The sequence below is a fragment of the Squalius cephalus genome (genome assembly GCF_949319135.1).
Source record: "Squalius cephalus genome assembly, chromosome: 2".
Lineage (NCBI taxonomy): Eukaryota > Metazoa > Chordata > Actinopteri > Cypriniformes > Leuciscidae > Squalius > Squalius cephalus.
Genome location: NC_137123.1, coordinates 18929556 through 18990714, shown reverse-complemented (window position 1 = coordinate 18990714; position 61159 = coordinate 18929556). Strand labels below are relative to the sequence as shown.

The 61159-nt window shown below is 37.8% G+C and overlaps 5 protein-coding genes across 10 annotated transcripts; 2 read left to right on the top strand and 3 right to left on the bottom strand.

Moving 5' to 3' along the window:
- Positions 1-3754: 3754 nt before the first annotated feature.
- etaa1a (ETAA1 activator of ATR kinase a) lies at positions 3755-10206 on the top strand. Of its 2 annotated transcripts, none has more exons than XM_079864571.1 (6): positions 3755-4028; positions 4506-4640; positions 4720-4793; positions 4882-4991; positions 6063-7603; positions 9445-10206. In XM_079864571.1, the coding sequence occupies exons 1-6, from the start codon at positions 3890-3892 to the stop codon at positions 9564-9566; spliced, it is 2121 nt and encodes a 706-aa protein (XP_079720697.1). In that variant the 5' UTR covers positions 3755-3889; the 3' UTR covers positions 9567-10206. The 2 variants fall into 2 exon arrangements, with proteins under 2 accessions (XP_079720697.1, XP_079720698.1); XM_079864572.1 differs by having other exon boundaries at positions 3800-4028; positions 4509-4640; positions 9445-10192.
- Positions 10207-17919: 7713 nt separating this feature from the next.
- ppp3r1b (protein phosphatase 3 (formerly 2B), regulatory s1ubunit B, alpha isoform, b) lies at positions 17920-36861 on the bottom strand. Its single transcript, XM_079851485.1, has 6 exons — positions 36514-36861; positions 31482-31521; positions 24143-24319; positions 23726-23785; positions 21590-21774; positions 17920-20130 (listed from the first exon to the last, which is right to left on the bottom strand). Exons 1-6 carry the CDS (start codon positions 36844-36846, stop codon positions 20083-20085), a joined length of 843 nt encoding a protein of 280 aa, XP_079707611.1. The 5' UTR covers positions 36847-36861; the 3' UTR covers positions 17920-20082.
- An 899-nt stretch (positions 36862-37760) lies between these two features.
- cnrip1a (cannabinoid receptor interacting protein 1a) lies at positions 37761-41655 on the bottom strand. Its single transcript, XM_079864197.1, has 3 exons — positions 41043-41655; positions 40525-40669; positions 37761-38940 (listed from the first exon to the last, which is right to left on the bottom strand). The coding sequence occupies exons 1-3, from the start codon at positions 41345-41347 to the stop codon at positions 38776-38778; spliced, it is 615 nt and encodes a 204-aa protein (XP_079720323.1). The 5' UTR covers positions 41348-41655; the 3' UTR covers positions 37761-38775.
- A 178-nt stretch (positions 41656-41833) lies between these two features.
- fbxo48 (F-box protein 48) lies at positions 41834-43388 on the bottom strand. 2 transcript variants are annotated; one of them, XM_079864194.1, is made up of 3 exons: positions 43304-43388; positions 42684-42995; positions 41836-42604 (listed from the first exon to the last, which is right to left on the bottom strand). In XM_079864194.1, the coding sequence occupies exons 2-3, from the start codon at positions 42984-42986 to the stop codon at positions 42443-42445; spliced, it is 465 nt and encodes a 154-aa protein (XP_079720320.1). In that variant the 5' UTR covers positions 42987-42995; positions 43304-43388; the 3' UTR covers positions 41836-42442. The 2 variants fall into 2 exon arrangements, with proteins under 2 accessions (XP_079720321.1, XP_079720320.1); XM_079864195.1 differs by lacking the exon at positions 43304-43388 and having other exon boundaries at positions 41834-42604; positions 42684-43294.
- A 7-nt stretch (positions 43389-43395) lies between these two features.
- aplf (aprataxin and PNKP like factor) lies at positions 43396-56246 on the top strand. Of its 4 annotated transcripts, none has more exons than XM_079864189.1 (11): positions 43396-43603; positions 43885-43977; positions 45544-45615; positions 46772-46932; positions 48418-48592; positions 49390-49495; positions 50492-50676; positions 51763-52025; positions 52831-52971; positions 54072-54118; positions 55682-56246. In XM_079864189.1, the coding sequence occupies exons 2-11, from the start codon at positions 43885-43887 to the stop codon at positions 55861-55863; spliced, it is 1425 nt and encodes a 474-aa protein (XP_079720315.1). In that variant the 5' UTR covers positions 43396-43603; the 3' UTR covers positions 55864-56246. The 4 variants fall into 4 exon arrangements, with proteins under 4 accessions (XP_079720315.1, XP_079720317.1, XP_079720318.1 ...); XM_079864191.1 differs by having other exon boundaries at positions 43405-43729; XM_079864192.1 differs by having other exon boundaries at positions 43408-43426.
- Positions 56247-61159: the final 4913 nt, after the last annotated feature.

Genomic DNA, 61159 nt, shown 5'->3' with positions numbered 1-61159 from the left:
GGGAAACGAAGAGAGCGAGAGACAAACAGAGGAGTGTCAGGTTGTCCTGTGAAAGCTTGTACCGGGACAGGAAGTTGACCTCGTTTGAAGAAGCAACTGGCTTCATTTAACAAAGACATGGACTTACTGTGGTCAACATGAAATCAAACTTAACCCTACTTAAACTCAGTGTTCGCTATTCCAAACATTTATTTATCTATCGTAATCTGAAGTTTCAGCACTGATATTTCTTTCACTGTACACTCTTAAAAATAAAGGTTCATCTGTGGTTCCATGAACATCCATGGAATCTTTCAATTCCACAAACGGTTCTTTATAGTGGGAAAAGGGTTCTTTAGATTGTTAAAATGTTCTTCACACTAAGAAACTGTTCACCGAAAGGTTCTTTGGGGAACCAAAAATGGTTGCACAGAATCTGAATCTGAAGATAAAGTATACATAGAAGTTTCCAGGAAGACTCACATTGGTTTAATGAATGTGAATAACAATAAAGCTACAAATCAGAATGTCAAACAACAAGAAAGGAGCCTCCCGAAATCACACAGACTGAGACGTGAACTGTTTGATGGGTCAGTGTACATACAGTACAGTTCCCATCATCCAACCCCTGTGTGACCCTCACCCAAACCACACCAAACACAGGCCTGTGAGTGATTATCTCACACACACACACACACACACACACACACACACACACACACACACACACACACACACACACACACACACACACACACACACACACACACACACACACACACACACACACACTCAATCAGCTCCTCTAATCAGGATCTAACCACAAAAAGGCCAACCAGGGGTCGTTAGGTACCTTTTCTGATGACATCATCAGACTCCTGTGGGTAACCGGAGCTGGACCGGCACTGGCGGCAATACAGGGCCGTATATCACAGAGTTTCCCAATAACCGACTGTTCGTGGAACAGCCATTTATCAAATGAAAGGCCTAGCTCTGTGTGTGTGTGTGTGTGTGTGTGTGTGTGTGTGTGTGTGTGTGTGTGTGTGTGTGTGTGTGTGTGTGTGTGTGTGTGTGTGTGTGTGGACTCTGATATAAACACAAGTAATCTGTTGAGGTAGCTTTAGCAGTGACAGGGCAGTCAATCAGGCCTCCGTCTACATGTCAGCCTGACAGTTTAACAGTTCACGGGAGATTTATTAGACACGGGTCAGATCAAATAATATATCCCCAGTCTGCTCTTGTTTAGAATGACTTAGCTCTATTGATTAGACTCACCCGCGAGGCCCGGTCTGACATGGGCTGAACTCACAGGAAACTGAGCTAAATTGCCAAACCACAACATATCATGCTTTGATAATTCAATGAGATGCTCTTCATCTATCATACAGTGAACGGCTTCAGCGATTCGGGAAAGCTGGATCTTAAAGACGTCTCAAAGGAATAGTTTAGCAAAAAAAAGGGAAGAAATTCTGCCAAAACTTTTACTCCCGTGACATTTCAAACCAGACTGTGATCAAATAGCTTATTTGCATACAAAAATGTAAGTCAGTCAAGCTCTAGAAAGCACCCATAAAACCATAATAGAACTTTAAAAGTGGTCCATTTTAAGTGTTTTTTACAGGTCAAAAATAATCATGAAAAAGAAAAAGAATGACATGAGTTTTTTGGGGTGAACTATCCTGTTAACTATCCCGTAAAATAAGGTTAAAATAGTAAATAAATAAAAAAAAAAGAGATATAAATAGGCTACATTAAATTAGGATAAGTAAGTAAATTAATTAATTTAACTAATTAATTCAAATAAATAAATACATCTAAAGTAGTAGTGAGTAGGAAAATAAAACTTAATTACTTAATAGAAATTTATATATTTTCCAAATAATAATATTTTCAATTGGTGTAGTGTATAGTATACCAGTTTAAATTAGTATAAATTTGGTCTTAATGCATGAAAATATATAGATGCCTTTTAATTTTGGGGATGGCGGTTCCTTGCGCGAGGATGATAATATTTGGGGTCCGTAGCATTTTAAAAGATTAAGAATCCCTTTCAGGCGCAAGGCAAATCATTTTGACTACTAGTTTGAACAGTAATTTGTTTAATGTTATGAATTGTCCGACTTTCTGTTAACGATATCGTTTGGTATGACATCAAACGGATGTACATTTCCACTTAACCTCCACGAGGTCGATCACGTGAGCCTTTAAATTTATGTTGAGCTCCTGCAGCTATTTCCTGTTACATTACCCTGAAATAACACTGAAGCTTTGCAGTGGTGCCGTCGACAAGCAAAAGCACTGCAAGAAACCAAAACATTAACATTTAAATACATTACTAGTAGACACATTCTGTATTATGACATTTAGACAATGTAATCACTCCATAAGTACAATAGGAAAACGATTCTGACAAGCTAAGATCACTATCAACCATTATTTGGATACAGTTCATTTCAGAAAAGCACACACATGCACACACACACACACACACACACACACACACGTTGAGTTTTCATGTTTTGTGGGAACTTTGGATAGCTAATGTTTTTTTATACTGTACAAACTGTATTTTCCATACCCTTACACTAACGCTACACCTAAACCACCCATCATAGAAAACTTCTCAATTTTTACATTTAAAAAAAAAAACTTAGTATGATTTATAAGCTGTTTCCTCATGGGGACCAAAACATGTCCCCTCAAGGACAAGGATTTCGGATATTGGCATATTTGTGGCGACATTTTGTCTCCATATCATAGAATACCTGAACCGCACACACACACACACACACACACAATGAGCTACGAATACAGACACTTTTCTACAGTTACTGACCTGCAGTGACACAGACGGACAGTCAAAGCTACGCAGTCTCCAGACTTTTGTCAGTATGGTGATGAATAGCCTACTCACAACAAGAGATTAGACAATAGAGTTGGCTACTAGTTAAGTTGTCACTGGTGTAAAATCATATCAATAATAAATGAATAGCCAAGGATCTCCCTCAAGCAAAGAAGTTTTCTAAATATTTTTTGTCATATTTTTGATGACATATTTTAGTTTCCAACAGATTGATAAAGCAGCTTTATTGCAGTAAAACTAAGTGTAGTATACTATTTTGACATAAGCTATAGCTAGTTACCATAAAGTGATAGAAACAAGGCTTTTGCGAATTCTGCATGGGGAAGATCTAAATGGCTGGATTTGAAAAATCGCAGAATAAGAATAATTATAAATGTGTACTATATTACATGAACCACATTATTTGCAGGAAAATGAATTTATTTTTCCTATTATCATTATTGGTGTTGTTGTTGTGGCGTCATGTCTGAGAAACCCCTTAACTTACCCATGAAAATTACTGTAAACACAGATGTCTATAGGCTCATTACTTGAATTACTAATTTTATTTGACATTGTTTTGTGTTAAGAAAACGAAATGTAGCCTACATTTTAAAACTAACCTATACATTTGACATGAAACAACCGATCTGCGCTCGCTCAAACAGACTTATTAACGTTAACTTACACCTATTAGTTTTATAAAACTATAAAGTCTTTAAAGATTTTTTCAGATATTTAATGATTTCGTTATACAGCTATGTTCCTATTATGTGTTTTTTAAATTATTTATTTATTTAAATGCCAGTCACATTACAAACAACGAACATGTCTAGTCGGTTGTTATTTGTTGTATGCGTCGCTGCGTTGCGTAGCAGCTGCGCACAGCGGATGTCCTCGAGCACATTTCCGCAATGAATCCTGGGAGGAATTGCGTATTTGGCGGAATATTTGAACAATTTATACGAAATCATCAGTCCAGGCTCACGATGGGAACGAAAAGCAGAAATAATATAACATCAACTCTATGAGATATTGCGCTGTATACATTCCGAATAATCCAACAACATGGAGGGCAGACGCAGTCAGGATTCACAATGCGAGCGAACTGACATCGCCAAACTGACGCAGATGAAGTCGAAAGTAAACAGATTGAAGCGGAGCCCGAAAGCAGCGACACTGAATCCCGGGCAGATCCGTAACACAGGTACCAAACCACCCGAAAAACACTCATTATTCTGCTTTTCTGTGCTTTATGTCGCATCTAACTCATGTGTGAAAGCACCAGCCTTTTCTATGAATGTTACATTGTTTATTCCCGTCGGAAAGTATTTAGCCATTCCTGTTGTGTAACTATTTTCGTAATTTTGTAACGTATTTGTTATGAAATTAAACATTTTAATGAAATAGTAGACCAAACTTTAAGCAAAATGCTCTGGTCAAGTGGAGACCTCAACTTGATGATTTACATTTTTTTAATTTTTATTATTGAATCGTGTTTTGACATTTTGTCAAATGTGGGCATGAAACATGTAAGATTAACATAATAGGAAAGTCCAACATATAAAATCACTATGAAGTTTGTAGTTTCTGCATTAGGTGATTAATATGCATTGCAAAACCATCAGATACAGCCATGTTTCTTCACTAAAGCATGTGTTTTTGAAATGCCTGTGTTTTATAGCAGAGTTCAAAACGCCTACACGTCCAGCAAGAGGCCAGTTCAGAAGCCTGATACCTGACGACTCCCCCAGCAATGATCCTGATTCTCATCAAGATATTATATGGGATACGACTTCTCCGTCACCCATTCGACATGGTAATAATGTCTATTGGAATTGTGCATTTTGAAATTCCTCTTTAAACATGCAGTATGACAGAAGTGTATTTATCTTCAGGTCGTGGACAAAGGAGAACTGCAAACGTCAGAGCGGTTGATATATCGGACATTGCCAATCGGATCGCTCCAAAGGTTTGCTCGAGGAGCGTGAACTGCTACAGTGCTTGTGTTTTCAGTTCAAAATATCAAAGTGTGTGTGTTGTCATTTCTTTGATTATAGAGTGGAAGACTAGAAGAAGCAGATTCATCTTTACTGCAGTGGATTGGAGACAGTGCCATTCCCTGCACACCGGAAGTACGACAACCCAAAGCCAAGCCTGTGTCGACAAAGTAAGCCACTGTTCTGTAGGAGGGGGAATCTTTAGGCTAATTTAAATTTTTCATTTCAAAAACGTCATTTTTCTTTTCAAGAGAATCCATGATCAAATTGAACTCTAGAGATTGTTTTTGTTTGCTAGCCACCATTTCAATCCCGCATGTAAATTTAGCTCACATCACTTAACTTGTCACAGATTGATGATGTAAAACTCTGGAAGAGTCTTCTTGCGTGTGTCTGTTTTTAACGTATGTTAAATCGCTGTACAGTCTGATATTAATAACAACTGAAATCCCACAGTGTGACATGGCTTACAGCGTGGATCATATTCGTACTGTCTGATAAACAAACAATCATAAAGGACTACTATAAATCATGCACGCGGCTTAAGAGTGTGTCTCAGTCAGCTCCCAAGTTCAGTAGTCAGGGCACTGATCAGGGAGTCATAAATCCCACAATGCACTGCAAAAATGCTCAATCCACCTTTTTCCTATGACGCTTTGCGTGAATGAAGGGTGTAACTTGCGTTAAACTGTGAAAAAATCAGTGAAGTGTTCACTCTATGAACACAATATTATGCTTCTTTTTAAAAACTGGTCACAATGAGATGACATTATTCTTCTCATCGTTCAACCATCGAACATTAAAAGGAAATTTAAAAGTGTAAAAGCATCAACAAAGTACATTCAACAGACCATGATTAACCCTAAAATGCTCGATTCTTTCCGCAACAATATTACGGATGGGTTAAAAATCACTGTGGTAATATATATTTGTTTTATGTAACATACGTAAAAATTTTTTATAATTGTATTAAATTTATTTATTGTGTTATTTTCTCTTTTTATTTGCAACTTAAATATAGGCTGCAATCCAAAAGATCTTTTTGAATTATTTGAGATGGGCACAAACAGCTTCACATTGTCAAATACTATAATGCGTCAAGGTGCGATGATGCATTTTACATTTTATGCATCAACTACCCATTTACAGTAAAAGGTACAGAAAAGTGCAAATGTATATCATATTAATGCATTTAGTTATTGTCCATATTCGTCTAAATTCTGCTGTTTTGTATGTCGCAGACAGAGCACTGTAGAAGATCTCATGCGGCTGGCGAAGCAGTTTGACTTCAACATGAGGCAAGATGAAGCTCAAGAACAGAGCTCGGATGAACCGGCTTCACATGGTGACCGATACACAACAGCTCACATCGGTTCTGTCATGAAGAGTTCTGCTCTCGAACCCAATGACAAGAAGCCTGTTGATGAAAGGGGGCTTAATCAGGAGATGGAGGATGATCTTGATTTCCTTTTTGATGGGCCGACTCAGCAGCTCAGCGGGCGTCTCAGTCAGGCGTCGAGTTTTCATACTCAGGTTGTCCCTGAGAGAAATGCTGTGAACGCCTGTGATTCACGAAAAGGTTCTTCGTTCTGTACGACAGCAAACAGTGACAGTAAGCAAGTTAATAATGCTGATGATTTTGATGACGATTGGAGCAGCGACGGTTTACTTGATGACTCTTTGCTATTGGAGATGACGCAAAACCCAGATCTGTTTGCTGCACCACAGCACAGTTCAACACAAAAACAAACTCACAAGAATCAAACTGCCTTAAGTGTAATGGCAAACAACTCGCAAGAAGCTAAAAAGGATGTTAAATGTGGCACACTTCAAGGGCAAAAGGCAAAAAGCAAACAAACTTTTCAGCTGGACTCTCGGATAGAGGCGAAGCCTTGTGGAGGGTTGCCTAGAATTGGAAATCACATTGTAAATAATTGCACAAATCAGGTTTTTCCCGTGAGTAAAGCTTTGCCAGTTGCTCCAAGCTGCTTTAATGCCAGTCAGAACCAGCAATATCAGCACAAAACTCAAGTACGACAACATCCGGTTATTCAGAATTCATCTGAACTCAACAATGTTTCCTCAACGCGCAGTTTCCATTCAAACACCAAAGAGATGCTGCCGTCCACCGGCCTCAGTACTATAAAACCCCTTCATTCAAAGCCGCCCAGCACGCACCAAAATCCAAACTCTGAAGGTATTGGACAAAGAGAAGAGGATGGTGTTAAAGGCCAAGATGGCTTCAGTGATGTTTTAGATGAAGACTTGGATTCCTTTTTTGCATCTGATGACATCTGGGATGACGGAGCCGAGGACGATGATCTGTTTTGTGAGGCGTGTGATAATCTTGAGGAGTTACCTGGCAAGTCTGAAACCCCAGACACAAATGGCCAACACAACACCACAAAAGCAGCACAAAACAAACCGTGTGAAACGGCTAGTCAGCAAACTGTATTTGCTCATCCTTATCCACCCAAAAGGCCGACTGTTAATGTTTCCATGTCCAGTGCAAACACATCAGCGTCTCTGTATGGGCAGAAAGCACATGCTGTGAATTCTGGGCCTACAGGACTCGGCTCTAATGTGTCTTGTGACACAATGAGACCATCTGGTCCTTTAAGTAATGGGCCGTATAAATTTAAACAGGTGAGCAGCTCCTCACAGCAGGGTCACGAGAGGGGCGTGTTGGCCGTCCTCCAATCAGATGTGAGAATATCAGACAGTCACCAGTTCAAGAAGCCACACAGCGACTCGTTCAGGTCTGCGCCGGGCCTCACCAAAGGTACATACTCTTTGTTTTATTATGATTGCAAGTGGTTTTTAGGGGTATGATATCTTTAAATGTCTAAAGAACTACAATAGGGTAAAAAAATTAAAAATCTAGGTAGACTTTCACTTCAATCAAGCACATTTTCCAGTTTTTCACAAGGGAGAATCCCGATGCACGGATATCAAAATTTTGGCCGATACGATAATTCTTTATATTTGAAAGCCGATAACCGATATACAGTGCTATGCATAAGTTTAGACACCCATGCTAAAGTTGAATAAAAAGAGGAATAAAAAATCATCTTTTGGAAATTGAACTTAATGCCTTAATTAAAAAAATTAGGAAAAATCCAACCTTTAAGGACACCAATTTTCTTTGTGAATGAATAATGTATCGTAAATAAATAAATGTTCTTCCATAAAATACAGGGTGCATAAGTTTGGACACCCCTATGTTAAATTCCCATAGAGGCAGGCAGATTTTTATTTTTAAAGGCCAGTTACTTCATGGATCCAGGATACTATGATTCCTGATAAAGTTCCCTTGGCCTCTGGAATTAAAATAGCCCCACATCATCACATAGCCTTCACCATACCTAGAGATTGGCATGGTTTTATTTCAGTTAGCCTAATAGCTGGTTTGATTTGCATTGAGAGATGATCTTATGGAAAGTACTCCATGCCAATCTCTAGGTATGGTGAAGGCTATGTGATGATGTGGGGCTATTTTAATTCCAGAGGCCAAGGGAACTTTATCAGGATGCATAGTATCCTGGATCCATGAAGTAACTGGCCTTTAAAAATAAAAATCTGCCTGCCTCTATGGGAATTTAACATAGGGGTGTCCAGACTTATGCACCCTGTATTTCAAGGAAGAACATTTATTTATTTACGATACATTATTCATTCACAAAGAAAATTGGTGTCCTTAAAGGTTGGATTTTTCCTCATTTTTTTAATTAAGGCACTAAGTTCAATTACCAAAAGATGATTTTTTATTCCTCTTTTTAGTCAACTTTAGCATGGGTGTCTAAACTTATGCATAGCACTGTATATTGGCTGATAAATCTAAATCCAAATTTTGATATAATTTTTGAGAGCCTGATTACAAAAACAAAAGTCTCACCATTAAAAGCCATGTACCAAGCACACAATTATAATGTTCTCATTGTAATTTTATGTAGCCGATATGACAGACTTGCGCTGCACATGTTGCACTTTATTGTATTTTCCTTTTTCAAAGTGATTCCAATCATTTTTCAAGCAATTCAAAACCATAATGGCGAACAGTGTGCATCTGAAGTGTCTCAGCTGAAGGAAATAATTAATTATTTATCAGCTTTAAAATATCGGCCAAATTTTCTTATCAGGCCGATGACTATAATATAAAAAATGAACATATATCGGCCGATACCGATATGGTGGCCAATATATTGTTCATTCCTAATATTTAGTCATTTTTATTTATATATGATCAATAGTAATAAACAATATTCACTACTACTGTCACATAAGGTCAATCATTTTACAGAATAATCATAGATTAGTTGACAACAGTTAGTTGGCCAATGTGCTGTACAGTTCTTAAACAATGCAAAAATCAAACATCCATTAATAGTATATATAATATACATATATTATACACTACTGTTCAAAAGTTTGAGGTTGGTAAGATGTTTTTTTTAATGTTTTTTTCTTTTTTTTTAAATGGCTGTTAAATAATTAAACAGAAATGTAATATTTATTTAATCAAATACCCTTGTTGGTGTTATATTCACCAAATATCTGACTTGTCTATTTAATTGCAAACTCTCCTGAAGTGTTGCTTATTCCTTGTGTGTGTGTTTTCTGTAGACGTGTGTAAGTCTGAAGCCGCGAGGTGCAGTGATGCTGAGATCGAGAGGAAGAAGAAGCAGGCTATGGAGAGGCGGAGACTCAAGATGCTGGCCAATCAGAACCTCAGAGCTCCTTTCTGATACAGCGTTACTATGGAGATGTACAACAAAACAGACTTGCAGAGGTCTATGTCTATATAAAGAGTTACACTGTTTCTACATCACAACTAAAGCTGTTCCCATTATAAACAACAAACCTGTGCAGTTTCATGGATCTAATTGTCCTGCATCATGCCACTTGTTTGTGGACAATGTTACCAAAACTGTTGGAATAATGGCTTTTGTTGCTTTAAGGGCCATTCTTATGTGTAGAACATTTAAATGCTGATCTAAGGTCTAATGTTTTGCCATTAACGTTTCTTTTTGGGCATCAGAGATCCTAGATCAACATTTTGTTTTTGATAAACATGTATGATGACGTTCTCAATGGATCCCCATTGGTTACTAGGAAATCAGGGGGAGCTGCCCTTTTCACTTCAGTCACTTTAATGCGAATTTGATGCATTTCTAAGTAAATTGTATAATAAATATTTCCTTCAATCTTTATTTTAAACATTTTATTTTCACAATGTTTAAAGGAAATCACTCTTGTTCAGTTTATAATGAAGAAGAAATTTTAAAAATGTTGGTTGGTTGATTTTTACTGTTTTTGTCAATGTATGAGTCTTTGTAAATAAGAAGCCCAGAATAATAAAGTGACTTCAAGTAAGTGATGTACAGTATTTATTGAGTTGGAACTGTCATTGTAATCAAGGGAATATTAAATAATTTACAAATATCCTGTATTTCATCTATATGCTTCGTTTCAGAGTTGCATCAGGAGCAGCAGATTGAAATGGCCAAACTGACACGTCATCGTAATTCATCTTTTTCAGGTTCTCCCGGTCATTTTGAACATTCATTTTGGAAATTTGGGTGCTGGGGTTTCCAGGCCTGTGACTGCAATTTGCTAAGACTAGTCTTACAAGTCATCAAAATTTTTTTTCTTTAAGACTGTTCATAATAACTAAGTTTGTTACATAAACAAGAAGACTGGTCTAATTTAGTGCCAAAATTACCCCAAGTAACTGCTAGTTTCTGGGTCCCATTGACTTCCATAGTAGGAAAAAATATATACTATGGAAGTCAATGGGACCCAGAAACTGTCTGGTTACTGACATTCTTCTAAATATCTTCTTTTGTGTTCAGCAGAAGAAAGAAATTCATACAGGTTTGAAACAACATGAGGGTGAGTATATGATGACAGAATTTTCATTTTAAAGTGAACTATTCCTTTAAAGGTAGGGTTGGCAATTTGGAAATTGTATTGAGCATTGATAGCATGAGATCCCACCCTCCCTTCAGAGCGTCTCCAAAGCCACGCCTCCTTCAGGACACATGAATCCGCAGAGTCTGCAAAGTGTTAAACTACCTCATGTCTCAAAGCACATAACATTATAATAATAATGAACCTAAACAAATTACAGAGCTCTAGTTGTACCACCTGACTGCTGCAGATTCGTTTTGGTGTTGATAGTGTTGACACTGAAACGCACAAACCCGAGTCTGAGGACGTGAACAGCTCCGGGTAGAGCGTCACGGGTTGCCATCTCTTAATTACAGTTACGACATGGCTTGAAACGCAGCATCAGCTGTTGTTTTGGTTCAGGAGGAACTGTAAAAGGCGGCTGCTGTTTGTGGGGCTCAGTGACTGACGTCTGTCTACAACTCTGCATAGACTTACAGAATGCGCAGATGACGAGTGATGTCGGCGCGAGCAGATGCGCAAAGATATGTAAATACATGTTGACAGGCAGGTATCGGAATGATTGGATGAGCACTGTTGGGTCCTGAGACTTCCACAGAAGATACATGTGCACATTTGAATATTTAGACCACTTCTATTATTGATTGCTATCAGTATGTGAAGAGAGTTTCAACCAGTGTATAGCAAAACGTATTTATAAAACAAATTGGCTACCCTGCCTTTAAGCACAAACGTGCAGGTAAAGGGGTGTAAGAGTGCGTAAGGCCTCTCAGGCGGGCTGTTTCTCATCATTAGCTGTCCTCGGACACCTGCGGCACACATGAGTGCTCCTGAAAGTCGAGTCTTGTTATCAGCCTGCCGGTGTGTAACTGTAGCTAGCGCACAGAACTATGAAAAGCCCCCGCGGCCCGGGATGCGGTTTCACCTGACCAGCGGAGCGTCCAGGCACTTACCTGGACCATGTGTTGACTGAACTCTGATGAGGACAGCATGAATAGGGCCTTCGGTGAGCTTCATGTCGTACATGCTGAGATTAGTGTGTGTTTTGATATGGGACTGACCTGAGGATTACATGGCTGAAGTCAAAGGTCTACATCTGTGCTTCATTAACCACTAGTTCGCTAACAAGTACACACAACACATTAGGTTGATGTGACTGCTATTAAAGCTGAAAAATGGTCTCAATTTACAGCAGTTCGGTAGCTTGACACATTGTTGAGGCAGAACGTGTCTGGTGTAAAGTGGGCTTTAGAATTAGGCCTACATCGGCATGGTGTCGTCATTACAATCGTCATTACAATTATGATTCCCAAGCCTGAAAGAAATCAACAATGATTTACATCTTTTTCCAGCAAGCAATAGCCGTCATTTCACTGTCTATGTTAACTATAGACCCGATATAGTCCGGCTATGAGTGACCCACGTCTTGCCAAAATAACCTTGAATTTGGTTACATGTTGTTTTTGCCAAAATAACTTGCAAGATGTATGATATTCCATCATGTAAGCAATGTGCATTTTCGTTTCTTTGTTATTTAATTGATGGCTAGTTTATTCTTGGGCTCTGGTTTAGACTTCTATTAAATTTTCACTGACAGCCCAAATTTTGCCTTGTTTTAGCCTAGACGTCTGGGCTGTGTTTGGACGGCTATTAGACGTCTTTTAAACGCAAAGTTGCTTGCTGGGTTGTCTGACTGGAGAATTTTGATTTGTGAGTGTAAGCTTTAATAAATTATAAGTCACGGAAGTCCATTGGTCATAAAGTCTGGAAACTTTGATGACAGTGTTTTCTTTCTGTTTGTATTTTATTTAAGTCAATTGTCTAACTATTAACAGCTTTATATATTTTTTTACTTTTTTGATATAATAATATATTAAAATAATATTATAACTTGTTTTATGTTTAACATTATAAAAATGAATCATATTCATTCATTTTATTTATTTATAATGTTAATTATAAAATAGGATATGAATGAAATTCAAATATATATATATATATATCAAATCACATTATGAAATAAATGTTTTTCTCCAAAACACATTTGGAACAATTATTTGCCGCCTTTTATTAAATACTTTTTACAACCTGCTTTTTCCAAGATAACAGCTCTGATGGACAGATAAAACAAGTACCCCATGTGTAAAATGAAATACTCTGCTGTATCTTTAATGCTGTGGGCCTAATTTTCGGCCAGAAGTCCTGGACATCTTGTTCAGATACATGGCGTCATGGATTCGGTCAAATACCAACAGATAAAAAATCAAACCCTGACAGCCTGTGCTAGAAATCTTATAACGGGCCATGTTTGGATCTTCCAACAGGACACTGATCCAAAAACAAACATCAAAATCAAAACAAAAATGGGTCACTGAGCACAAAACCAAGCATCTGCAATGGCCATCCCAGTCCCTGACCTGAACCCTATAGAAAATGAGTGGAGTGAACTGAAGAGAAGAAGCGCCAACATGGATCTGGGAATCTGAAGGATCTGGAGAGATTCTGTAAAGAGGAATGGTCTCTGATCTCTTGTCAGGTGTTCTCCAAACTCATCCGGCATTATAGGAGAAGACTCAGAGCTGTTATCTTGGAAAAAGGAGGTTGCAAAAAGTATTTAATAAAAGGGGACAAATAATTGTTCCCAACGTGTTTTGGAGAAAAACATTTATTTCATAATCTGATTTCCCCCCACTTTCAATTCTTTTACTTCAGTGAAAGGTTAGATTTTTGCTAATTGTTTTAATAAAATATCAAAAGGATTAACAATGCAGATTTATTTTTTTACAGCCATCTTTGATCATATTTACCAAGGGGGCGAATAATTCTGACCAGCACTGTATGTCATACATCTTTCCAGCATAGGAAATAAAGAAAGTGTGAATAATAACACTCTCATATATTTTTCTTATATCTCATAATTTGCTTGAATGTCATTGTAATGTCTGGTTTGTTAGTGAATCAGTTTTATGAGTAGGTTCATTTCAAAGCATCTATATCAACGCGCTTCACAAAATCAGTCCAACTCTGAACGGTTTATAGTGAATCAGTATGAATTTGAATTGTTTTTAAAATCCTTATCATAAATGTCTTAAAACACATGGAAATTCCCTGGTCAAATGTGTGGGAGCCCATAGGAATACTTGCAAATTCTGTGTAAGAGACTGCACCATTTATCCCCGTATTGCATTTTGTTGCTCCATTTAGAGCCTGTCTGGCCTTCCATCGCCAGCACATGGAGACGGAGAGCAGGTTTAAACTGAAGCAACTGGATCCTCACTGTCCTTTTGTCTGCTCGATAAACATGCTTATCAGCAGCCTGTGTTCAGGAATAAAGTCACCTGAGAATACACCTGAACTCCAGATGAACCCGCTCTCCTCTCTGCTTTACTCCGATTCTCTCAGTTTCATCAATTATTCTCCTTCCCAATCAGTACGGACACCGATACAAAAATACCGCTCGCTGTCCCAGACGCCGAGCCTGAGAAATGCCAACCTGTGAGGCCAAGACTATTGTCCTACTGGGGCACAGATTCTGGAAGTGGATCAGTGTCCTCTGGTGTGTGTGTGTGTGTGTGTGTATGTGTATGCATGTGTGTGGGAAATACCAGTCTGTCTCTCTCTCTCTCTCTCTCTGTGTGTGTGTGTGTGTGTGTGTGTTGTAATTGATAGATGTTCTAATTTGTCTGTTGTGCTTCACCTGATGCTGACTGATAGGGCTGGTCTTGAATCTCTCCTGCAGAAAGATCCAGTACGGGACTCGGTTTCTGCAAGGAAAAAAATGACGTGTTGGAAAATGTCTGTTGTAAGTTTACCCTGTGGTTTAAACAAAGTGTCATGCCATGTTAACACTTTTATTTTGATAGTCTGTTGACTATAAGTACCTTTGCAACTACATATCAACTAACTCTCATTAGAGTAGTAGACTGTGCTTAATATCTGCTAACGCTTTATTGTGATGCTCTCCCAACAGACATACTTCTGACTATAAGTAACTTTGTAACTACATGTCAACTTATTCTAACCCTACCAGTCTACTAATACTCTACTAACACTCTAATGAGAGTTAGTTGACATGTAGGTGCAATGTTACTTATAGTCAACAGAATGTGTTACCATCAAACATCAAAATAAAGGGACCATCAAAATAAAGTGAAACCAGTGTCATTACTAGGGTTTTGCATGTCAAATTTGTGGATTTTTGAGGATTTATTCTGAGTCATCAATTAATAGACTACAAAATGTGTTCTGTATGAATATCAGCACATCCATTTGTGTAATGTAAGCTGGTCATCCGAAGATCTCTGATGTGGGCTATAAAGACACTCATTAACACTTTAGTTTAGGGTCCAATTCTCACTATTAACTAGTTGCTTATTAGCAGGCATATTACTAGGATATTGGCTGTTTGTTAGTTCTTATAAAGCACATATTAATGCCTTATTCTGCATGACCATATTCTACCTTCTTAATCCTACCATACCTAAACTTAACAACTATACCTTACTAACTATTAATAAGCAGTAATTCGGAGTTTATTGAGGCAAAATTCATAGTTAATGTTTAGTTAATATTAAGAATTGGACCCTAATCTAAAATGTGAAACTCTGATCCTCTTGTCTAACGGCTAGTTTAAACAAGCTAAGACTAACAAACCAACTTTGGCTGTTTTAACTTAACGTCTTTGCCAGGGAAATGTGTTGTAAAGCAAAAGACTACTAAGATAACCTTCTTTTTTCTCAAAAGACACAACATTTAGTACCTTTTCGATTTGGTAAACGTTTCTATAAGGCGATATTTCCTCTTTGGAGTGATTTCTGCCCGCTAGCGTCTCCTAACGGAATTGTAGGTTATTTTTTCTGTAACCAAATTCTAACCTTCCCTGAACGTTACAGGGAGTTTTTGTTGTTGTGATAACCTAATGAGAACTTATACAAAACGTTATCTAGTGGTTTTAAGTGTTATTCTTATTATAACCATAAACTAACCACAAATTGTTAGCTGGGTTTCCCCCTTTGACTGCATCCTTGACTCACTCAACAACCTTTTGAGTTCGTTAGTTTTTTTTGTGTATCACTGACACCTAGCGGCAAACAACTAATATTACAGCTTTAAGACTTTTAAAGTCCCCATGAATCAAAATTGAAGTTTTTTTGGCTTGTAGTGTGTGTGAATATGTTAGTCTTACTGAATACCTATAAGCTATTGTGCCTCAAAACAATGGCAAAATTCGCATTTAAAAGATAAAAGCATTCAAATCTACAGTCTCAGTCTCTCCCGCCAATACGGATCAATGACTTTGATGGCATCTCTCTGCACTTCAGCTTCTCATCAGATTTTCTGTCCAATCAAATGCTCTCTAGAATCTAAAACTACATTATGGATAAATGCTGAAGCAGCTGAAATCAGTCATTTGTTGGGACATGTTGCACATGTCAATGCACTATATAGGGGATAAGGAAAGATTCAGACAGTGTAAATATGCTTTCTCTTGAGGTGAATAAAGTCTGGTTTCATGTTAGTGTCACGCGAACCGCCACAGCTTCGGTCCAGAGACACGATAGCACAGCAGATCATATGATTAAAGGAACACTCCACCGTTTTTTGAAACAGGGCTTATTCACCTTCTTTCCTACATTTAGATAGGTGGGCAAATGCATTTTTGTCTCAGTGCATGCATTGTTTTAGTTTGACAGGGTTGGCGCTAGCTTAGCTTAGCATAATGAATGGAATCCTTTGTTGCCAGCTAGCATGTCCTGAGTAAAAGTGATATAAATTTTTTAAAAAACCCACCTAATTATTTCTTGTGGCCTGCGTATTCATAACAAGTACAAATAGCGATGCAGATTAACACTAGGCGATTTCCTATGCAGATATTGACTTGGGACTATATTAGGGGGAAGCACAGGCGAAGCACTGCTACTTGGGCGCAGAGATATCATGCCCAAGTAGCAGTGCTTCGCCTGTGCTTCCCCCTAATATAGTCCTTAATATATAAGTCAATATCTGCCTAGGAAATCGCCTAGTGCATCGCTATTTGTACTTCTTGTGAATACGCAGGCCACAAGAAGTAATTAGGTGGGTTGTTTTAATTTTTTATATCACTTTTACTCAGGACATGCTAGCTGGCAACAAAGGATTCCATTCATTATGCTAAGCTAAGCTAGCGCCAACCCTGTCAAACTAAAACAATGCATGCACTGAGACAAAAATGCATTTGCCCACCTATCTAAATGTAGGAAAGAAAGTGAATAAGCCCTTTTTCAAAAAACGGTGGAGTGTTCCTTTAAGTCGGCGCAGACCAGAAAATGTATCAGACTCATTTGAATTCTGCACAGAATGCTATATTTTAAAGCGATATGGAGGATTAGGAGGAGAAACTATTAGAGCTTAGGAGGAAACTGCTGCTTAACTGAGTTCAACGGCTCTCGCAAGCTGTGATATAGACTAAACGCTATTGGCTATGAGGGGAGGAGCTGTTTGATATGTCCCCACCCTGTTTTCCGTGTTTCAAGACAATTCAGTGGGCCTTTAAAAGGATAGTTCACCCAAACATTTTTGGTGACAATTTAAGGTGTGTTGTGAGGTTTTCGCGTGCAGCCATCACGAGCGCAAAACCTCACAACACCCACCCCTGTCGGTGATTGGTTGGAACACTATTTATTTTGGTTTTGAGTGTTGGTGAAACCAATTGTTTTTGTGTGCAGATCTCAGAGCCTAGGCTGCCTACAGAGACGCGTTTTTTTTGACGACCTGCATATGGGGCGGGTAGCTAGCGGATCGTTAGGAAAGATTAGATGAATGTGATCATTTATGTTTGGGCCTGAAATCGCTGATACAACCTTTAAAACATCTTTGATCACCAAAACGACATATTTTAATGCTTTTTCCTTGAAAAAAATCAAATAAAATCTTCATGCCAAATAGCTTGAATGTAACTCTACACCCTTGACTCATTTAGTATACCCAGTTCTATGAATATGCAAATGAGCCCCGCCTCCACTCACTCACACCAGCTCAGAGATCCACTTGTTGACGATCAGGTTAAAGATAACAGTATTAAGGACAACCCAACTGTGACATCAGTCTTATAAGTATTACATCCAATAGCCTATATTAAGAAATGCATGATGGGGTCATGAAAATGAACTGCTTTTTCGACATTATGGTGCAATTGACAACCAGAACACATTTGTACAAGTCTCAAATATTTTATTTCTCATTTTCATGAATGACATATCAATGGTTCCCACAGCATATGACGCAGCATGCAGAGAAATGAAGAAAGAAACAAAACGTTGAACCTAAAAGCGAAACGTTTTCATTCACTTGTGTGTTTCCTTTGTCCAAAATCCCACCACACCGAAAGTTATATAGATGGCTGTCTGACCCCCAGCTGAAGAAATACAAAACAGAACCGAAAGCAAGAAGCATTAATAAACACACATTCTGTACAAAACAATTCAACCAAACCAATAACGGAAAAAAAACGAAAAACAAAACAAAACATAACTCCCTCTTTTTTTAAAAAGAGGAAAGAACAAAACGAAGCTTCGCTGGGAGTGATGGACACCAATCCAGAATAACTCACACATGTTTATTTTCAGAATAATAATATTTATGGATAAATGTAGTGAAGAAACTCGCTTTAAAATAATTTCCATATTTAAACATTTACCAAAACTTTGGCAACGTCCATATATTTATATGTAACTGTCATTCAGATTATATCTCAAAAGTATGATTCATATGTAAACAAGAGAATCCCCCCCCCCCCCCCCCAAAAAAAAAAAAATTCTACATGCACAATAGAAAGAAAAAAATAGAGAGAAACCCTCCCGTATCATGCAAGCACATCACAAGACCTCGACGGTCTTCGGGAACGACATACAAGCCCCGTCTCCGTGCAGAAGATGGCGCCGGTTTGCGCGGGAGATTCACATTTAAAACTAGCGGAGTGGCTGAATGCTTTGAGTGTATTCATCCGCATTGACAGCGTTTAGTTTGGTCTCTCCTTCTTGAACAAATCGAATCCCATCGATCAGTCTTTGAAATGATGAAGTAAAAGAGAGAAACTGATGGTCAGTCTGGTCTGGTTTTTGCCTACTTCGACGGCAACATGCTGCGAACCAACTCGATTAAAGCTTAAAAAACCCAAGCCCACAAAACACACATTCTGTCCTTCAATCCCTAATATACAAATATGAGCTACTAAGATCTTTACAATGCTGCCTGCAGTCAAGTTGGAAAAATTAACCTTAAATTTCCACAACAAATATTCAAATCAGGTGTTATTGTGGATCGAGTCTGCCACAATATGCACTGTATCCTCGTAAGTAACTACAATGTCGAGAGGTAAATCAAAATGACTCGTTTGCGGTGTTAAAATGGTAATAAATCCAGAAAACACACACACACACACAAAAAAAAGTTGAGAGTTTACTGATGGCACGGTTCCATCCTACAGTAATGTGATCTGATCGCCCCTCCCCACCCGCGACCCTTGCGATAAAACACCCGTCTTAAAAAGTAAACCATACGTATATATGTGCACAACTTCAAATATATTTACTTTTTATCCTAGTCTACTGTATATCAGAAAGCAAGACGGTAGATGAACTCCCTGACAATATTAACACAGCACACGTTCACATACACGCACACATTCTCGGTAGAAAATTCGAATCGGATTTTTGCATTTTTGCGTGAGATCTGAAGCAGATATCAAAACCAAAAGAGGTGGAAACAAAAACAATAAGCTTGTTAACAAACTTTTTTTAATCTCCCCATGACATGAAGAACATCAGATAGCCATTTCAATATTCAGCTATTGTATGTTTCGATTGGCACTTCATGCTTGAAGCGTGTTGCACTGAAATCAAGTGTCAAGTCACATGTCGCTCGCATACATGTATTCCCTGTAGACCTAGATCATCTTTAAAAAAAGACAGGACCAAAATAAATACAAAAACTCCCCCCCTTCAAAAATAAAAATAAAGAACGTACACGCATACACACACCCTCCTCTCTTTCCTTCTCCATCTCCACCACACTGAATAGCTCGGTAATCGACAGAGACGACGTCTCTCTGACTGTCCTTAAATACCCGAGAACGTGGACAGAAGAATCTCATGCTCTTTAACACTTAGGATGGCAGGCGTCACAAGGCTCAGGGAGTACAGACGGGGAACAGAGGCATCATTCAGAGAAATACTTCCATTGAAAGAGAGAAAGACAGAAAGAGAGAGAGAAAGAGAGAGAGAGAGAGAGCGTGTTAGCAGAACGTCTGGAGCTGATTCTCAGAAATGGAGAAGTGAAAAAGAGGGTGTTCAGTGAAGGGTCTGTTTCGTCTCTTCACACGTCCACCACCATCTTTTTGTGAATGTCTAAGCCACCAACCACCTGCGGATAAAAGGTGACAGGGAAATAATGTCAGTGCATTTCATAACCAGAGATTGTAAAAAAAAAAAAAAAGAAAGAATTTTTTTTTTAATGTTTCAATAATCCACTTTTTTTTTTTTATCTGGCAGGGCACTAATTAAAGCACCACCGCAAAAACATACCAAAACTAAAAAACACAGGAAAAATATCTATAATAATTACATTCATATTAAATGTTAATTATTCTATTTAGTGTTCCAACAACTTCTGATCAATAAATTTATTCACGAGTACTGGACTAAGATTTTTCAAAACCGTTTATAGAGATAGAAACGTATAAAATAAAATAATTTGAAACCAACAACAACCAATGCAGGGTTCGACATTAAGCCTTGTCATGTGCTTGTGCGAGTACAAAAGTTACTGATGAATATTGTCCTCAGTGTTCTATCAGATTTAAATACTTAAATATGCATATTTTTGGTTAATAACCTTATTAAATGTATGCGTCATCTTTCATGTCAATTCTTACTTTCAATAAATTGAATTATAATAATAAGACACTATAGGGCCATTACCAAAAAAATGTAGTAATTTAGACAGCAAATTTTAAAACTGCAATAAAGTTATGTGGGTAAAGTTATAAGAAATGTTGGAAAAAAATGCCATGATACTTTTAAACGTAAAACTAAACTGCCAGTAGGTGGCAGTAAGTAATTTAATAAGTGAGTCATTGAATCTTTGATTTAACCGATTAGTACAAAACGCTGAATCATTCAAAAACAAAACATGGCTGAGTGTTGCTTTGAAAATACGCAATGGTTCTGCTGTGGTCTTTGGTGAAATACAATAAAAACAGTCAATATTGTGTCTAAAATGTAAGTGATTTAATATTAACTACATGTTTATTGAACTATAAAATCATTGGAAGATTTGCAATCGTGATAATATTCGGCAAAACAGCTCCCTTGGTCGTGTTATGTTACTTAACTATATCATATGTTATGCATAAAAAAACTAAACATTTTGAATTATTACCTCAGTAGTCAGTATGTTTTTTTATGTGAGCATTTTTTTTCAATTTCTCACGAAACTCTCTCACACAGAGACAGGCAGCGCGAGCCTCAACAGCGCGGGCTTATTACCAGAAATACACTATCCATTATCAATAACTCTTTACACTGAATGTAATAAAATCAGAATCATTCTTGCGTTTCAATGTTACCCTTTTTTAATCAGTTTTAATCAGGCTACTTGTCCAGTAGGGCAAGTAAATTTCTTTCACTTGCCCCTTGAAAAAACCCACATGTCCTGGACAAACCTTAATGTCGAGCCCTTTCGTTTTACTTCCAGCCTATTTTCTCTTGCAGTGAGAGCTGAAATTGGCATCAGCAGATGAAAATGTTTGGTGTGTCAACTTTCGCTGAATCCCTACATTAGAAACCAGACCCAAAAGTGAAATGACCCATGTGAGACTCACAGCGCAGAACTCCTCGAAGGATATCCTCCCGTCCCCGTCCTTGTCTGCGTTGATGATGGTTTTGTCGACGATCTGCTGCAGCTGGGTGTCCTTCAGGTTATTCCCTACCATCATCTTCAGCACCTGGAACAGCTCGCCGTTGGATATGTAGCCATCCTTGTCCATGTCATAAATCCTGAATGCAACTGCAGAAACAAACCAAGAATCAAAACATGACAGAAAAGGTGATATAATGCACCACTGCACTACAGACTAGTTTTATGGCTTTTTATTTGGTTTGAATCAACATTTTTAGTCTGAAATGAAATAATTCCAAAAAATCTCATAAAAAAGAAGTTTGTTACGCAATTAGACATACTGTATACGCCAGGCCAAAAAAAGTCGCTGTTTGGATTTAAATAGGCAAATGGTTAAGAGTCTATGATTGGATCATTATTGCAGTGATTATGATATTTCTAGCATGTTAGATGTGTGGCAACAGTTCTTCTAATCCTAATTGATGGAGTGTGTAGCTTTTCATTTCTTAAACAATCATGTAGGAAAACACATCATGTCCATATTCCAGGATGACAATGTCAAGATTCATCAGGCTTAAATTGTGAAAGAATGGTTGTGAGGAACATGAAGAATAATTTTCACACATGAATTGGCACATCTGAGTCCAGACCTTAAATTCACAGAAAGTCTATAGGAACTAATGTTGTGATGTTATTTCCATCAAGAGGTGCATCAGTTTTTGGTCAAGATCTTGTATGACAATACAAGAGTCCAGCACTCTGTAAAGTCTCCTCCAGCACATCCCAAAGACTTCCAATGAATTTAAGGTCTGGACTCAGAGGAGCTGATTCATGTGTGAAAATTATTCTTCATGCTCCTCCCAACCATTCTTTCACAGTTTGAGCCTGATGAATCTTGACACTGTCATCCTGCAATATGAACGATGTGTTTTCCTACATGTTTGTTTAAGAAATGAAAAGCTGCACACTCCATCAATTAGGATTAGAAGAACTGTTTCCATATAACATGCTAGAAACATCACAATCACTGCAATAATGATCCAATCATAGGCTCTTAAGCTTTGCATTTAAATCCAAACAGCGACTTTTTTATTTTTGTGGCCAGGCAGTGTATAATATATGTAAAGATCGCATGTGTTCTTTTGTACTAATTTAATTCTGAACACGACACGACCAGTTTGACACTGAAGCTATCCATCTCTTCAATTCAGTGCAACTGGCTATAATGTTTAATTCTGCAATATTCTGTATATAGAAACCTTTGACAGTCTTCAGAATGTGAACAAATATGCACGGACCACTTGAAAGCAGCGTGTACCGAATGGAGGCGAAATAGTCTTGGATATTGGACCCGCAATCCGCCCTCGCCTATTGATTCCCGACACGCACCCGCTTCTCAAATGACAACGTAAATATTCTTCCACCCATTACATCAAATATTAGTGGTTCACCCGCCCACGTGCAGGACTCTGCATCATGCTTTTGTGGCTCAGTATCATATAGTGAGAATATGAAGCTCAAACTCTAGAACGAAAAAATGGCTTAATTTTATTCCAAAAATATGAAATTTGGTGCAGCTGCACCAAGATGAAATTCAGATAACTTGTAATGTAGCCTAATTAAAAGCCTAAGTAAGATAATATTTAAATGCTTAGTTTTATGAGCGGTCATTTTTATTGTGGGAGAAAAAACATGTAATGCAATGCAATACAATGATGATTGAGAGATCACCTGATATATATCGATTCATGTGATTTTTCTAAAAATGTATGTATGGATAATCAAGTAAACCTAAGTTGCTTCAGTCCAGTAAGTGTTCATCTTGAAATATTAATAACAATGTAAAAGTTATTTTTATGTTTTTAAAGATATCAGAGCAGAATGACACGTATACCATGACCTGAAGGTGGACGTTTTTAAAATGACTCTAAAAAGCCTTTTACTCGCTGAAACAGTAACTATCAATCAGACGACAGAAGGCACAGAGTAGATTGTGTTTCAGTTATCATGTTGATAATGTAGAGGTTTTAGAAATTTTGCACATCAAATATGACACAGTAGGCTTCATAGGGTTAACTAGGAAAAGTGCTGGTGAGATTCAAAACGGAAAGAGACTCACAGCGGAGCTTCTGCTCTTTGTCGCCCTTGACGCTGAACTGAGAGACGCCTTCAATGAACTCTGGAAGGAAAAAAGACAGGCAATTGAAGGATGAGGTAGCCATTTACACACTGAACTCCTCAAGTACACAGAGCACCTCTAAATCTAGCATTGAGCTTGTGCTTCTCAATGCAACAATTTCAACTGGTCAGAAAACACATAATATTACATTTCCTATGAAACAATTTTAGGCTTTGGTTCTGCATAAAGGCAGATATGAATGGTTAAATATATGCAAGGAACACCAGACCAATCACAACTGATCATGCAAATAGATGTAAGAAAAAAGACTAAATTGGAATTCAGTATGCTTTGCAATGTCATCACTATCATGATGCTTAAAGACCCTAAACATTGTATAACTGCACAATCACTGACCTTTAAAGTCCACTTCTCCATTGCCATCTGTGTCGAATATATCGATGACTCGCTGCACCAGCGGGTTCTGTTGCAGCTCGGGTAGAGACATAAACTCCTCCACGCTGAGAGAGCCCGAGTTATCAAGGTCGAGTTTCTTAAACCGCTTTCCTAGTCTTTTAATCTCATCAGCGTCAACTGAAATAGAGAGAGAGAAGAGAGCAATTCATTTAAATAGAAGCGCAACACAAAACACAGACTAAATTATACATCCTTTCCTCATTCTCTTAGCTTTCCCTCGGCTACAACCATCAATAATAGATCTTCAAAACGTCAATCACTAATGGTTACGAGGATTGCACAAGTCTTAAAACACACACACACACAGGGAGGCTAAACTCCATATTCAAGGCTCTCACTCTCTCTCCCACACACACACACCCATCCATCTTTGGCTCCCATCAGAAAGCCAGAAGGAGCCGTACCCAGTTTCTTCTGCTTGGCAGTCATGGTCATCTCCCAGAGGACTGCCGTTCAGCTCCGGCTCAGTGTTGTGCTGTGTGCCGCGGACTGCTAAATGACCTAATCTCATTCACACAGCCACGTGGTACACACCTCAAGTAATCAGCTGTCAGACTGTTTGCTGTTAGCGCTGTGTGGTTAATCGAATTAAACATCGAAATCACAAGAGATCAGCGATTCTCAAAGTTTGCAACTCTTCAGTCGCCAAGTATCAGGGATACGATTCTGAGGCCCAACTCACTCTGTTCAACTAAAGGCTGGAATACACTACACGACTTTTAAAATCTGAAGATTTTAAAACACTATGCATCTTGCCGACTTTGTAAATGGTTAAAGGAACACGCCGACTTTTTGGGACTTTAGCTTATTCACCATATCCCCCAGAGTTAGAAAAGTCTATACATACCCTTTTCATCTCCATGCGTGCCGTAACTCTGTCTGACGCACCCACCGCTAGCCTAGCTTAGCACAAAGACTGGAGGTAAATGGCTCCAGCTAGCATACTGTTCCCAATAAGTGACAAAATGACGCCAACATTTTCCTGCTTACATGTTGTGATTTGTATAGACACAGCGTGTACAAATAACAAGGTCACATGAGACACAGCCATCTTCTAATCGTTACATACTGGGAACTATATTCTCAGAAGGCGAAGCACGGCTACTTCTGAGGAGTGATTTAGCGTAATAATGACAGAGACGCTGCTCTTGCATGTACTTTATAAGACAGGTGAGCAAATGCACATAAAACAAATCAATGTCATATAGTTCAACATGATGAAATGTTAGAATATGATCAGTATGTTATTCTAATGATGATCTAGCTTACTGCTAGTTTCATATAGCCAACAAACTTAACACAGAGAAAAACATTATAACTTTCAACACACTCAAATGCTGTTCAGTGTGATAGTGTAGACCAAGTGAAACAGCGCTGCGTTACCTCACAAAATTAATTTGTCAAATAAACTGACCTGTGCGAGTAGTAATTCAGCACTTGAGGGTAACTTATTTTGGTAGAATTAAATGTCCTCATTCCTTTATATCCGCGAGATTCGCGTGTGGCGCTGATATCTGTCTCTCATTAGCAATTGCGACCTGCTTCATACCACAGTCATGTTAAAAAAACATCAATGTATTCACTCATCCATAAACATTATTAGATCCATCGGCATGATGACAAGTTCCATGATTCCACTTATCACTGCGTCATCAACCAACGCCTTAGTTATTGTAAGAGGTTAGCGACCCCTAGCGGCGAAAAAAATGACATATTGTAGCTTTAAACCTAAATCATTTAAATATCCCTGACAGACCAGATTAATCAGGTATTGCATACTCAGCAATTCAGAGAAAAAAAAAAAAAAGTCTTCAACAGAGGACAAATCAAATATCTGGTCTCGGATAATAATAATAATATTCAGTATTTAAGCACATGTCATTTAAGTTGAATGGGTTCCAAAAACAGCCGTGTAAATGAAAAGCAGCCTGAGACCCTGTCACTGCTGAAACAAGCTCTGGGTTACTGCTGTTGCACATCCAGTTATTCTCCGTGGTTCAAGAGAGGTAAAGAGACGCATGCTGATTTCTGCTGTGCTATTTTGAGTTTGTGGACACTTCCCAGATTATCCTAAAGCAGATGATATAACTGCTCATACTTCATATCTATTAATATACCGTGGATTAACCCTGATAGAGCTAGTGCCAATGTGTGTCAATAAACCAGGTGACTGTATTACACCATCATGCATCTGTTGTGCCGCGAGACGTCAGGACAAAGGGTGTTACAGTCCACGTACTGAAAGTGGTGAATGGGGCCATTTTAGGTCAGATCTGCATTACCTAAAGGGGCTTTCTAGGCCTCAAAAGAATAAAAATGATAGATGCAAAAATGTATTGGCTAATAATCTGTATTGGCCAATAAAAGCAATTATTTTCAGTATTGGACGATTTTTTTTTTAAAAAAGCAAATGATCAGGGCTGATTGTATCCTGTCAATCAAAAGGGTGCGGAAAAACGTGTTCAGACTGCAGCCCATACTGTGTGTGAAGAAAATCTCTCTTGTGTTGAGGGCAAGTTAATGCAACAGTAACGCATTGACAGTTAAAAATAGCGACGTTAAAGCAGGCTCTATTTGACCCTGTGAATCACCCGTAGTTGAAGCCAGGATTGTCAGGTCTGTGGTTTTTTCACACACCAATCATTATTTGTAGCGCCTCCCATTCAATAATCTCAAAGAGCTTTGTGCTCTGTTACTTCAGATAAGAAACAAAGTCTCAGCTTTCAAATTGTCCATTTTATCACGAAATTCAAACAATAAATGGCATTTTGACGCTCTTAAATGTGACGTGACAGATCTGTAGAGCCTCAGATGAAGCGGCAGAGTCTTTTCTTCCACTTTAACACAAATTATAGCAAGAAAACATGCATGAACATCAGAAGATATGTTGAAAGATACAGCACAACTTATCAAAATGTAAGTGTAATTATTATATCTGAAAATAAATACCAGTTGAATATAATAGCTGTTGTTAATTTTAATGTACCAAATGAGAGGGTTCCCTGTATAGTTTCCAGCATTATTTGGGAGAGATTTTTTTTCCTTAAGAAAATCAAACTATCTGTAGATATCATTCTGAATAATCGGCTATCGGTGTCAACGGATCTCTAATAAAAATAAAGTTTCACACTCTTCACTACAGGCACTTTGGCGTCAGCATGACTGTTGCATCACTGAGCCACAGTATTCAAACAATGTTGAGATGGGAAAATATTTATAGCAGTCGCGCTGATCGTCTATGGTCTCTCACACTCTAATGGCTGATAAGGGCCTCTCAGAAAAGCCCCCTAGCAACAAGGACATCCATATCAGCGGAGGGAGAGCAGTGGTACACACGCTCATTAGAGAAATGTGTCAACTTTTGCTATATCATTTCTGATGCACATTTTCGCTTTAATTAGCGTTCCACTTCTAAAATGTGTCAACAACACTAGATAGTGCTCCAACTAGACGTTTTTAAATGCAAGAGCGTGTCTTATGTAAATGCCCTCTCTAAGACACGTCTATTTGGGATCAGGTGAATCCAAAACCAGGAATATTCTGGGTTCAGTACATAGCCTTTGTGACATGATCACCACAGAAATCCATTTTCACCAGTTTTATAAAAAAATAAATAAAAAAATAAATAAATAAATAAAGCAACACCATGAGGCACTTTCAATAAAAGTGAATATTGTACAATATTGTAAGTTTCACAGTCTGCTTTTAAATCCGCCAAAATCTGGCTCACTTGCATTATAACCTCAGTGTAACCTTGATTTTAAGAAAACGATGGGTGTGTCCAAATAATATTTTGTGGTAATCAAAATTATGCCACACATGCTGTCAATTGGTAACTTATTTAACCTGGAACAATACTACTTTAATATTGAATATTGAAGCACTTCCTCAAATTTTTTTTGAGTCCGAAATCACCGAAATCATATAGGGGTGATGTCCGAATCAAATCACCCCATACCCTTAAATAGGGCACTATTTGAGGGAACAGCCATTTGTAGTGGTGTCCGAAACCATAGTGGACGTTATCGAATGCACACATTCAATCCCACAATGCACCGCAGTAACGAGGTTACAACTGATGTACACTCAACGGCTAGAATACCCATAATGCACTGTGAGGGTCGCCGACTGAATTCCCGCGTCTGACCAGAAGATGGCGCCGCAGCTGAATCATCCATCCATCCATCCATCCATCCATTTTCCAAACTGCTGGTCCAATGTGGGTACAGCATAATATCATACAGGTATAAATAGTTCCTTTTTACTTGATTATTAATTGTTAATTAAATTAATTGTTTAATTAAGGTTTATGCTAGTTTCCATGACAGAGTTCAAGATAAATCTTTTCATTACAAATGGAGCTGCTAGTTTGTTAAGTTTCAAATGATTATTAAAAGACAAGCACAAACTATGCAAAAACAACAGCCCTCAGTGTCCGAATGCACTCACTCGTTTTCATTCACTCCTTCAAGTGTGAATAGGGAATAGTGAGTGAGGGTATAGGGGGCGATTTCGGACACAGATATCCAGTTCGTGTGCACATCTCTCTTAAACATAATGCCTTCTCATGATCCAATAAAACAGTGTGGGGGTGAAATGTAGTGACTGGTGACCAGAATCATCTTTTCTTTTGTATGTCAAATAAACAGTCTGTGTTTGCCAGATGCATCTCATCTACAAAACTGATTTGGGATGATGTCACAAGTGTTGTGTTACCACAGCTGCTAATTTGAGAGGCCTTATGATGTCCTTGTGGTTGCCAAGCACCCATCTGACCAACAGGTGGCTCAGTTTCACAGCAGCACACTCGTTATCACCCAGTTACAGTCCTGCACAATTCATTACTTGGACCTCATTCGGCAGCATAAGCTCCTGGGAATTCGGCTCGCCTTGACCTTTGACCTCCCACTGCTTTCATCATTACGGTGTTGAGGACGAATAAAATCACTGGATTTGCCATGTTAATGCCATCAAATATTTGAAAGAGTTTTGTCCTGTTATTCACAGGACACACACGTGTAGCTTGTTCTCCGCGGTACGTACGAGTAAGACCCATCTTAATCCCATCTCTGTGAAGTTCAACAATTTTATCATTTAAAAATAGCTAGTGAATTTCCCAAATAATTACAAAGCATGCAACACATTTAAATTAAAAATGAAATTTTGAAGTAGAAAGACTCAAATAGTATTTGCTTATAAAACATACTCTAATAATCTTAGTTTTACTTACAAAGTAGAGATATTTCTTCATATTCCTTCTCTATATGTACAAAGGTTATGAAGTAACAGTAACATTAAAATTATGACTTAAAGGGATAATTCGCCCGACAACAACAATTTTGTAATCATTTGCTCACCCTCATGTCTTTCCAAACCTGTATGACTTTCATTTGTCTGCTTGGGGAGCACAAAAGAACATCCCCTTTGACTTTCATTGTTTGGACAAAACAACAAGATTTTTAGATCTTCTTTTAGTTTGGAACAACATGAGGTTGAGAAAATGATGGCGGAATATTCATTTTTGGGTTAACTGTCCCTTTAAATAAGTGGAAACAGTTGGTTCTGAAAGAGGTTTGTATAATTTGACATTCACAGCAAAAAAAGGGTTATCAAAAATCCTAAAGCTCTCCTAAATGTGTTTGTCAAGAATTACGAACCACACAAAAAAAGAAACCTATTAAAAATGGGCCATCGCCTCATGATCTTTTACTCACCCCCACCAACTCTATAAATAAACAGGCTTGTGCTTCCCGCAGCCCCCAGACTAACCTTTACCAGCTGGAGGCATTTATAGCCCACATATCCACAGCAAGCACCCTTACGCCACCCTGTCTAGCACTGGCCCTCTTCCAAACCTGGAGACCCCCACTGATCCAGGGAAAGCCCTCTCCCTCATGTCTCGATCTTCCAGCTGATCCCAAAGCAGCAGGCACAAGTGTTTAAAGGACCAAACTAGACTACACTGACGGCTGCTTATTCTGATCATCCACAACGAGCAACATGTCTTGACTGATAGAGCTGCAGGATTAATCGCTAAAAGATCGAATTAAATACCCACGTGATCCTATTCCTAAATGACAACGATTCAGCCATGTCTATTAATCTTTGACAAAATCACACCGCTGAGCCAGAAAGAGCAGTGGTCATGTATAGGTATGAAAAAGCTCACATACAGTCTTTTCTACCACACAATATAATTATTTCTATATTACATCGTTATGCCAGTAGGTGGCGACACATGACTCTTAAAAAATGTGTTTGCCATTGAATGGTTTATTCAAGAGGTTTGTTCAAAAAGGCTGATTCATCAAGTAGTGAAACAAGTGAAGTATTTATGAGCGAGTCATTGAATCATTTATTCAACCCGATAAAAAAAAAAAAAAAAATTAAATTAATTAAACGTTTTAAAACTAGACTGCAGCAATCAACATTTTGTCATAACCTCTGGTAAAATGTTATTTTGTTTAGTTAGAATTTGTTAGTCGTTAAAGTGCTAAAATTGACATTAAAAAAAAAATTCTAATCCTAAATAGACATATTTATAAACAATAAAATGACAAAAACACAAGAAAATGACTAAAAGTTTAATTAAAATTAAAATGGAAAATAAACTACTAATATAAAACTTATTTAAAATATTAAAGGGTCATTTGATACCATTTTAAAAGTTTTGTTTACTGTGTTAATAGATTAGGTTATGCTTTAAGGTTCAAAAAACACTTTTTTTTCCTCCATGCTGTACATTATTGCAGCTCCTCTATTCCTAGTCTGTCTGAAACGTGCTGATTTCTACAAAGCCCCTCCTTCTGATAAGCTCAGAGTGCTTTGATTGGCCAGTTTCCTTTCATCCAAAAGTACATTTTAAAGATATTTACTTTATGCAGTAGTGCAATATAATGCAATATCTAGTTCTTTCTTGTAGGAAGGAAACAAAACGGCAAACCTCATTTAACCACAGCCCAGGGGCCCTGTCAAGATGTCCGCCATGTGGACAGACTTGCCTTAAAGGGATTTTAACCCATCCTAGCATACAAAATGCATCAGTTTCCAAACCTCGTCATCTCCTACATAATCCTCAATAATTACATAATCACCATTTTCCATATTGTTGATGTCGAACACATGTTTTTGACAAATGTTAAAACAAATCCAGACATGTACAGGTGGTGTTTAAGGCATCGTTTTAGATCTAGTGCTCGACCTGCATAAACTATGACTGAATTTCCCCATTTACAAATTAAATAGTAAGGAAAAGTACTAGAATACCCAATTTACTTACAGTGTGAGCACATCTCCAAGGGATAACTCGCCTCATTTCCCTGTAGAGAGAGAACAAGAGTCTGAATCAGCATGACAACACACTTAAAATGTTAACCAAGGCGAATTCATTTTTTTTATGTCGTTGATACTGATTGAGGAAATAAATTCAATTATAACACCATAATCAATGATTTGGTATCATCAAATACCTCAACCAAGCATAATAATTGTCTTTTAGGCTACTATTTCCTGTAATGAAAAATGTGTGTGTGTGTTGATGTAGTAAATGTTCACTATGTTCTCACTACATGACACATAGCTGTCACCCGAGTCACAAGGGGAAAGGGTCCTCAGAGTCACACCACTATGGCACCTGACGCGTCTTAGTTAAGTAGATAATCAGATTTTCGGGGTGTGTTTACGGTGCTACAGATGGCAAATTAAACTGGATTATTATAGATGTAAATGGTATAAATACCATATCTAAAATCCTGTGATGCAAAGCTGAATTTTCAGCATCATTACTCCAGTCCTCAGAGTCACATGATCCTTCAGAAATCACTCTAATATGATGATTTGCTGTACAAGAGACATTTATAATAATGAATGAAGGTTTCATATTTATTTTTGTGAAAATGGTGACACATTTTTTCAGGATTCTTTGAGCATTTCTTTGAAACAGAAATCTTTTGTAACATTATAAATAGCTTTACTGTCACTTTTGAATTGTAATAATATTTCACAACATTAAAGTTTTGCTGAATTTTACTGAATGAGCCTTGGTGAGGCTGCATCTCATTTTGAGTTTCAGGGCAGAAAAATAAATTGGCATTGGGATGCGTAAATTACACAATTTGATTTTTAAATGAACTACAAGACAGCCAGAGGGCAAGATTTCAACAAACGATTTCTCACTAGGCGTGACATCCCAGACAAAAATCAAGTTGTTTCAAGTCAGCAAGTGGGCTGGTGCCTTCAGGAGCGGATCGCTGAGGGCCTGTTGTGACTCGCAGGAGGAAACCAAAGCTACCACAGCCCAATATAGAGAGCGGGACAGATAAACTGGGCCATCGCTGTGTCTAGAAGGATCTACAGCAACTTCCACAATATCTATAGCTCTGCATTAAATGTGTATCACACAGTTTCACAGCTTACAAAGTCAAGTTCCCGTGTGGCTATGTGATTGTGATCCAGCCATTTCATGGGGATAAGATAAGAGAAAATTAACGAACACTGTAAAAAGGAGAAGTGTTAACATTTCTGTTCTAATATAACATTCGAGCACACTTTGGCGCTGAATCTGATAAAACATGTAGTAGAGGAGGTGTATTTTTGGCGCTGTGTGTACATGTGTGTTTGCACATATGGTGTGGAAGTAGATTAAACCCGTGTGGGACAGCTCACACTTCAGTCACTGTGTGGTCAAACACAGAGACTTCTCTTATTTACTGTATTCAAATAGAGCCGTTTCAGTATGTCTCTCCCTCTAAAATGAGTTAGTACGCTCATGTGCTCTACAATCAGACGGTGTTTTGCCACAGCTAGTAGGTTAGCTAAGGTTGAGTGCCCTGTGCTATTTTAACTTTAGTGGTAGAGCGACAGCAAATTAACTTAAAGTGGATTGAGGGTTTAGGATTACTTCATCTGGTTATATGGCCTAAAGCGTGAGCAAAGTCACCGGGCAAGGAAAGACACCTCAAAGCAAAGCAAAAGCTGGAGGAAACTTTCATACAGGGAATGAATGCACGGCTAAAATGTAACTATATTTGTGCTACATTTGACCCTTTATGACATCACCACATTCCCAATCATTTCAAATGTCCAATCAGGAAATTCCTTCAGTAGGCGCATCTGTTAGGAAGCCAACTGGCACGCACTTATATCTTTACTTTAAAGGGAACCCCTTGTGATTTGTCAGAAATCAGGCCCGTACCCCTAAACATGAGGTCAACAGATATACATTTGCATAGTTTTGCAGATGTACTACTTTTCAAAGCTGTTTTAAAGAAAATTCACCACATGCATGCTTACACATCTTATTGTGAACAAGTCATCTGTGCATTTAACACATTTTTTTTACCTCGCAATGTTTAAAACACAAGAAACCTCGCAATCTTCCTCCAAGTCCACACTTTCGTGCAGTTACGCCGCTGTGACTATCGGGTAGAAGTCTGCAGAGCTAGTGGATTTACGGTCTCGGTAAAAGTGCACGTAACAGCCGAAAAGGGAAAGTTCTGAAACCTAAAATGACACATGGGACACCCTACGGTCTTGTGGACTTAATGCATGCGGCGGCCATTGCAAGTCCACATGAAGTGTGCCATTTGGGACAGGACCTGCATCCACATCTCAACATCCAATCAACAACTACATAGAACCAAGCCCCGCCTTACATTTGTTTTCAATAATCCGTTATACTCAGATGTACGTCACAATACGGAAGAAAACATCGGTCACTACTTCTGTTTCTTTTCGACTTTCAAATGATGAATCAATTCCACAAATTAACCGTCGGTGTGTGAATGAGTGAGTGAATGGGTGAATGTGAGGCAATGTAAAGCGCTTTGGTGGCCATAGGTCTGTGAAAGCGCTATATAAATGCAGTCCATTTACCTTTTTACCATAACTGATTACGGGATTCATCCTAAAGAGACAGCAACAACAAATACAATCCAAAGTTAGCTAATATAGTACAAGGCAAACTACTGTTAACTGGCCATTGTTTCAGAATATGTTAACTTCATGCTAAAGTTCTATAAGTCAATAGTATGGCACTCTCAGCTCTCCTTTTTAAAACTCATTTTCCACCCAAGTCAGCAGTGGAAATGTGAAAAAGATACGATTTTGTCCGGATCTTAAGGTACTATAGAAGCAATGTTTGGGCCTAGAGTACAAGGGATATAATTTAAGATGAATATAGACATGGTGTTGGTAGTGTCTGAACCTAGGCTAATTCTGGGTCTGTGAAGCTAGTCCTTGGAGCACGTAATGCTACGCAGTACGCAATGCATCCCAAGCATGCACACTTTACTTTCTTTGAATTGAGTGCACTGAATGTCTTCTTTTAGGGTCACACTGATCAACTGAGATTCTCTCACTGGCCGATTGCAGCATCTGATTAAAAGAAGTGCTCATTCCAAGTTCCAACTAGGGTCGTTTTTAAACTTTTACATTGTGTATCTTTTATTAGCTATCATTAATTATACATACATATGCATTGTATCAGGCACTCTGCTCATGATAGCAATTCGGTGTAAATTGAGGCTAAATTCAATGACTATACCACAGAAATTGGTACATAAACAACAGGTTCAGGGTTCCCACACCGTCGGACCAATACATTTGCATGATTTGACCAGTCAAACCAGTTTACTAGAAAACAGTTTAAAAATAAATGTTTCACTAATTTTTAGTAGGTCAAGAAAGACCCGAAAATGGGTTGCAAATTTGTTCTGGGGCAGCAGGGGGGGAAAAAACGACAAAAATGCAAATAAAATAATATTCAACTAACCACTTATAGTTAGGATAGCAAAATAAATATCACCTTCCCATATCTTTTATGTACCTCAATGACAATAGGCTACATCCAATCAAACCCTATTCAGGCACAAATTCATCTGTCATTGGTAATACGGCTAATACTAATAAGACTTTTAGGATCAGAAGAATATTTTTTAGGTTTTGCATAACTGAGGGAATCCTGTAGGTTGCTTGTTTCTTCAGCTTACTGTATATTGGGAGATATGAACTGTATCAAAAAAAAAGGTGAGATATGAATTCTTCTCATGTCAATCAGCTCATTAAATGTCAAAACTGCACATACAACACTAAATATTACAGTAAACGTGATTCATCAACAATGTTTCTAATAAACTCTATCCGTTTGGCCAATGACGCATAATAAATCCACTCTCAGATCATGATGTAATCATTTAAAAAACATTCCTGTCACTTTGCACTTTCTATAATAACCAAATATTAGGTTTTTGAAGAAACACGGTTGTGATCTAAAATGCTTGGTGTGGCAGTAATGACAGCAGTGTGTGGGACAGTGAATGTCTTGTTATAAGAACAATAGAAATGCACATGTTAATATCAAACCAGGGCGAAAATGTTTTTACGCTCTTATGAAAAGTTGCAAGGCAGAATTTCCCTAATTTTAGGAGTTTTTATAAAACTATTATACAGCGAAAAGTTGAAAAGTCAGGGTGGGCGGACAAGCACAAATAGAGACCTTCTATCAAATTTAAAGGGATAGTCCACCCAAAAATGAAAATTGAAGCAAACCGTTGTGGGGCACCATTGACTTCCATAGTATTGAGGAAAAAACACAACTGTTTGGCTACAAACATTCTTCAAAATATCTTCCTTTGTGTTCAGCAGAAATTTATACAGGGTTGGAACAACTTGAGGGTGAGTAAATGATTTTTGGGTGAACTATCCCTTTAAGAAACCCTAAAAATGAAGGGAAAGGGAAATACTAAAGAACTGCTTTATGAAAAAGTAGTAACTTATATATTAAAATCACACCAGGGGATAGAAAACTTCCCCAAATGTAGGAATCCCCGTCGTATAATTGATGGCCCAGCAAAGTCAACCTTTCCTGGAGAATCAACCAGTCGATTCAAGTTGTCAACGGATCTATTTTACGAGCAAACCAGCTCTCGATCACTTTGACAGCCGTATCGATTGAACTAGCAGCCAAAACGTTACAATGTTTCTCTTCTCCAGCCGCGCCATTACAGTTGATCACTGTTCGGGTCAAATACAGCATTTACACTGGAATCTATAAGATACGTGTTTTCCGTGTGTGTTTCTTCTCAGCTCACAGCGTAACATTACAGAGCCTGAACGTGGGCCACACTGACAGCCATGGCTCTGTTTTATCAACAACGGCTTTGATCACGACACCGCGAGCGCGTTTCCAGTCCGTCACGGCACCAGAAAGGCGTGTTAAACGCGCGATAGATACGACGCGCAACAGTGTAGGAAGTATCTGCTATCTCGGATATATTTGCAGCGGTTTAGAGAGAGCTGTTGGGGATCCTTACCATTCTGTCGCCGGGGTTTCTTCGCCTTGTGCAGAGTCTCGCGGAACTCAACTGTCGCCGACGGTTATTTTTCTGAGCGAGGAAGTCGCGATAAGCGCGTCGCTCGGATCTTGTACTCGGTTTGAAGATTGAAGGATTCACTGCAGTGGCTTCGGTAGGTCCGCAGCGGAGGGGGAAGAGAGGCAGTGGGTTGAGCCGATGGTGGTGGTGGTGGTGGTGGTGGTGGAGGGAGAGAGAGAGGGGGAGAGAAAGAGAGAGAGAGAGAGTGAGAGAGAGAGAGGGAGGGAGGGAGCAAGACTGAGCGGAGGGGGGAGGTGCATTAGAACAGCACATCACATCCGGGTATTTATGCCTGATATTCTCTCCCTGAATATATACACGAACATTTGCATCATTGACGTTGATCAAATGATTTTGCATCTCAAGTCAGAAAGAGTAACTTATTGTGACTTTACGGAAGAGTAGATTAATGGAAATGTATTGTAAGCTGTTATTACCATACTTAAAGGGATAGTTCACAGTTCACACAAAAGTGCCAAAAACATTCATTACAAAAACAATTTTACATTACTTTTCATTTTATAATAAAGTAGACCTACTGCAGCATTTCAGAATGAACCAACACTGAATGCTGAAGGCATTTCAAATTATATTTAAAAATTAACATTCTTAAAGGGATAGTTCACGCAAAAAAATTAAAATTCTATCATTATTTATTCACCCTTATGTTGTTCCAAACCTGTATGAGTTTCTTTCTTCTGCTGAACACAAAAGAAGATATTTTATCAGTAACCAAACAGTTTTTGATCCCCATTCACTTCCATTGTTTTTTTTATTTTCCATACTATGGAAGTCAACGGTTTGGTTACCCATATTCTTCAAAATATCTTCTTTTGTGTTCAGAAGAAGAAAGAAACTCATACTCATAAAGGACTTTTACCTGCTTTTGTGTTTAAAAATATAACATTTTAATCGACATTTGGTGGCCATTACTATGCATGTATTTGCATCTTAAAGTGTTGCAGGTGTGCGTCTATGAACATACTTTTTCAAAATAACAACCCATATTCTGTATTTAATCTGCACCAGCTGCCCGTTGATAAAAAATAGTTTCATATGATGGACATTATAAGATAATCTGGCTATCTATTATGTCTGTCATCTAAGGTTACTATATTATATCAGTATGCATATAGTTAAAAACAACCAGCATGTTATTTTCAATTTTTCATTTTTTTCTTGCCTTATTCTTCTTGTGGTCTTTTGTCTTAAATTGTAACATATTTATTAAAACAGCACAGAATTTCCAGCAACAATATTGTTTATATTCTTACAAAAACAAAGTCAAAAGTTTGGCTCAGAGTCACACACGACTGATCAAAATCAAGACTGATATTCAGCAACCCACATAGGCAAACAAACAATCTGAAAATGAGTGAAAATGGGAATACAATTAAGTCAAAATAATAGAATTAAGTCAAAATAAAGCACTAACTTCATTTCTGATTCACTTCTAACTCTCACCAGTGAACTAATGCTTCTGTGAAGAAATAGGCAACAAAGATAAGAGTTTAAGCAGTAAACAACAGTAACACAAAATGGGAAATGATTAAACATCCATTCACACCATAAACAGGCACGCCTGTCATAAAATAAATAACTGTTTTACACTGGTACCAAAAGACCACAATATTAACTGACTGGTCTTTACTTTTATAATATTACATTATCCACACTAATATAGAGTATCATGTATAGCCTGTGTTTGTTCATACAGCACCTTTCTGAGCCAGCATTGCCTGTCTCTTTAACAGCAAATGACTTGGTTAAATACAGGCCTTCAGAGCCGTCTCATCCGAGTCTTGTGGAAAGATGGTCTCAGTGTATTTGTAACCATAATAGAGCAGATATGTGATGTGCAAATGACCAAGAGAGAGCTGAAAATCCTTTCCCATGGAAACGTTCACACTAAGTTCCCCCTATAACTTGATTCCCCTGTTCAGATTTCACCAGCTCAGGCATGATAAGGAGGGAGAGACATAAATGAGGCGAAATTCTGACAACTGAAACGGGAAATCATGCATGAGCAGTGGTAGGACAAACAGGTGCATTGCTTGACTGGTGAACAGATACCCTGATGGATCCGCCTTTAATGTTCACTGAGGAGCTTGGAGTCATCTGTCCCACACACAGCGGCCCCATGATGGTTACAGGACATGTTGTGCATATTTGCTGCTGCTTCTGTGCCGCTGCGCTCGTGTTTTACAGGAAGGCCTCTTTGTTGATCCACATGAGGCTGCGGGTCTCGTTGGGCTTGGCCTCGTACTCGATGCAGTTGAAGCTGTTGCCGAACTGGCAGTGTTCTCTCTTGTAGTAGTTGTAGTATTTCACTTGCCACACTGTCTCAAACATGCCGGCATCTTTGAACTGGCGACAACAGGAAGATGGAAGGTTAGTAACATTTTATAGTTCAGTTTTCTTCATACGCTCCTCTTTGTGTGGACGTTTGCATGCTTGCATAGCATACCTATAACAATGCAAAATGAACACTATGCACTTACTTGTTAACTATGTACAGTACATGTACAGTAGCATCCTAAATTGATTTGTTTTGCCATTTATTGCTATTATTTTTAGGTGTTACAGGTTTTTCTTGCTTGTCCAGGTACTTGCTTCCCATTTAAGATAGATCAAATATATTACAATTAAAACATAAAATTGATTTTTTTAAAAGTGTGTCATATGTTTTGGAGATTACCGTTAATGTATATTGATAATAACAAAAATATAGGCTCTATATATTTTTTGTGGATCCTTAAAGGGATAGTTCACGCAAAAATACAAATGTCGTCATCACTCACCCTAAAGTTGTTCTTAACATGTATGAGTTTCTTTCTTCTGCTGAACACAAACAAAGGAATTTTAAAATAATGTCGGTAATCAAACAGTTGACGGTAGCTATTGACTTTCATAGAAGAAGAAAAAATACAATGGAAGTCAATGGCTACCATCAACTGTCTGGTTACCGACTCACGAACGGCTGTTACCGGAAGGCGGAGGGAAGCCAATGATTCTAGTTTATAAAGTTATAAGTATGGATATTTTTCTTACAAAAACGCATCGCTTCACTTCAGAAGGCCTTTATTAACTCACTGGAGTCATATGGATTACTTTTATGATGGATGCGCTTTTTTAGGCTTCAAAGTCACAAATCACACTCATATTATAAAGCTTGAAAGAGCCAGGATTTTCTTTTTTATTAACTCTGATTGTGTTTGACTGAAAGAAGAAAGTCATACACCTAGGATGGCTTGAGGGTGAGTAAATTATGGGATAATGTTTAGAGTGAACTATCCCTTTAAGAGTGAGTCATTGATTTAAACAAAAATAAAAAAATTCAAATTAATGTCACCCAAGTTGATCTAAACCTAACTGGGTCAATATGAACTAATGAAGTAAGATATAAATTGAATTCCACAGGGTCACACATCCTCTTCGACTCAAACTCAACTATAGGACTCCTTGCAACTCTCTCAGATACCGGTTTGGATGTTCTGATTTCTGAAGATGCACAACTTGAGGGAAATTGAGCAGATTGCATAAATGCCGAGTAAACTAGGATATTCCTATTATTCGGCTGTCTAGAGACAGAAATTTCTTGAATTTTTGAATAGACTGCAGCAATTAACATTTTGTCAGAACCTCCAGTAAATTACATGTTATTTTGTTAAGTTGTCTGTTCAGAATCGTGGGAGAATCGTCATTTCTGTTTGAAAAAAATTAAATAAATCGTGATTCTCAATTAATTGTGCAGCTCTATAACAAATCATATACGAGCAAAAAAAGATTTGAGGCATCATGCAAGCCAAAATAGTGCGGTAGGAGTTACGTGTGAAGTCTAATACTTAGCTTCAAATCCCTAATCCTCTGTATGAGCAATTTAGCACCTACCAATTCCACACGATTTCAGTGTTAATTCTGTTGTACTCTTTTCCCTGCTGGTTTTGTTACCTCTATGGAGACCTGCACTGGTTGTCTGTCCCCGCTCTTGGTGTGTGGCACACCCTCAGTATCATAGGTGCCATTGTAGACGATCTGCTCCTCATCTTTGGACTGCTGCTCCATTGGGAAGGTCTTTCCACCGATCCCCATTGTGCTGAAACCCCATTTAAACAAATGTCAGGCTGAGACTGCCTGTTTAGCTTAAATGACACACATCTGAAATTCCTTCTGCCAATAAAACATTAAAGACTCGTGCACTCTAACCACACGGCTCGGTTTTACAGCCATAAAGCGTTTCTAAAGAATCTCCTTTAATGCACATACATAGAGCAGTCTATTTATAGGCTATATGATATAGGCTATTTCTTTTCTTACAGGGGCGCAGGTGCATATTTCGACATCAATACAATATTACGACAACACATCGAGTCCTAAGAGCTATTTGTATGCAACAACACATCAGATGCATGGCTCATATAGGCTTTACACGATTAATTCAGTCGCGTATTCACATTGAACCGACTTACGTGGCCTCCGCGCTACCCGGTTTCACGATCACCTCGATTTTGTATTTCGATCCTGTTAGCATTTTGATTGTCCTGCTCTGGCCGAACCTCGTCCCGTCCACTTTATAAAACACCGGCCCGTCATTAGGTTGGATTTTCAATGAAATCGCGATGTTTATTATCGCTGGAACGTCGGCCATAGTTGCGAGATAACGGAGGTCGATGTGTTTCCAGGGCTCCCCGTCATTAAAGGGATGGCGGATCACGGATGGTCCCAGGAAGCTGTTGAGAGATGCTGTGACGTCTACACAAGCCATCACTCCCATTCAGCCATGAAGCATATAAATCCATGCTTATGCATAAACAAGGCTCATATAATACACCAGTGCTGCCCATTATTCTCGCTCGCGCGCGCTGGGTAAACAAACGCAGGCAAATAGGAATCGCTACACTACAAATTGTTTTTATATTTTCTATATTTGTATTCTAGGAATCATAGATATCGTAAATAGCTTATCAAGCATTCGATTTAGATCGTAAACCCATTAGTTATTGTCCATCTCATCTCCGTTATGTTCGCGATTAAAACAGTCCCTGTCCAAAGTGCTGAAACTGAAGAATCACGTGTTGCTGTAACAGTTGTGTCCTCAACATTAAATATAAAATGTTCTAAACACACACACAAAAAGCTGCTATTACGTGTTTGGTGAGCTTGAAATATTAACATAAAATAAATTAACTAAATTCTGTTTTTGTTAACAGATAGCAGCAGCAGCAACAGAATGGAAGGCTGGGGACGAGGAGAGAATATAGCATAGGGACGCATGATTTTAAATGATATATTAGCTTTTATAAAATAATTGTTGCATGATTTAAGGCAGAACACTTTTGGTGTTGAACACTTTCAAAAGGTGCACAATTTTGTTGACTTAAAAAAATTATAAAAAGCACACAAAGTGATAAAACAAATCCATCACATGAAACCATATACAATGTCATTTCCCATACAGTCTGAAGCAAATTTCAGTAATACAATTACAATCTTCCATAACAAAAGCCACATTATCATGTATTCTGACCGCCGCAGAATCTTTGTGCTTTTTGGCAACACTGATTATAACATAAAAACTCAAAAGGTGCACAATTTTGTTGATCTATAAAAAGAGCGAAGAAAAGATCTCTCTCTGTTACAGCTATACAACGATTTCAAACCTATAAAGTATCATTTCCCATACAGCAAATTTCAGTAATAGAAATAACATTTTCCATTATCATGTTTTCTGACCGCCTCAGTCTGTGTTTATAAACACTGATAATAAAACATCCCATAAAATCACCAAGCAAGTGTTTCAGTCAAAAATTATCCGTTGTAGACGCATATCTGATGTGTTTCGGTTGGTTGGCATGATCCCAAATGCCTCTTATCTCTCCAGTTCTGCCTCCAGGATCTCCCCCCAGGTCTCCACGTCCAGTGGACACATGCTGTTGGGCGGGATATCGTCGGCAGAGCGGATGTTACTGTACAGGCCCTTCAGCCACCTCCTCTTTACGCAGCCTTTCCTGTAGTTACGCACAAGAGTAACCTGGGAAAACAGGAAGAAGAAGATAAACAAACAGCAGAGGTTTAGGTACAACATGAGGCAGAATACTAATAACACAAACCTTCCACGAACATCCATCAAGCCTGTCCCCGTTCACCTCTCTCCGGCAAATAGCCAGCACCGTACAACAGTGGCTCCTCCACAGGTGATCGCTGCCCTCGATGATGTCATTCCAGTTTTTACAGGTGAGCGAGGCCCGGCACAAACTCCTGACGTCCAGCTCGCTGAAGATCCTCACACTCACCTCTGTTGGCAGGGTCTCTACAAAGTCCTGCTGAAGTGGATCATGCTCACCTGGGGCCATGGATGGGTCTCCTTCAGGCCTGAAGATGGCGCTTTTGCTCCTTTTGCAGACATTATGCATCTCCGCGTCCTAAAACAGTTTCAGTTTCCAAAACCAAGTTATTTACATGTGTCATGGCAGAACCTTTGACTTACAAATAAAGCATAGCAATTTAAGCAATACGAAGATGATATTGTCCGTGTTGCAGAATCTGTTCGTTGCTGGACACAGCAGCGCCAAAAACGTAAATCCAGCTAACGTTAACGTTAGCTAACCAATAGCTAGAAGAGATTTTAAAAACAACCACGAAACGGTCACATGACTGTATGCGGTACGAAAAAAGTGATATTCAAGATGATATTTTTAAAAAACAACATGTTATTTGTAAAGGCTCATACCGAAAGTCGCGTCTCGCTGACAGCTGAGGATTTAAACGTCTCTGTTTGTTTACGACAGAAACGTCACAAGGCAAACCTCCCCGCCCAGTTCTCACTGCGCATGCGCGATTCTTCAGCGCCAACGTAGAGTCCTTTTGATTCTTTGTTATTAGTGCAACATATGAATTATAGGTTACATTTGATGTCATATTAAATGTGCACACCTTCGTCGACAAGAGCTTTGGATAAGTCCGACGTGCGTGTTTATACAGCGCATGCTAATGGTGGAGTTCACCGGAAGTACTTATTCGCGCACGAAAAGTAATCATCATTATTCACTTTTTTCTTACTAACGTTACACTTCACGGTCAGTCAACACAGTGAGTTTCTTTTGCACGTTCATTTGAAGTAGCGAAAAGTTGGGTTGCATACAACAATAACGAAACCGTAAGTAGTTATTTCTCAAACTGGTAATGGGAGAGTTTGTAACTGAGAAAGACAGCAGCGCGTGCGAGCACAAATCTGTTTGTATGCACTTTATTTGTTGTTATAGTTAAGTAAAGATATTTCATATTTTGGTGTCTGTCTCTTCTTCTGCACAGATGCCAGGATTTGAGTTGGAGCAGGTGGACGGTGGCAGTCCTATAAACATTCCCGATGGAGAAACTGTTTTAGGGAGAGGACCCTTTCTGGGGGTAAGTGAGTGAGCCATTACTACTGTGCAGTGTGTTTTCACAAATGTCTTGATAATATATTAGACAGTATGCTATATTAACCTTGCACTATGGTTCTTGCCTTTGTGCAAATTAACAAGTATACTATAGTGCCTTTAGTCTTGTGTGCTTTTACAGAAAAGCAGTTATAAAGCTCATTGTGGCATGGAGGAATGACAAAACACTCAGGAAATAAGGCACAAAGCTGTCAATGGGGAAGTACTTTAAGGTACAAAAGGTAAAAATGGGTACTAATAATGTACACTTAAGGAACTAAAAATGTATTTTTAAAGTACTAGGTACTTTTATGCACCATTTCGGGGTATATAATGTACCTTTTCGCTTTTGTACCTTAGAGTGCTGCCCGAGTGACAGCTTACTGTTTTGAGAGTGAAGTAAAAGAGACTGTCTTTATGTGAAGGCTGCATGGATAATTTGTTGATTCAGAATGTTAAAATAGTTTGTCCTGTTGAATGTTTTCGTTGTTGTTTTGGTGTAGTCCCACAATATATGTGTTACTTTCAGTTTCATGCATGATGGGGCTGTTTATTTCGGAGTAATGACAATCAAAGCCCTGAAGATGGCAGTCCAAACTCTCAAATCTTAGGGTTAGAAATCTGTGATTTTGTGGTTTAATCTCTTATGGAGTGGTCCATGAACTGTGTTCTTCATTGTGTTTAACAAACCTCAGAAGTTTGGAGATTTTTGCCTTTTATTGCATGTATGTGTGTTATCTGTATATAAGCTAGTGTACTCCTAAAAGTTGATCAACTTTAGCATATAAACACATTTTTAAAAAGCTCTAGGAAATATGTCAAGACAAGACAGAAAGCTTATACGGGCCTTTTCGTTTTAAATCATGTGGTCTTTAAATCACCCTGATCTCAGTGAAGTGTGTCATGATACTGAGCTACAGAAAACAATCTGTTTATGATAGTGCTGGGTGCCATTGGACCTTTATGATTGCAAGTGGTGTTGAATTTTCTCCATTTAAGAATACACTCTACCATTCAAACATTTGGGGTCAGAAAGATTTTTTTTAATGTTTGTGAAAGAAATAACTTACGTTCACCAAGGTTACATTTATTTGATCAAATATACAGTGAAAAATACATTATAATTATATATTTTAAAATCTAATTTATTCCTGTGATCAAAGCTGAATTTTCAGCATCATTACTCCAGTCTTCAGTGTCACATGATCCTTCAGAAATCATTCTGATATGATGATTTGCTGCTCAAGAAACTTATTATTATTAATGTTGAAAACAGTTGTGCTGCTTAGTATATATATGTGGAAACTGTGATACTTTCTCTTTCTTCAAAAGAGCCATATATTTTGAAATAGAAATAGAAATTTTGTAACATTATAAATCTCTTTACTGTCACTTGCTGAATAAAAAAAAAAAAAATTGACCCCATGCAAACTTTTGAACCATAGATCGCCAGATGCCTTTAAAAATTACAATTTAAGATGCAGTTTATATTATATTGTTTTGCAAAAATTTATTTTTCTGTTTCACTCTCTCTTGTTTTCCTCTGCACCAGGTGAATGATAAGAGGGTGTCCAGGAACCACGGCGTCCTAGAGAACCAAAACGGTCGTCTGCGTCTGAAGCCTGTGGGTGTCTGTTAGTTGTCTGATGTGGGCAGAGAGTCGTGATGGTGGTTTTGTCATTTTAGACTCTTCTGCCGAACAAAAGCGGCACTGGGCTTTGATGTTAAGACATCAAAAGTTCGTGATGAAGAGCTCTTTCTCTCTTTCGCAGCTCTCTCTCTTAATTACACCTGTCATTACTGCCTCTTAGTCATGCTGTCATAGCAGCAATGATTGCATTTGGGTCATTTTCACCTCGATTGATCTTTTGACTCTTGAAAACAAGCCCTTGTTTTCAAAACTGCATTTATCTCATGAATATTCATATTATTAATAGCTAATTGAATTAAGTCATTAAACACACTATAGGGAAGTATGCAAATGTTTCTGGCTGCACAAGCTCAATTCAGTTTTGTTATTGTTGTAACTAAAACTATAAAAATTTTGGTAACGCTTTAGGGTCTCCTTTGCTAACATGTATTAAGTACCTGTTATTGGTTGACCTGATTGGTTACAAGGTAGTGTGTGACGTCAGAAACACCAGCGATTTCAAACCGTGTTTTTGAGACTGTCTTTGGTTCACTGCAGTTTTAAGGAGAAAATACTCAGCAATGGTGTCGACTTATGAATTTGCACATGGTTTGTCTTAAAGCATATTAAAAACACCACATAGACACATAAACAACATTAAAAGCTTGATTTTCACCACAGCTGGACTTTAACAAATGGAAAATTTATTGAAAAGCGTCACCAAAATTGTTTTCATTAATTGAAATAATATAGTATAAATATTATATGAAATGTTTAAACATAAAAAACTTAAAATACATTTAAGTGCTAAAATAACTAAAAGTAAAGCTAAATGGAAATATGCATTTTTTTAAATGATAAAAGCACATAACAAAATAACTAAAAGTTAAACTAAAATAAAAACTAATTCAAAATATGAATACATATTATAATAGTATATAAATAATGGTAACATGAGATCAGCTCAACTATGTGACTTATTTTGAGAGAGATTGTCAAAGCTGTGTATCAGCGTATCTCGATGACGAATCTCTAACGACGACACAATATGGCAAAATAATTCTGAATAGTATGATGAAGACCTGTGCAAAAAGAGTTGTATAGTGCATGTGACCGACCGGCATTCATTCCTCTGATTTCTGTCCTGCAGACACACCTGAACCCATGCTTTATTCAGACGAACATTGTGGCCAGCCCTCAGCCTCTGGAGAAGGACCAGTGGCACTGCCTAAAGGAAGGAGACATCTTCTCTCTCATGCCCGGGAAATTCGTTTACAGAGTGCGCCTCAAAGAAGAAGATCAAACCCTCAGGTGATTCAGCCTGTCGCTAAAAGCCGCTCATTTATTATTCAACAACAACAACAGAGCTGAATCTGGCTGGCCGTGCAATGATATGATTTGACAGTGTGCAACATGTTTGCAACAACCTCTCTATTCATTTCACCCTTTAAAAGAAGGGGTTAATATATTATTGACTCAATTTACCTTCTAAATACAATCAGGTCTGGCTTCCAGATTCCTGATGGATAAAATTAAAAATTAAGTCCTATGTTGTTTCATTGTTGAATATTGTACAGTTTGTCACATTATGGAAGTGCAATTGGTTTAGATTCGAATAAGGATCCTTATGAATATTCTCACCCTCATGAATATTCAAAAATACATTCATAAATGTAGTGTTATAATTATTTGTCATCTTAAAATAGTGCCAGTCATTTATCTCATCTTTCCATGTTTCCTCTGGTCATGATGACAAGCGTCTGGTTGAACATGTTCATTTTGACCTTTACCCTTAAATCGATCTGTGACCCGCTGCGTTCAGATCAAAGGACACTTTTATTGTCTCTCTCTCTCTATAATGAGCTCGCAGGCACACTGGTTTTCACTGGACACCTTCAAATAGACGCTCTGATAACACACAGATGATCAGCTGAGAAAACAAATGAGAAGTGCTGCTGTGGCCAATTGATTCTGAATGTGCTGATTTGCATGCATTTAAAAGTCATGCCTTTCATCTGTGAAATTAGACCGTTAGGTGTCTGTCTTTTCTTATGGCGTGCTCACGCAAACAGGGGATTGTTGTTTTTACTAATGATGAATTGTTTTAAAGACTGGCAAGATTTTAAGCCTTGATTGTCTCCTCAAAAGGGTGTAATTATTGTGTCTGAATTGTGCTATACATTGTTGAATATTATCCAAGTGATTTAATCAAAATGTGAGGTTAAAAGAGGACCTATTATGCGATTTAAAATTTTCTATAGTGTGCATCACAATGTTGCCGTTTGAGCATTAAAAGGTTCTGCAAAGTTACAAAGCATAAAGTCACTCCGACAGGATTTATTATATCATTGTAGTCTTGAGTCTTGAGTTTTCTTCCGGGATTGAACACGTCACAATGTTCCTCATTTAAATAATTCCCGCACAAGGCATATGCAAATAAAGGGACTTGGTTGAGTTAGTTAGTAGTGTGTTGAAACTCGCGGTTATGGTAAGGGGTGTGACATTTCTCAAACACGCTCGAAGTGGTTGACCAATCACAACACACTGGTCCAGTCGACCAATCAGAGCACAGTGTCCTTTTCAGAAGGAGGGGCTTCATAGAGACAGGAACTAAACAGAGCGTTACTGACAGACTGGGAAGAGTGGAGCTGCAACAATGTCAAACATGTGAAAAATAATGTGTTTCTTGAACATTCATTCAAGCATGAAAACATTCTAGTAGAGCCCAAAAACTAAATCAAGACTTTGGGCATAATAGGTCCTCTTTAACTTGGAGAAGATTTGCTCTCTTCACAGAAACAGTCAGGCGTTTGAGGAGGAGATGGAGGTGGAGAAGTGTTTGGCTGCACCGACAGAGCTCTCTATAGACGCTGCCACACTCGAATCCAACGGCTGCGCGCCCACGAGCCCAAGCTGCACACTCACAGGAGATAAAGGCGCTTCATCACACACTCTTTGCTCTTTACCCGAGGTGTGTGTGTGTGTGTTTGCATACTACATATAAACTACCATTCAAAGGTTTGAGGTTACCTTTGAAAGGTTTCCAATACCTTTGAAAGAAGTCTCTTCTGCTCAACAAAGCTGAATTTATTTGATCAAAAATATAGTAGAAACAGTTATATTGTGAAATATTGTTACAATTTAAAATAACAATTTTCTATTTGAATATATTGCAAAATGTAATTTATTCCTGTGATCAAAGCTGTATTTTCAGCATCATTACTCCAGTCTTCAGTGTCACATGATCCTTCAGAAATCATTCTAATATAAAGAATTGATGCTCAAGAAATATTTATTTTTATCAGGGATGAAAAGAGTTGTGCTGCTTCATATTTCTGTGGAAACCAGGATTGTTTTAATGAATAGAACTTTTAAAAGAACAGCATTTATGTGACATAGATATTTTTGTAACATTATAAATGTCTTTACTGTCACTTTTGATCAATTTAAAGCATCCTTGCTGAATAAAAAGTATTAAAATCTTACTTTATACAGATTATATATGTTGGTTTTGGTGATTTTAAACATATGGACACATGCATAATTGCATACTGTACTGTAGTTCTATACTTCAGTTCTATAATTTCTCCATCTTTGTCGATACATATAATTCTATACCCTACTCTTCGGTACTCCTCTTCTATAAATTCTACTTTTCTTATCTATACTCTTCTATTCTGTATTATATTTTCTTATGCTCTTCTATACCAACTTAACTATAGTCCAATAATTTTCTCATCTAATTCTAATCTATTTTGTGTTTTCAAGGTGCCCACAAAGAGCCAACACGACGAGTCTGATCGGCCACAGAAGAAGCGTATCTTGCCAGCCTGGATGATGACGTCAGCATCCACAAGCCCATCAACCTCCAAAGGTACCGTCACTATGGCGATGGAACACTGTCCCCATGGCAACAGAATCAGGGGGCTGTTTTTTCACACCCATACAGAAACAAACCCACATCTGTCAAGTGTCCGGTCATCACAGTGATTGCACTCAGACATTTTTTTGAGGGATAAATTGGAAAAGGAGGAGAGAGTTACTCGCTTTCAGGGTTGGGTACCGAACTCTGTTCTTTTAATGGCACCGACCGAATTACGTCGGGGCCATTAAATCACATTAAATCAATCGTGCCAAATTTTGGTAACTGAGAACACATCTGGCCGTGAGACTAAGACTATTTAAATACGAATCCTGCGTGTCTCCGTCGGACTGGGTCCAGATTCGGCCCACATGTCTTCCTCATCCTCAGGGCTTCTCAGATGCATTCTGCAGCTCTCCAGAAAAAGTTTTGGCGTGCCACGAAATCCAGATGGAGAGCTGAATGTGACAGGTATGGTGCTAATGAGGTGCTTATGAAGTCTGTACTTGCTCTTTTGCAATCCATCCTCATTTCTGGAGAGCTGCAGAATACATCTGAGAAGCCCTGAGGATGAGGAAGACATCTGATGCTGTGATTACACATTGTACGGTCTGTAGGACAACAAAAGAGCGCAAAAGGCCCCAGAGGGCCCCAGATGTGACCTGTGGCACTGAGAAGGTCAGAGATGAGAGGTGAGATAGATGTTTTGCAGACAGAGAGAACAGTACAATTAATGCATGCCTCAGGAGTCAGTATTGCCAAACCACGTTAAGTGTGTGAAAAGGGAAGAAATAGAAAAAGGAAAGAAAAGAGATCATACAATGTGTAATAATAGCATCAGAAGATCATGATTTGAGGAAAAAGCGATTTTTCCTGCACCTTTTACTCTTTATTATAACTTGAAGTAGTTATTTTACATTTTACAATGTGTTTACTTGTAAAAACATGTTAAAGCATTGACATTATCCGTCAATTAATCTTCTTTTTTCACATTCTTTTGGAGCTCAGCAGTGAGAGGGACTCCTACCAAACCCAAACGAGTAGCCGCACCGAAGCGGGCGACTGGACCCAACCGAGCTCGAGCCGCACAGCTGTCATCTGAGGAAGAGGAGCCGGAGGAAGAGATGCCCAAAAGAAAAACAAAGAGACTGAAGAGTGACTCTGAAGATGAGGCGGGGCCTCCGATATCTCTGGTGAGAGAAATCATAGTATAGTAATATATTATTAATTAATATGTTAGTATAAAAAGGAGAATTGTGATTCTTAATCATTTGAAATGGCCTGTAGACTGCAAGTTTAAAATTTTTCATTAATAATAGCAACAACATCAATAATAATAGTTTGGAATGACATGCATTTTGCAAGTTTTTAAAAATGTTGCTTACTTGATGGAAGCATACTGTTTATTAAAAATAACAACAACAATAATAATAATTAAATATGTATTAAAATATTACAATTGTTAAGAATAACTATTTGAATTGTCTTACAGACTGCACATTTTAAATTCGGGATTACTTGATGGAAACACACTATTTATTAAACTAAATTTATAATATCACATTTCACTGCTTATTTATGTGACTTTTGTCATTTGCTCTTACTGTATAAAATATATTGTATAATATATATATATATATATATATATATATATATATATATATATATATATATATATATATATATATATATCTGTGTGTTTATATAAAATAGTATAAACTGTAAAAAGTATGCACATGCCAAACACTACATTTTTGGATACAATAATAATATTAACTAATATTAAATAAAAATTAGTTCCCACGACTTACTAATAAGGCAGCATGTTTTACTAATTCGTTCCCTCGTTTTATGTAAGTCATGCGCACGATATAATAATTTGTTCCCTTGGTTTAGTAAATCATGACAACGTTGTAATAATTTGTTTGCTTGTTTTAGTTAAATCAAAATGAAGAAACAATTTAGTAAAACGTGGCCACGATTTACTAAATCAAGGGAACAGAATATTATATCATATGCATGATTTAGTAAAACGAGGGAACACATTATTATATAATGTGCACAATTTATTTAATACGAGGGAACGGCTTAATAAATCATGGCTTACTAAACGATTTACTAAATTGAGAGAACAAATTCTTAATTTGTGGCCACGATATGTTTCTTTTTTGTCCGCATGTCATGTGCAGGGCTCCGTAGTAAAACCTGGTAGAGATGTATACATGAATTGTGTTGCATTGAAACGGAAGTATTTACTGTGTGCACGGATGTCCTGACAGGATGATGCGGCAGCTCCCAGGAGCAGTAGCGTCAGAACAGTCCCAGACGGAGAGAACAGCACCGGTTTGACGGAGCGTGACGATGGAGAGACGAAAGGAGATGAGGTCCGACGAGGAGCTCAAGCTGAAGATCCCAGTGATTCTCAGGCCAGCCAGGGACCCTCGCAGAGGTCAAAGATCACAGAGGCCGAGAGCAAAACAAGCACCAGTAAGGTGAAAAAACAGCGGCGGATGCGGTGTGCTTACGGCAGCTCCTGCTACAGGTACTTCAGTAACCTTCAGTGAACTTCTGCTTTTTAAACTCTACCTTCAAACAATGCTGCGGTTTCAAGACAGCGTTCAGACATTCTATGTCTATAATGCCATAAATATATAACTCGAAATATTCCTTGAAGATCAACGCTGCACATGTTAATTAGTTTCATGTAGTTAATATCATCTGAAGATGCTACAAGAGGATTAAGACTGAAACAGTCACAAGCAAAAGCTCCTCTGAGATGTTTAATATGCGTAAATCTGCGACTGAAATGGTTTGGTGGTATTTCAAAAACACATGCACTGGTTCTCTGACGTTTATTTTTAATACCAAAAAGCTGAGAGATAAAAACACAAAATCTGTATTTTAGTCGGAGGGTGATGTCCTCAAACGCAGAGGTGAAGCGTGACATTACCTTGTAAAACATTTGCGTTTGTACGCAGTTCGGTTTTCATCTTTTGAAAACGCAGTTTGAGCTTTCATAAATTACTTTTTTTTTTTTGGTTCATTCCCCTCCAAACTTTTCTTTAGAAACAGTCATAAATAAGTAAAAGCGTCACCTCTAACTGACAGCAGTTGTGATTAATCTATTACTCTATGAGAGTTTCTTTCTGTTGACAGTTTAATAGAAATATTCCTGTTATGAAGGTTCACAGAATGATAACGACATTCGGAAATGAATAACAGAAACGTTTAATTTTTCCAACTAGATTAGCTGTCAGTGTAATTAAGTTGCATGAATGCTCGTGATTGAATTCATTTGACTTATTGTGTTCCAGTTCACTCAGCAATTGTGTATTTCCTCTCTCCAGGAAAAATCCACTCCACTTTCAGGAGTGCAGTCACCCCGGAGACAGTGACTATGAGGAGGGGGAGGAGGAAGAGGAGGAAGAAGAAGAGGACGCTGATGATGATGACAGGCCGGAGTGTCCGTACGGAACTCACTGCTACAGGTGACAACAAATGAGATTAAAAACACCACCATACTTCATTTAAATATTTATTTTTAGTTAGAAGTTATTAAAGTTTTGGGGTCTTTTGAGATGAGAGTTCGGATACTATTAAAACTGTTACTTTCAGAACTCAAAACATTTATTGAAAGTAAGATACAAAATAAATACTTGTTCTGAAATACTTTCTAATTTCATAAAAAATCTGAGATATTAACTTAAAGGGATAGTTCATCCTTAGATAAAAATTCTGTCATAATTTACTTGTTTCTTTCATCCTTTAACACAAAAGATGATATTTTAAAGAATGAACTACCCCTTTAAGATGGTCCACTTTTACACGTCTTTATAGGAAACATTAAAAGTGGAGCGTAGGAAGAAAAAATTAAGGCAAGGCACTAAAGGTGAATGGGTGAACAGTTTCATTTTGTTGACATATTATAGTTTTAGATCTCTCTTTTTATCACTCCATAAATCATAAAATATGTCTTCAGGAAACCCCCCCCCCCCCCCCCCCCCCCCGTAAAAACCTCCAGAAAGTAGATAAGAATTAGATTAATCGATCTTTTAACGATTAATTGAAAGAGCGCACTTAATACTTTATTCATCCAGCAATGAAACAAGTGAAGTATTTGAGTCATTGAATCATTCACTCGAGATTTGTTTAAAAATGCTAATTCATCCGCTAATGAAACAAGTGAAGTCTTTTTGAGTGAGTAAATTACAGTAAATTACTCGTTATTTTGTTTAGTTGTCTGGTTAGAATCAGGATCTTTATTTAAAAAAAATTGTGATTCTCAGTTTATCAAGAATCGTGCAGCTGTTATAGGAATAAATGTAGAAAAAAGTTCAGTGTACGTCAGTACTACTGAAGTGGAGATTTGTGGCTCAGTGCAGGAGAAAAATCTTTGCATTGTAATTGAAATCTTCTTTCCGCTAGTCTGAAATAGCAAAATAGCCCAAAATATCTAAATTGACTAGTGCATGAAAAAGCAATGTATTTGCCTGTAGTGTCTTGCCTCATCTGTTAGATTAATAAAGCATTAAGTGTAATTCTAGCATTTGTTTAAAGTGTGCTCTGTGTGCTTGTCTCAATGTTTCAGGAAGAATCCACTTCACAAGAAAGAGTACAAACACACTAAATCACCACGTGAGTATTTTTAAATGTGAATTAAAGTGAACTCTCTGCCACAATTACCGGTACATACTTGGAGTAAGATGAAGGGTTTGTTCAAATCTCTAGCTCTTAAGTATAGCAATAATAAGTGATTACCTTCCCTTCTTACCTTAGAAGACTCCACTAATTGAGAATAAGAGATTTCTATCTGTCCTCCTTATCTTCAAACTGAATATAATGTCGTATATACTTTCTCTTTGGGTCCTGGTTGGCAATTTAGAGAAATGGATTTAGTGAGTCACTCCCCAGAATTCAGTTATTGGTGCCTAAATTGTTTTCCTGCATTTATGTTTCCATTAGGAATAAATTGTGCGGTGGAAACTACAAAAAGCTAGGCTGTGCGAGCCATTTGATTTAGACACATAAATCTCTAGTCATATATCTCAAATGACCAAGCACTCACTTGATATTCAAATTGAGTACATTCTGGATCTAAGGACAGGCAGAGAAAGTTCAAAACTTCATTAAAACATTCAATTGTAAGATAATGTATACAAGAAAACAAATTATGTACTTTATAACCTGAAAGTTGATGAAAATGTAATGCGATGCACTGAAATTTTCAGAAATTCGCTGGTCAAAAACCTTGTAACTCAATTTGAGCTTGATTTTAGTCAAATAGTTGTAATGTAATGACAGATGCAAGTGTCTGAACGTATATAATGCCACAATATCAATGTTGATATATCAACACAGTGTTTAATTATTTAAAAAATAGTGTTTTTTCCCCCCATTTCCGAAAAAGTAGCGTTTTTGGAGATACAAGGTTTCCACACGACATGTGTGGAATGATTTTATATTATTATATGATTAATATTATTATATTATATACCATATTAGAATGATTTCTGACACTGAAGACTGGAGTAATGATGCTGAATTTTTTTTTCAGGTTTAGCTATCTCATCTCTGTTTGTATAAAGCCCTCAATGAAAATGTGATAAACAGTTTCTCTTCTCTGAGATGCAATCGCTTTGACATTCTGAGATGAAGAATAATTTATGTTTATTGTTCCAACTCCGTGCGTCCCACTGAAGCCTAAATCTGAATACTTTTCCATGGGACTGAATGAGCGTAATGTTTGGTGAGGACATTTAATATAATTAAACTGCTCTTAAACTAATTGAGAACATGCTGTGTGAACCCTGACGAGGAACAGAATGCACATATGAACAACAGCATAAATATCAAGAGAAACACTCTACACTGTGATGTTTCATTATTAGCTGGAGAAAAATAAGCTGTGACTTCATGAAGCATCAGCTTATTTTTCTCCAGAAAACTGTGTAGTAGTTTCTGGACACTTCACAAAAACCAGGCCGAGATCCACAGACGCTTGCAGCTGTTTTCAGAACATTTTCCTTCTCAGAAAATCGTAAAAAATTAAGCTTACAACCGCATGACTGCGCAAGATGTTTCTTCTCAAGCCCCGTTTACAGCGTCTTTGGTGCTGACATGGGTCAGTGCGAAATGCAGGTGTAAACGGCTCCAAAATGTTTAATTCAAACCACATTTCATGTTGTTCTGTTTCCCCAGCTAAGACCGTAGCAGAAGAGGATGAAGATAACTATGAAAACAGTTTTATTAATGACGAGAGTGAGGAGGAAGAGGTGGATGAAGACTCGGACTATGTGCCCGAATCGGACGACAGTGGAAAAGGAGAGGACTTTAAACAGCTGCAGAAAGAGGCAAAAGCCTTTCTCAGGAGGAAGAAGTGACTCGTTTGGGGTAGATAACATGAAAACCACTTCTTTACACTAATCTCACAAAGACTGAGGAACTTCTGACACTGGGTTTGACAGAATCCCTGTCCATGGAGGCATTTTATTCAGTTTTAGATTACCTTGCCTTCACATTTTAAAGAATGGATCACCAGAAAAGAATTTAACTGTTTTTTTTTTTGTTTTTGTTTTTTTGGGGAGATTGGCATTTAATGATCATCTACTTTCATTGTAAATGACGACACAATCCGTTTTTTATTATTATTATTATTATTTTACCTTTCTCTTATCCTGTCCTGTGAGTGTTTCTTGCTGCTGGGTTTGACAGAATCCCTGTCCATTAAGGCATTTTATTCAGTTTATAAAACTAAAAAATAAAATTACCTGTATTGCCATTTTTGCTTTCAAATTTTAAGGAATAATTTAAAATTATGGGCTGTTCCTTATTAAATTATGAGCTGTAATGAACTTGGCATTACGTGATCACCATCTCTGGTTTCCTTGTAAAAGACACGATTTAAGTTTTTTGGGTGAACTATCCCTTTAACTCTCACTGAATCTAATTTTCTTTGCAATCTAATGTTTGTTTGATTTAATAGCCAACTTCTTTTTTTTTTTTTACTTTCTCTTATCCCAGCCTGTCTTATCCTGTCTGTGAGTGTTTGTATAGATGCTGCTACTTTGTAAGTGTCTTTTTTTGTTCACTGTATGAATTCAGTTAATTATAGTTGTGTGGGCTTTTATTTTCACTGACCCGCTGTTTATTTCTATTGTCGGGTCTTCATTGAACCGAGGTTTAGAGTAATAGGAAAAATAAAGCGATGAACCAGTAGCAACAGTTAGTTCAGTAACACAATTTTTAAAATGCTTTTTAATTGCTACAATTACAAAAATGCAGTGATATTTATAGAGCAACAGCAAAGGTCATTGCTGGTTTGAGTTTGATCCACTGAAATGGAACCTTAAGTGAGCGATTTGGAATATTACTTAAGTGTTCCAAATAGTGTTCCAAATAGCTCACTCAGGGTTCCATTTCAGAATGCTATTTGTATGATTCACAGAGTTACTCCCTAAAGGCCCTTGCATACTGTGTCTGAAATTTGCAAAAAATGCAGAAAATTGAACCCGATCTGAATTTTTTTATGACGGACGATTGTTTCGGAGGCAGTGTGTAATCGTGATTGAGTCGTGTCATATTTATTTTTTTACGTGCGAAAATTTCGGACGTGAATTTCGGACTCATTGTGCAAGGGCCTTAAGTCTTTACAACAAATACACACGTCTATAGACTGAACGCATAATACGGATGTGCATGATGTCACCATTTTCACAAATTCACATTTTTGTAGTTTACACAGAGATGATAACGGTATCTTTTTCAAAAACGTGCACTTTGAATCCCATTTTCAAAAGTTTGTCTTTTCTTTGCTCTCTTGTTGTGTAAATGAACGGTTTTCCGTTTTTAGTTGAAAATGGTGTGGTGTAAATGGCCCCTATGATGCACAGTAACTCTGTGCATCATAACAAAGAGCGCTCTCTTCAGTGCACAGGATAAGACTGCTATTGATACTTTTTGGTATGGAATAAGCATTGCCTTGTCTGATCCAGCTTTAAAGTTTGGCCAAAACAAAGTATCTTAGAAGGCAGCCTACATTTTAGAAGAGCATCCACATCGGAAGGACGCGTTTGATACCTTAAAATGCTGTCTAGATAGGCAGCTCGCATGGTTTTTGAACACAGCCTCTGAAAGCAGAGACATCACCAAGAATCAGCCTACTTCTGTATTTCATTTCTAATTCTAGCCAGAACCCTGTGGGCTGCAGTTTTTGGAAAGTTTTTCAGCGATTAAGTTATTATCTGTGACTGATCAAGTACAAATGGCTAAATGGAGAAGAGAACAAATTAGAAATCACAAATAAACATGTGAGCTTTCAGGAACTGTTGATCTATGCAGATTACGAGTGCTTCGTCAAGCTTTATACATCATACAAAGCATTAAGATGTGTGTGGGGTTTTATCCTGTGGAATATCTTGGACTTTTGTCTGTTTATAAAGCTCATTGTTGCACTTGTCTGTTGTGGGAAAGCATTGTTTCTGTTTTGTCAGATAAAGCAACAACACCCAGAATCAAGCTCGTGTTTGTGACCCTCGTAAGTGATTGATTTGGAACGACTCCACGTGCCAGTTGACTCATGATTGATTGGCACATGTGAAATTACTTGACAATTATGAAGAATCTCCAATTGTGAGGTCGAAACTTGGGAGTGTATGCTTGGATCAGGGCTTATTTCCTGATTAAGACCAGCATACATATATTTGTGTGTGTGTATCTTCTGAATATGCACTATATTCCAAGTCTTTTGAAGTCGCACAATAGCTTTGTGAAATGTGAGATACTAATTTAAGATACTGTCTTAAATTATTGGCTGTTGCTCACACAAAGCTTTCATATGATATATGATATATTATTATTCTTAGCACAAGTAAAATAGAATAAAATACTTTCATGATGCATTTGATTTCGTTTTTATTTTTGTTATTTGTTTCTGTTTGTTTTTTTGGGAGATTGGCATTAAATGATCACCATCTGCTTCTGATTTTTATTTTTGGGTAAACGATTCCTTTAACTGTCATTGAATCTTACTTTCTTCGCAATCTAATTTTTGTTGATCAAAAACAGTGATTGAGAACAGATTCTGAACTGCTTTAAATGAGTCATCAGCCATTCCAGTCTCACTTCCTACACAAACCTAAGTAGGTTTGTAACAAATTTGTATAATGCCAGCCTATGGTCTTCATTGTCTGCCGGCGAACACCGTCTACTTTGACCCTCAAACACTAGTTGTAGCTGAGGCCTGGAAGAGTTGCCTCGTGTTGTTGACATGTTGCGAAGAAACTGTTTTGCAACTTTGCATGCACTTCCAAAGGATTCTGGACTCTGGCTGGATATAATATCTATCTGGAAATTCAGATATGGTAAGAAGCGTTTTGTTTCCGACAAATCACAATGGACTAGGCTATCTGACCAATCAGAGCGTAAAAGAATACTTTTTGTGCGCAAAACATAAATAACGACTTTATTCAACTATTAATTTTCTTCTGTGTGGGCCTCTGAGTGAGTTCACGTAGTGTAACAGTGCAGCGCTTCTGGGTTGTTCGTCAGAACGTAGGCTCACTATTGGTCGACGTTGGTCATGTATGTGTGTGTGATGCTGGCCAACAGTGAGCCTACGTTCTGAGAATCTGAAGAACCTCAGTCTGGGTTGAATTGAGACTCTTACTCAGGGCGATCTTCCTACAATCAGTGCCAGATGCCCTTCCCACTGTCTCCACGGCCATCATTCCAGTTCCCTTTATTCTACGGATGAGAGAATGTTGTTTCTTTCTGCTGTCCGTCTGAAGTTATTAAACACAGTGGGAGATGTACTTTGTCGTGACAGTTGCTAGTTGTGCTTGTTTATGAAATGAGCCAGACATTTAGTCGCTCTGGAAACAATTGCTCTGTTCAAACACTGCTGCAAATGTAAAGTTTGTTCCAAAAGGTAGGTAGCATAATTATAATGCCATCTAAAATTGCTTACTTGGCCAAATTCTAGCACTGCATGTGTCCTCCGCAGAGAAGTTAATCACATAATGCAACAAGCTGGAAAAAATCCATCCAAGATGGCAAACAAAGAGAAATTTTAATTGTATTTCATTCAGTATTGGAAGTTGACTAATTGTGTGCTGCTTATTTTTAAGCTTTATGAGTAGCGAGTCATTATCTTAGCGACATGCTAACACTAATTTCTTTTGAAATCATACAAATGTGTGAGCATTCAGAATCACTCACTTAAAAGATTCCCTTTTATTTAGGACGCTCGCTCAGAAGACAGCAAGTGAACTCACTGGGATTTGGGACTGAGCCATTTATGCAACACAAGCAGAACAATTTTTGGTGTAAATGTAATCTGTTCTGTATTAACATTTTAGTGCTATTAAAAACATTGGAAACAAGTTAATTCATTAGATTATGAACAATACTTAAAGCATTTATGAATCTACAATATACTAATACATGTTTAACATTTTAAGCTGTATAAATTAAAGATATAGATTTTTATTTCATTTGAAGGTTTCTTGAGGTTCACTTATGTTAATAAAAGGTTTTTTTGCATAGATATATGATTATTTTCAACCTTCATTCTGTCCCTCGTCTGAAGTGATCAGTTTTTAAGGCGCGGCTCCTTTAAGGCTTGTCAGTAAACGCCACTGTTATGATTGGCTAACATTATTGCATAGGAAACAGTACTCGCTATCACAGTAGAGTGTAAGTTAAGTGTTTTGAAAACGTCCATATAAAACTGTAATTCACAGACAATGCATTATTAAATAATGTACTTAGGGTTTGTGATGCAGCCGCTACCAGATCCAATACAGTTGCTGCTTCACCTGTCCACAAAAGTTTCTTGCGAACTCTCCTTTACACTGTGCCTAGTTTCAAAACAAAATGCTCCGAACAAACATAATCCTCTGACGCGATTCATGATGCCATTAAAAACTTGATAAAAACTTGTTTCCAACACTGGGATCCATCTGAAGTCTGTACAGAGATGCAAACGATCTGGACACGTCAAAGTGAACGCAAGGAATGTCAGAAACTGAGCACATCTGTATACTATATCCAGTGTAGACAGCGTCAGTGACAATAATGGGTTTTATTTGCTTTTGACGTGACACAAACAAAGTGATGTAGGCAAATGCCAGCCGTTACTGAACGCCAGTGGGCGGGGCCAATGGTGCAATGATGTGTAACTATTCTGGAGGCAGGAATATGCTAATTTATTTACCTGTACATCACAGATCCTGCAATATCAAAAGGAGCTGTTTTTGAAGCTTGATTAAATAAATGTTTTGTTTATAATGAGGAAGATGTTTTAAGCTCTCAAACTTGATTTTTCATGTCATGACCCCTTTAATGTTTTATTAATGAATATAAATAAATGAAGAACAGTATATGACACTATAAATAAATATTAACCAAAATAAATAAATGCTGTAAAAAAAAAAAAAAAAAAGATATGTATATACCTTATTGTACAGTGTTACCAAACCATTTATTCAGCTAGGAGGAAAAAAGTTTGTTTTAAAGTCTCCCTGTGGTGAAAATCCAGTGTTTAACGTTGTTTATATGTCTATGGGGTGTTTTTTAATACGCTTTAAGACAAACCATGTGTAAATTCATAAGTCGACTCCATTGTTGAGTATTTTCTCCTTAAATCTGCAGTGAACCAAAGACAGTCTCAAAAACACA

Coding starts and splice junctions, on each gene's coding strand:
- etaa1a (XM_079864571.1), top strand. CDS start 3,890: ATGGAGGGCAGACGCAGTCAGGATTCACAATGCGAGCGAACTGACATC. Junction 4,029..4,505: donor CGGGCAGATCCGTAACACAG/GTACCAAACCAC, acceptor TGTGTTTTATAG/CAGAGTTCAAAACGCCTACA. Junction 7,604..9,444: donor TGCGCCGGGCCTCACCAAAG/GTACATACTCTT, acceptor TGTTTTCTGTAG/ACGTGTGTAAGTCTGAAGCC.
- ppp3r1b (XM_079851485.1), bottom strand. CDS start 36,846: ATGTGCTGTTCTAATGCACCTCCCCCCTCCGCTCAGTCTTGCTCCCTC. Junction 23,786..24,142: donor TGGAGAAGTGGACTTTAAAG/GTCAGTGATTGT, acceptor TTTTCCTTCCAG/AGTTCATTGAAGGCGTCTCT. Junction 20,131..21,589: donor CCTTCGAGGAGTTCTGCGCT/GTGAGTCTCACA, acceptor TTTTATCCGCAG/GTGGTTGGTGGCTTAGACAT.
- cnrip1a (XM_079864197.1), bottom strand. CDS start 41,347: ATGGGAGTGATGGCTTGTGTAGACGTCACAGCATCTCTCAACAGCTTC. Junction 40,670..41,042: donor CCGGGTAGCGCGGAGGCCAC/GTAAGTCGGTTC, acceptor ATGGGGTTTCAG/CACAATGGGGATCGGTGGAA. Junction 38,941..40,524: donor CAGTGCAGGTCTCCATAGAG/GTAACAAAACCA, acceptor TGTTGTCGCCAG/TTCAAAGATGCCGGCATGTT.
- fbxo48 (XM_079864194.1), bottom strand. CDS start 42,986: ATGCATAATGTCTGCAAAAGGAGCAAAAGCGCCATCTTCAGGCCTGAA. Junction 42,605..42,683: donor TTGATGGATGTTCGTGGAAG/GTTTGTGTTATT, acceptor CTGTTTTCCCAG/GTTACTCTTGTGCGTAACTA.
- aplf (XM_079864189.1), top strand. CDS start 43,885: ATGCCAGGATTTGAGTTGGAGCAGGTGGACGGTGGCAGTCCTATAAAC. Junction 50,677..51,762: donor CGGGGCCTCCGATATCTCTG/GTGAGAGAAATC, acceptor ATGTCCTGACAG/GATGATGCGGCAGCTCCCAG. Junction 52,972..54,071: donor TACGGAACTCACTGCTACAG/GTGACAACAAAT, acceptor TCAATGTTTCAG/GAAGAATCCACTTCACAAGA.